Raw genomic sequence first — 72,089 nt, 5'->3', positions numbered from 1 at the left:
CATTCCATGTATCATTACTCAAGCCATATAACGTTGATTCCATCAACACGGGTCAACCCGCACCACCTCCTATTCTAGTTGACGACCAGGAAGAATTTGAGGTTCACTCTATTCTTGATTCCAGAGTACGTCGGGGTAAACTGGAATATCTTGTGAAATGGAAGGGTTATGGTCCCGAGGATAATTCTTGGCAACTTTTTTCGGATATTCATGCTCCCCGGTTGATTAGGAAATTTCATCTCAGGTATCCTTGGAAGCCTCATTTGGGATCCCCTGGGGTGATCCCTTGACGGGGGGGAAATGTGATATCCCTTTAAGGGCTATCCCCTCCCATCTCATGATCCTCCCTTTATTAGGCAAGTTCTATCAAACAGTCCTTGCCTGAAGATTGAAGTTAAACAAACACTACTTGTTGCTCATACTTTTTCCTTTCAGGTCAATTTTGTACTTTTGGCTTTACTTCTAATTTCCTGAAGTCTTGGATTATTTTCCTTTTGACACCTACCATCATCCGGATCAGATTCATACTCAGCCGGATCTACTTGCCTCCGCGTCCCGGAACTAAGCCGCACACACGCCACGCTGTTCCCTAAATAGCGGTCACATCTCATCTCTCCTCTCACAAACTGGTTACCGGTATCCTATGCTGCATTATTGCTCACTGCATTTACTTGAAATAAGACTGCCATATCTGTACTTGTATTCTATTCTGAATTGCCAATTGCCTAACCGGATCAGTCTGTGCATATTATTTAGAGGTTATTTTGGTTAACTCCGCTATAGTGGATTATCAGACTTGCCACTTAAAGCTTCTATCAAGTTAACTATTTCTGCCTTCCTGTGCAAGATTGTATGACTGATATTTGTACATATTTTAGTGTGATTGAGTGTGTGTGCGTGAAGATAGAAGGATACTACTTTAACTCAAGATTGGTATTAAGACTCATAACTGAGCGAATTCATTGCTTAACTTTTACAAGAGTTTCTAACTCCAACTTAAACAAGTCGTTTCACACCAGTTTAAGATTTCATATAAATGACTCACATTGTCTATTCAGGTAATTTTAAGTTGTAATTACTTGCTTAGCACAAAAAAGATCAACAAACCTTTATTTAAAAGGAAATAACTTTTGAATCTAAACTGAGACATAACAAAAGGCAGCAGGCGGGCAACCAGGCTCCTCCAATGCACAGTGGCGAGATTGGTCTCGTCACAGAGCTAACAGTAAATAATGGTTCTGATAAAGTGTACGTATGTTATAATTAAAGGCACGCATAACAAGTCATGTGATACAGATCGGCTGAGTCCCTTTGCTTAGGGTATTACATATGCACTGCTGATTCCCCACAATCATTTAGTACAGTTAGCTCTGTGTGTGTTACAGTTTTCCGAGAGCTTTACACTATAAGCTCAGGAGCAGACAATCTATTTATAAGTGGGACAAACCACAACCTTACAAATAGATTATAAACATTTTATGCTATCATTTATATAAAAGCACTTACACATAAGTAAACATAATATGTTTAAGTGTAAGTTAAATCTAATACTACAGTATTGGTATTGTACTTCCTACTAATCTCACTGTCAGACATTTTGTATTTGTCTTGTGCAAACTCAGCGGCGATTAGCTTTTCTAAAAGAGGACCCCATAACCAGCATTGTTGACAGGGTAAGAGGCCTCAAGCATCCAAACACCAGTCTCTCAAAGGCAATTAGTGGAGTGGTAAAAAAAACCATCTATAAAGGCTTGATATGAGATCCGGAGAAACAGTTACCCAACGTAAAGTAACACAGAGATCACTTGGGAAAAGGTATTCCCCGCCATAGCACATTTAAGTATGGAGCTACAGATAATTGAAGCTATACGCAACCTGTTCAATAAGCTTGACAACTATACATACATTCTTTCTCAAGAGCTAAAGTCTGCTTGTTCTCCAATTCAGTACATGCTGGATGAAAATACGATAACACGCAATGGCGACACTACTGGCCCTGAGGCTATAAATCCATCAAGTATTGTGTATTCTCCTACTGGTGATGATAGCACTAATGATTTAGATGAGGCGGGAGAACATCTAGATGGTCATCTACTTGCAGACTCTTGGCAGGTGGTGGTGATGCCATACCGGGAAAAAATACTAACCTAGCCTGATCTCTCCTATGTAAAAGAAATAATTTACCAGCCTACAGTTATGGGCATAATACCACTTCATAGCAGAATGGAAAGATCTCGACATCTCTCAGTGACGCTACCATGGTGGCCCCATGTTGTCCTCTGTGGCCTTAGAAGGGGTATTAGCTAAACTAGAGATGCCCTCTGTGTCTACAAGAGGTGATATTGTTGTGGCCTCCGAAACTTTCCTGAACTGGGAGTAAAATAGTTGCAGATCAATCAGTGCTTTTACTAACTATAACATATACAGCTTCCATCGAACTGAATATTACTGCTCTGCTCCATTCAGATACATTCATTCTTCCCCATATCACAGTGAATTACATAGCCTAGTCAGAGCAGGACGACTCCTTTATATACATCTTCATCATTATAGTTTATCAGTTTTGTGTTATAGGTTTTGCAGTTACATGTTCAATTGTTAAAACTTTAGCACAGTTTAAATTGTCAGCGCTTGCTGTTTTCTCTTGCTCCTTTGCTATACCTGTTAGTATATGTGTAGGTCAATGATATTTACGGATTATGACTGCATCTTTAGAACCTGATCACTTTTTTTTAAATATTTTTATTGAGGTTGTGCGAGAACAATGCAACTTAAATAAAACATCACATCAATAAAACAAATATAGATGGTACATTTCAATTTGACAACTTATATATATATATATATATATATATATATATATATATATATATATATATATATATATATAGAAAGATAAAGTTCTGAATATAAAAAATCTTATAGAAAGAACTGGAACCTCTTTTTCTTAATTAACAGTTTGAGTGATCATTTTTGGACCTATAAACTTAGAATGGTTTAGCAATTGATATGTTAAATGAAAGCAAAAGTGAGAATATGGATCTACTATGTAAATAATATGGTAAGATATATGAGTATAGGTAGGTTGCGGCATAGGCAAGAAAAGCCGGATAGTTAGCCCTCCTAAATTAGGAGGTTCATTATGGGGATGGGGGGGGGGAGATGGGAAGTTGAATACGATGGATAAGATATATAGCTGAGGAGGCTTTTAAAATGTAGAGTATCATAGGCAGATGAAGTAAAGCTCAAATAGAGGCTCATCAAACATTTTAGATAGATATCAAGGCTGATAAAATAGAGTCTGGCAGGAAAGTTCCAACAATACAGATGGTATATTATGCATTTTAGGTCAGTTATTCCCTTAGTAAACATTCAGGGTCTTTTAGGCTTAATTATTAGTATAAGAGTTGCTCAGGGAAGTATAATAACAAGATAAACATCAAATATCATTAGAAGGGTTATTATGAAGGGGGGGGAGAGGAGGGACTTTAAATATGATGAGTTAATTATAACAAGTGTGTCCCCTATATTGGCAGCTGTATAACCCACATTTACTATGAAAGCACTAGCTAAAAAGCTACTTTTCTATATATGCATTAGTCTTACTTCAGGCTCTGAAATGTAGATTAAGGCTTGTACCATGTCAGTGTGCAAAGGAAGAGAGTCTCGCTGCCCCGGCAGCCGGCAGTTTGGCTCCTATTTGTTAAAAGAAAAGTATTGGCAATTGCCTAGGTGTGTGCTAAAAGAATAAAATGCATAAGTATGGTTTTGTGGCAGGCTTTCAACAAAAATATATAAAAACACAAGAAACTTTTAAGATGTAGAGTAAATGGACCCTCTATGTTAGCTTCTTTAGAGCAGCCTCATTCATACCACCCCAAAGTGTCTATGGGACTAAACCAAAGAACAGTACTCAGTGTATTAGTAGGACTAATATCTAGAGGAACTTGTTTGCACACTAGTGTATATGAAATACGAGTGTATATAAAATGCTGGGCTAGCTGGTATATGACCCTGACATTGCCTCAAGGTTGTAACAATAGAGTGGAATTCTTAATACAATATACATACTAACAAATAAATATTATATAAGGTGGATATATAATGATACAACTGCGTTGCATACTAACTTAAAGGAACAGACTTCAACCCACTGTACGCCATATATAGGGCAGTGCTTCCAACCATAGGACTATTGCATAGGCATAGTGTAGGAGATAGGAAATATGTAAATTATCAACATCAGATAACCAGAGGCTCCTGATCAGCACAGAAAACAGAAAGGGTTTTTTTATCACTTAATTACATAGATGAACTAGCTTATACCCAAGGTTAACTTATGGGCACAGGAAACCTAAGTGTTAAACAAAAGGGCACCCACCCTAACTTAAAATTCTATAATAACAGCAATCTGCAAACATATAATTATGAAACTTAATTCTACAAACTGTAACTGTGGTAGGACCCTATAGATCAGTTAGCGTAGTAACAATCCCAATGTCTACCATGCTTATACTAATTCATAATAATGAATGTGCATTATCAGTCAGTCACGTTGGCTGTATTGTGAGAGTTGGCTGGTGTCAGCCTTATACAGTTTGGGACGCCATGAGAAATAAGCCTTTGTCAAGTTATACGGGATCCGTTTTGTGGGGGAATCTCTCTTAGCCATAATCTCCTCCTCTGCATCTCCAGACATAATGAACACAGTTTGCTGGATGCCATGACCATCTGCATACTCTGGTAGGTCTTTGGATTCCTTGTAAACATACCACTCATATAGCCGGTGTCGAGGTGTCAGCCGAGATGTTCCTATCAATTCCGTTAGCAGTGAGTCCATCTTTACCTCAGATCCTGTTTTTACTTTCAGTAAACGATCAGACACTTTGCACCATGTAGTGTAGTCAGGCCACACCCGAGCTTCTTGGACTACCTCTTGCTTTCTGTCCTGGAAGGCTATAATGCTCTGTGAGGGACCGGGATCAACAGCGGGGCTGCGGACATCTATGCTGAGCCAACCAGAGACTCTGTTACCTTGTGCCTGATGTAGCGGGCTGGATGCAGCACTCTCAAGCTCGGCAGATTCATTTTGTGAGACCATGTGTAGCGATACACTGCCACTAATAGACGCAAATGCTAGGGTTAACTCACGTTCTATCCTCTGAAAGTGGATACATAGTTAGTGCCATATGTCCTCTTCCCAATCCAAGGCCATATTCCTTAACCTCCACGAGGGAGAGAAAATGTCCGCTCTTAGGTAGTCAGATTGTTAGGCTACTCGGTATCCAACTGATTTCACCTCCACAGAGCCGTCATTCAATGTTTCAGGGGTTCTTGACCCTCTCTTAGCAGTTAAGAATATCTGTGAGATAAATTTGAAATGGGTTGTCGGTCAATTTGAATAAATATATAAACAATCTCAGCAAAGCTGAATCGAAGTGCGACCGATCAGGACCCAAGCTTGCTCCGCCCCCCGAACCTGATCACTTTTAACTCCTTATAACATTGTTTGCACATTGCATAAAGGGAAGCTCCCTTGAAGTGTTTCTCCTTTATATTTATGCCTTCTAGACTCAATCCTGCATAGAGGGTAAATAGTTAGCCTTATGTGAACATGCTTTTAGTAATCTAGATCATTTGTTAAGCTCTGTTATATTTTATATCTGTCTATATACAACATGGGTAATCTTAGTGTTTACTAAATATTTTAGTTCATGTTCACTCAGCATGAATGTTTTACAGCTAGAATACAGAGTAAGCAGTATGATATGGCTTACTTTTATAATAAATAAAAAGAGAGAAGCACTCAACCTGGGAATGAACAATAGCATAATAGCTTGTTCTATGGCTAGTTACCACTCAAGAAGCAGCCTCTTTTTGCTCAATATGTGCCTTTCACAGAGAAGAACTTTCCTGAAGCATATCAGTCTGATCACTGACAAGGCCCACAATAGTGCAAAATGTACGTCTGGGGTTTTGCTGTTTCTCTCGTTCAGAGAGGGATTGCCTGGTATTTCGGGGCTGGACTGTACTGTGAAGTCAGGATCAGACTGATATGCTTCAGGAAAGTTCTTCTCTGTGAAAGGCACATATTGAGCAAAAAGAGGCTGCTTCTAGGGTGGTAACTAGCCATAGAACAAGCTGTGACAGACCCTTCTGTCAGGACTGAAAGTGTTAACTTTATTTTCTAACCACAAGTGGCTGGCTCCAGCTACAATCTAATTAATGCTTAGCATTCTATTGTTTGATCACCTCCAGAGAGAAAGTGATAAGAAGAGTCAAGAGTGTCTTGTGGTTGAAGTGTTTAAGTAATATAATCCTATTGTATCATGTCAAGGGCGCTTCTCCCTTTTATCTAATGTACAACATTCTTTCAACCTCCATCTGAGGGGGGGTCAAAAACCTGTATAAATCTGTGTGCTGCCTTCAAATAAAGTTGTTATTCTGTTTTAAACCTGAAACTGGCTGGGTTGTGAATTGCTGATTGTCTATGCAGGACATTGTTCATCTGGGGTTAACCCTTGGTACACAGTTGGTACCGTAACATTGGTGGCAAGCGACGGAATGAACCTTATCGCCCAGAAGAGCAACTACACAAGCCAGTAACCTCAGCAAGAGGGGGATTACTACAATACTGACTAAGATGGAAGGAGTACCAGGGACAGAAGGAACCAATGGGCCCAGCATAGCAGACAGAACCCCCGCAGAAGCAAGCTTTGATCGGGCGGTTAAAATAAGACTGGCATATTATGGCCCCAACCCATCTGCAGAAATTATCGACCGGGTCATAGCAGCTGTGGAGGCCAACCTACTTCGCCAAAGCGGCGCTGCAGCAAACCCAGTGGAAAAGAGAAAAGTAAATTTTGCAGCTTTTCAAAACTTCCTGGAAACAGAAGGAGAGATTGATGGGTACCTTGCGGATTTTGAGAGGCAATGTGCACTACACAAGGTACCCGCAGAGGACTGGGTCATGATATTATCCGGAAAATTATCCGGCCGGGCCAGTGAGGCTTTTCGGGCCATTCCAGATGAGGAAGTCGGGGATTATAATACTGTAAAAGAGGCTCTGCTCTCCAGGTATGCGGTTACACCGGAGGCATACCGGAGGCGGTTCAGAGACACTGTTAAATTAGCTGGTGATTCCTACCTTGAGTGGGCATGTAAGGTGCACCGCACAGCAGCTCACTGGATAGCGGGGTGCCAAGCCGTATCTGGGGAAGAGGTGCTGCAGCTATTCCTGTTGGAACATTGCTTCGACAAGTTACCCGCAGGAGTTCGAGAGTGGGTTCGGGACCGTAAACCCTCCACCCTGCATGAAGCTGCTCGCCTGGCAGATGAGTATACGGATGCCCGCAAACTGGACACTGCTACCACTAAGCCCCCTGCTAGAGTGGAGTACAGACCCCCAGTCACCCCAGCAGCTGCTAGTTACCAACCCCCGGCGCACCGCTATACCACACGGCCTCTGGCCACGAACTACCCTCAGAGAGCCCGGTTCAATTCGCGGGGCTACTCACAATCGATTCGGTGCTTTGGATGTAAGCAACTAGGCCACAAAAGACCAGAGTGTCCCCTAAATGCAGCGAACCAAGCACAGTCCTGGAGAAGACCTGCCGGTGGAATCACATGTAACCCTCAGCCTGCGGCCCGCTACGTAGAGGCGCAAGAATGCTGGGGCATCCTACATGAGGCAGACCTTGTGCAAGCTGCCCACCGGAATAACCGGCAACTGGTTAAAGTGAATGGGAAGGAGGTCAGTGGTCTATGGGATACTGGTGCTACCATGACCTTGCTTCGAAAGAACTTGGTGTCTGAGAAACAGCACACAGGAGACACTGTGGCTGTGAGGGTAGCAGGGGGCACTGTGTTCCGCCTGCCTGTTGCCAGGGTGCATTTGGATTGGGGAGGGGGCGCTAGACCTGTGAATGTGGGGGTCATGAAGGATTTACCAGCTGATGTTCTCCTTGGAAATACCTTGGTCCCCCTTGTTTCTGCCTATGCTCCCATGGGTCCCGCTGATGTTAACCCTGTGACTACCCGTGCTCAGATCCGTGCAGCAGAGACTGACCCCCCTGCTGCTAAGCCCCAGGACGCTGAGCTCAGTAAATCTCTATCCGCTATTGATACGTGGAAGTCCCGTTACAATGCGCTGATGAAGGAGAAGAGTCACGTAGAGGATGAAATGGTCACGTTAAATAATCATGTAACAGTGCTAGCGGGAGAGAAGAGGAGTGCAGAGGAAAAAGCACGTTTAGAACAGGAATCTCTGCTAGACAAGCTGCACCGACAGACTGCAGAAAACACCAGCTTGAGAGTGGAACATGAAACATTAAGGACAAACTTAGTGACACTGGAGGAGAAGCTGACGCTGGCTCATAGGGAGGTGCAGCAACTCAAGGGCACCCTATGTCAGTATGAAGGGATTGTGGATACCTATAAAGAGCAGGTACAAAAACCACGTAAAGAAGCCGATGATATTTTGAAGGACTGTTTAGCCCTAGTCGGGGCACTGAAGAGGTTGAACCCTTATTTATACAGACAGGGATTCTCTCTCATAACGGGAATACAGATGGATTGTCCCAGCAAACTGACATGCCTACCACCTCCTAGTCCGGTCATCCCCAGGTTGACCCGCAAAAGGGTCAAGCCGGGTCTGCCGGAGTGTTCCACAAGGGGGGAGCTATGTGACAGACCCTTCTGTCAGGACTGAAAGTGTTAACTTTATTTTCTAACCACAAGTGGCTGGCTCCAGCTACAATCTAATTAATGCTTAGCATTCTATTGTTTGATCACCTCCAGAGAGAAAGTGATAAGAAGAGTCAAGAGTGTCTTGTGGTTGAAGTGTTTAAGTAATATAATCCTATTGTATCATGTCAAGGGCGCTTCTCCCTTTTATCTAATGTACAACATTCTTTCAACCCCCATCTGAGGGGGGGTCAAAAACCTGTATAAATCTGTGTGCTGCCTTCAAATAAAGTTGTTATTCTGTTTTAAACCTGAAACTGGCTGGGTTGTGAATTGCTGATTGTCTATGCAGGACATTGTTCATCTGGGGTTAACCCTTGGTACACAGTTGGTACCGTAACACAAGCTATTATGCTTTTGTTCATTCCCAGGTTGAGCACTTCTCTCTTTTTATTTATGCAAATTATGCTACTTGGGGAAGTCTCCCTAAGTGTGATGCGGGAATCCCGTTGCTCAGTGTGCCTAGAGGGATATGGCTGCATCTCACTGACGAGGCCCACAATAGGCCAAAACTGGGGTTTTGCCATTTCTCTCATTTAGAGAGGGATTGCCTGGTATTTCGGGGCTGGATTGCACTGTTATATTTAATAGAGAAAACGAGGTACAATATTCTGTTTTCCTTTGTATATGAAAAACATTGCTGTGTAACGTACATGGGTTCCAGTTTAGCTTAGTTTTCAGAATATTTTATTTCAATCATTTAAGACTATACATTTTTTATACCATATTTTTTTTGTTCCTGTTCATGTTTGCCATAACCTAAATACTGGTTATTTCATGTGCATCTCTGTCTGTGTAACTCATTGCTTCCTAAAGCACTTAGGCTCTAGTGATGTTTTGTTTTTAGAATATTTTGATTGAGCCACTCCAGATAGTGCATACTGAGGTATCATTGTTTCTACTTTATGTCTATCACATTCTGAACTTGGCAAACTCTGTATTGAACGTGGTTTACCCCATGTATATATGCAATGTCTGTCTGATTACCTCAATAAAAAACAGAATTTATGCTTACCTGATAAATTACTTTCTCCAACGGTGTGTCCGGTCCACGGCGTCATCCTTACTTGTGGGATATTCTCCTCCCCAACAGGAAATGGCAAAGAGCCCAGCAAAGCTGGTCACATGATCCCTCCTAGGCTCCGCCTTCCCCAGTCATTCGACCGACGTAAAGGAGGAATATGCATAGGAGAAATCATACGATACCGCGGTGACTGTAGTTAGAGAAAATAATTCATCAGACCTGATTAAAAAACCAGGGCGGGCCGTGGACCGGACACACCGTTGGAGAAAGTAATTTATCAGGTAAGCATAAATTCTGTTTTCTCCAACATAGGTGTGTCCGGTCCACGGCGTCATCCTTACTTGTGGGAACCAATACCAAAGCTTTAGGACACGGATGATGGGAGGGAGCAAATCAGGTCACCTAGATGGAAGGCACCACGGCTTGCAAAACCTTTCTCCCAAAAACAGCCTCCGAAGAAGCAAAAGTATCAAATTTGTAAAATTTGGTAAAAGTGTGCAGTGAAGACCAAGTCGCTGCCTTACATATCTGATCAACAGAAGCCTCGTTCTTGAAGGCCCATGTGGAAGCCACAGCCCTAGTGGAGTGAGCTGTGATTCTTTCAGGAGGCTGCCGTCCGGCAGTCTCATAAGCCAATCGGATGATGCTTTTAAGCCAAAAAGAGAGAGAGGTAGAAGTTGCTTTTTGACCTCTCCTTTTACCAGAATAAACAACAAACAAGGAAGATGTTTGTCTGAAATCCTTTGTAGCCTCTAAATAGAATTTTAGAGCACGAACTACATCCAAATTGTGCAACAAACGTTCCTTCTTTGAAACTGGATTCGGACACAAAGAAGGCACAACTATCTCCTGGTTAATATTTTTGTTAGAAACAACTTTCGGAAGAAAACCAGGTTTAGTACGCAAAACCACCTTATCTGCATGGAACACCAGATAAGGAGGAGAACACTGCAGAGCAGATAACTCTGAAACTCTTCTAGCAGAAGAAATTGCAACCAAAAACAAAACTTTCCAAGATAATAACTTAATATCTACGGAATGTAAGGGTTCAAACGGAACCCCTTGAAGAACTGAAAGAACTAAATTGAGACTCCAAGGAGGAGTCAAAGGTTTGTAAACAGGCTTGATTCTAACCAGAGCCTGAACAAAAGCTTGAACATCTGGCACAGCCGCCAGCTTTTTGTGAAGTAAAACAGATAAAGCAGAAATCTGTCCCTTCAAAGAACTTGCAGATAATCCTTTCTCCAAACCCTCTTGTAGAAAGGATAGAATCATAGGAATTTTTATCTTGTTCCATGGGAATCCTTTAGATTCGCACCAACAGATATATTTTTTCCATATTTTATGGTAAATTTTTCTAGTTACAGGCTTTCTAGCCTGAATAAGAGTATCAATGACAGAATCTGAGAACCCACGCTTTGATAAAATCAAGCGTTCAATCTCCAAGCAGTCAGTTGGAGTGAGGCCAGATTCGGATGTTCGAACGGACCTTGAACAAGAAGGTCCCGTCTCAAAGGTAGCTTCCATGGTGGAGCCGATGACATATTCACCAGGTCTGCATACCAAGTTCTGCGTGGCCACGCAGGAGCTATCAAGATCACCGAAGCCTCTCCTGATTGATCCTGGCTACCAGCCTGGGAATGAGAGGAAACGGTGGGAATACATAAGCTAGGTTGAAGGTCCAGGGCGCTACTAGTGCATCTACTAGAGTCGCCTTGGGATCCCTGGATCTGGACCCGTAGCAAGGAACCTTGAAGTTCTGACGAGACGCCATCAGATCCATGTCTGGAATGCCCCATAATTGAGTTATTTGGGCAAAGATTTCCGGATGGAGTTCCCACTCCCCCGGATGAAATGTCTGACGACTCAGAAAATCCGCTTCCCAATTTTCCACTCCTGGGATGTGGATTGCAGACAAGTGGCAGGAGTGAATCTCCGCCCATCGAATTACTTTGGTCACTTCTTCTATCGCCAGGGAACTCCTTGTTCCCCCCTGATGGTTGATATATGCAACAGTCGTCATGTTGTCTGATTGAAACCTTATGAATTTGGCCTTTGCTAGTTGAGGCCAAGCCTTGAGAGCATTAAATATCGCTCTCAGTTCCAGAATGTTTATCGGGAGAAGAGATTCTTCCCGAGACCATAGACCCTGAGCTTTCAGGGGTTCCCAGACCGCGCCCCAGCCCACCAGACTGGCGTCGGTCGTGACAATGACCTACTCTGGTCTGCGGAAGCTCATCCCTTGTGACAGGTTGTCCAGGGTCAGCCACCAACGGAGTGAATCCCTGGTCCTCTGATCTACTTGGATCGTCGGGGACAAGTCTGTATAATCCCCATTCCACTGTCTGAGCATGCACAGTTGTAATGGTCTTAGATGAATTCGCGCAAAAGGAACTATGTCCATTGCCGCAACCATCAAACCTATTACTTCCATGCACTGCGCTATGGAAGGAAGAAGAACAGAATGAAGTACTTGACAAGAACTTAGAAGTTTTGATTTTCTGGCCTCTGTCAGAAAAATCTTCATTTCTAAGGAGTCTATTATTGTTCCCAAGAAGGGAACTCTTGTTGACGGGAATAGGGAACTTTTTTCTACGTTCACTTTCCACCCGTGAGATCTGAGAAAGGCTAGGACAATGTCCGTATGAGCCTTTGCTTGTGGCAGAGACGACGCTTGAATCAGTATGTCATCCAAGTAAGGTACTACCGCAATGCCCCTTGGCCTTAGCACCGCTAGAAGGGACCCTAGTACCTTTGTGAAAATTCTTGGAGCAGTGGCTAATCCGAATGGAAGTGCCACAAACTGGTAATGCTTGTCCAGAAAGGCGAACCTTAGGAACCGATGATGTTCCTTGTGGATAGGAATATGTAGATACGCATCCTTTAAATCCACCGTGGTCATGAATTGACCTTCCTGGATGGTAGGAAGAATTGTCCGAATGGTTTCCATTTTGAACGATGGAACCCTGAGAAATTTGTTTAGGATCTTGAGATCCAAAATTGGCCTGAATGTTCCCTCTTTTTTGGGAACTATGAACAGATTGGAGTAAAACCCCATCCCTTGTTCTCTTAATGGAACAGGATGAATCACTCCCATTTTTAACAGGTCTTCTACACAATGTAAGAATGCCTGTCTTTTTATTTGGTCTGAAGACAATTGAGACCTGTGGAACCTTCCCCTTGGGGGTAGTTCCTTGAATTCCAGGAGATAACCTTGAGAAACTATTTCTAGCGCCCAAGGATCCTGAACATCTCTTGCCCAAGCCTGAGCGAAGAGAGAGAGTCTGCCCCCCACCAGATCCGGTCCCGGATCGGGGGCCAACATCTCATGCTGTCTTAGTAGCGGTAGCAGGCTTCTTGACCTGCTTACCTTTGTTCCAGCCTTGCATCGGTCTCCAGGCTGGCTTGGTTCGAGAAGAATTACCCTCTTGCTTAGAGGATGTAGAATTTGAGGCTGGTCCGTTTCTGCGAAAGGGACGAAAATTCGTTTTATTTTTAGCCTTAAAAGACCTATCCTGAGGAAGGGCGTGGCCCTTTCCCCCAGTGATGTCTGAAATAATCTCTTTCAAGTCAGGGCCAAACAGCGTTTTCCCCTTGAAAGGGATGTTAAGCAATTTGTTCTTGGAGGACACATCCGCTGACCAAGCGCGCCACAATAGCAAAACCTGAATTTTTCGCCGCTAATCTAGCTAATTGCAAAGTGGCGTCTAAGGTAAAAGAGTTAGCCAATTTAAGTGCTTGAACTCTGTCCATAACCTCCTCATAAGAAGATGCTTTATTGAGCGACTTTTCTAGTTCTTCGAACCAGAAACACGCTGCTGTAGTGACAGGAACAATGCATGAAATTGGTTGTAGAAGGTAACCTTGCTGAACAAACATCTTTTTAAGCAAACCCTCTAATTTTTTATCCATAGGATCTTTGAAAGCACAACTATCTTCTATAGGGATAGTGGTGCGTTTGTTTAGAGTAGAAACCGCCCCCTCGACCTTGGGGACTGTCTGCCATAAGTCCTTCCTGGGGTCGACCATAGGAAATAATTTCTTAAATATAGGGGGAGGGACAAAAGGTATGCCGGGCCTTTCCCATTCTTTATTTACAATGTCCGCCACCCGCTTGGGTATAGGAAAAGCTTTGGGGGGCACCGGGACCTCTAGGAACTTGTCCATATTACATAATTTCTCTGGAATGACCAAATTGTCACAATCATCCAGAGTAGATAACACCTCCTTAAGCAGAGCGCGGAGATGTTCCAATTTAAATTTGAATGTAATAACGTCAGGTTCAGCTTGTTGAGAAATTTTTCCTGAATCTGAAATTTCTCCCTCAGACAAAACCTCCCTGGCCCCTTCAGACTGGTGTAAGGGCATGTCAGAACCATTATCATCAGCGTCCTCATGCTCTTCAGTATCTAAAACAGAGCAGTCGCGCTTTCGCTGATAAGTGGGCATTTTGGCTAAAATGTTTTTAATAGAATTATCCATTACAGCCGTTAATTGTTGCATAGTAAGGAGGATTGGCGCACTAGATGAACTAGGGACCTCCTGAGTGGGCAAGACTGGTGTAGACATAGAAGGAGATGATGCAGTACCATGCTTACTCCCCTCACTTAAGGAATCATTTTGGGCAACATTATTATCAGTGGCATCATTGTCCCTACTTTGTTTGTCACATTCATCACATATATTTAAATGGAGAGGAACCTTGGCTTCCGAACATACAGAACATCGTCTATCTGATGGTTCAGACATGTTAATAGGCATAAACTTGATAACAAGCACAAAAAACGTTTTAAAATAAAACCGTTACTGTCACTTTAAATTTTAAACTGAACACACTTTATTACTGAATATGTGAAAAAGTATGAAGAAATTGTTCAAAATTCACCAAAATTTCACCACAGTGTCTTAAAGCCTTAAAAGTATTGCACACCAAATTTGAAAGCTTTAACTCTTAAAATAACGGAACCGGAGCCGTTTTTACATTTAACCCCTATACAGTCCCTGGTATCTGCTTTGCTGAGACCCAACCAAGCCCTGAGGGGAATACGATACCAAATGACGCCTTCAATAAGCTTTTTCAGTGGATCTGAGCTCCTCACACATGCATCTGCATGCCTTGCTTCTCAAAAACAACTGCGCACTAGTGGCGCGAAAATGAGGCTCTGCCTATGACTAGAAAAGTCCCCCAGTGAAAAAGGTGTCCAATACAGTGCCTGCCGTTTTTTTAACACAATTCCCAAGATTAAAATAACTCTTCAAAGTTATAAACCATTAAATATGTTTATAAAGTAATCGTTTTAGCCCAGAAAAATGTCTACCAGTCTTTAAAGCCCTTGTGAAGCCCTTTATTCTTATATTTAAAACTAAGAAAATGGCTTACCGGATCCCATAGGGAAAATGACAGCTTCCAGCATTACCAAGTCTTGTTAGAAATGTGTCATACCTCAAGCAGCAAAGTCTGCCCACTGTTTCCCCCAACTGAAGATACTTCATCTCAACAGTCCTGTGTGGAAACAGCCATCGATTTTAGTAACGGTTGCTAAAATCATCTTCCTCATACAAACAGAAATCTTCATCTCTTTTCTGTTTCAGAGTAAATAGTACATACCAGCACTATTTTAAAATAACAAACTCTTGATTGAAGAATAAAACTACATTTAAACACCAAAAAACTCTAAGCCATCTCCGTGGAGATGTTGCCTGTGCAACGGCAAAGAGAATGACTGGGGAAGGCGGAGCCTAGGAGGGATCATGTGACCAGCTTTGCTGGGCTCTTTGCCATTTCCTGTTGGGGAGGAGAATATCCCACAAGTAAGGATGACGCCGTGGACCGGACACACCTATGTTGGAGAAAATATCTTTAAAAAAAAAGTGTTGGCGTGCAGCTGCCGGAGGATACCTAAAATAACACAGTAAACTCGCCATGACCAGAAGTGACTAGTAGTAGCACAAGCGAGTGGGACGCTCTTTCTGTATACGGATCGATAATTTAACCCGAGGCAAAAGGGAAAGACACCCAGACATACCACAAGCAAGCGGATCACTTGCAGGGGTCGGAGAAACATTAAACAGCTTCAACATTATTAGACATTAAATAGTTAGTCAGTGACATTATTTATATGTGTTTATTGCATTATTAGTCACTGTACGCCTGTGACACACAGATAATATCCCGGCACACAGCTGATATAACAATACTATTAGACAATAAATAGTGAGTGAGTGAAGTTATTTCTATGTGTTTATTGCATTATTAGTCACTGTACGTCTGTGACACACAGATATTATCCCGGCACACAGCTGATATAACAATACTATTAGACATTAAATAGTGAGTCAGTGACATTATTTATATGTGTTTATTGCATTATTAGTCACTGTATACGTCTGTGACACAGATAATATCCCGGCACCCAGCTGATATAACAATACTATTAGACATTAAATAGTGAGTCAGTGAAGTTATTTCTATGTGTTTATTGCATTATTAGTCACTGTACGTTTGTGACACACAGATAATATCCCGTCACACAGCTGATATAACAATACTATTAGACATTAAATAGTGAGTCAGTGAAGTTATTTCTATGTGTTTATTGCATTATTAGTCACTGTACGTCTGTGACACACAGATAATATCCCGGCACACAGCTGATATAACAATACTATTAGACATTAAATAGTGAGTCAGTGATGTTATTTCTATGTGTTTATTGCATTATTAGTCACTGTACGTTTGTGACACACAGATAATATCCCGTCACACAGCTGATATAACAATACTATTAGACATTAAATAGTGAGTCAGTGAAGTTATTTCTATGTGTTTATTGCATTATTAGTCACAGTACGTCTGTGACACACAGATAATATCCCGGCACACAGCTGATATAACAATACTATTAGACAATGAAAGTATGCGGTAAAGTTGTTTTGCTAGGAATAATTAGTCAGTTTATATTACAGTCTCAAGGTGTTTACTGTCCCTTTAGTCAGATCTAGCTTTGTGCTATCTTGTTGTGAGTCCTTGTTTAATGAAGATAACATTGTGACACATCTATCAAGATATTGATTATCTAGAATACAATTTTTATTAATTATTTATGTTATTAATTAAAGAGATATAAAGGTGCAATAATGTTTAATATGTTAGTTCAGTTGATTATTGTACCACTGATTGTATATAACTATGTATTTAAAGGGACAGCCTACACCTTAGTCATCTTAAAGTCTTACCTTAGATTAAGCTGCTAATAGCCTCCTGCACCTTTTCTATATCATGCAGCATGAACAGTAAACAAAATTATTGTTTCTGGCCATTTTGAAATGGCTGCCAAGCTCAGCCCACTGATGACATCATGATCTGGGCTGCATATGGCATCCAATCACAAAAGGCTCACTAGTTGGATGCAACAGACTGTCATTGCTATTCAGCAGAGTGCCTAGATGCAGTCCAGATCATGATGTCATCAGGGGGCTGAGCTTGGCAGCCATTTCAAAGTGGCCAGAGACAATATTCATTTTAAAATAACTTTTTTTACTGCTCCTATTGCATTATATAGAAAAGGTGCAGGAGGCTATTTGCAGCTTAATCTAAGGTAAGACTTTAAGATGACTAAGGTGTATACTGTCCCTTTAACTCCTGTAAAGTCAGCTATAGAGCAGCAATTAACTACTGGGAGCCAGCTGAGCATATCTGGTGAGCCAATGATGAGACATGTGTGTAGCCACCAGACAGCTCTCAGTAGTACATAAGTTTGATAACAGAAGTGAAATTAAACGTATCATAAAATTACACATTCTATCTGAATCATGAAAGTGTAATTTCCTATCCCTTTGAATATGAGTTAAGTTACATAAAATGTCTGTGTATAAAGTCTTGCTGGTGATTAATAATCTGGGTTGGTGCAGGTCGGGGGTTAATTTGATATTGTTTTATGTACTGTTAAAGGGACAGAAAAGGCAAAATGAAACTTAAATGGATTGGATAGAACATGACATTTGAAACAACTTTCCAATTTACTTATATTATAATTTGTGCTTAGTTCTCTTAGTATCCTTTGTTAAAGAGTAATCCTAGGTGAACTCAGGAGCATGCACGTATCTTCAGAAAGCAGAGTTAGCATGAACATTTATAGCAATGTTATACATAGTTACAAACACTGCTGCACAGAGTGATAAATACATGTGCACACCCCTAAGCTCATATAATAACAGCCTCCTATGTTTACTCTTTAGCAAATGCTACCAAAAGAACAAAGCAAATTAGATAATAGAAGGGAATTGGAAAATTGCTGCGCTATCTGAATTATCAGCTTTCAGATTTCGCTTCAGTATTTGATGTTGTTTTCCTAATTATTCTGTGATATTGTGTTTTTAATTATACAAAAAACACAAAATACTGGTCTGGATTACAATCACTTTTTATTTGCATGAAAAAACATTGTATATCATTATATAGTAAAAAGCAGCATTACATGATATATGCACACAATGGTATAAATATACCTAACACTTGTGCTCTTGATACAAAAGGATTTATCAGACATATAATGTTCCCTTTATATATACAGTATGTGCTATTATCAGTTCTTGCGGCTTCTAACTAACATGAAAACATCTAACATAATATCAAGTTACAGAACATGACACACATATTACATACCCAGTATACATGTAGGTTATAGTAGCCATTTAAATTAAACTGATTATGATCACATGACACACATATTATATACCCAGTATACATGAAGGTTATAGTAGCCATTTAAATTAAACCGATTATGATCACATGACACACATATTACATACCCAGTATACATGTAGGTTATAGTAGCCATTTAAATTAAACTGATTATGATCACATGACACACATATTACATACCCAGTATACATGTAGGTTATAGTAGCCATTTAAATTAAACTGATTATGATCACGTATGTACCAGTTACTGATATTGTGTCTCATTAAATAAAATCAGTATTGTCACGGATACTGGGCTGCAGGGCTTGAACCCTTAACTCCCCCCACCTCGCCCCTGTTGTTTCTCAGTAGTTTTGGGCTCCTCAGAGCAACCACAATCTCTGGAAGCTTTTGGTTGCTTGTTTTGTGTTTTAAACTTGTCAAGAGAAGAGCTGGTGTATGACCAGGAAAACCCTCCTAGGCTGGCCGGGCTCCTGGAACTCCCAGTCGGCCACCTCAAAATGGACACCCTCCTAACCCCTCTCAGGCTGGCCGGTCTCCTGAAACTCCCGTCGGCCACAGAACTGCAGGACACCCACTAACTTTACCCCTGGTTGCTCCAGCAACCATGTGCCTCAGAGCTCCACTCTTTTGGGGATTGGTGGCCCATGGGGAGTTCAAGGGGTGGGGGAATTGCCGGAGGGGAGCTCCTTTGGGAACCGGGGGTTTTAGACACCCCTACTCCCATAAATTCAACGGGCTGGATCTCTGGTCCCCAGTAACGAATCATGCCACTTTGTGGATTGTGGCATCTGGGGACCGAGCACTTTTAAATGACACCCTGGAAGTGCCGCCGGTCCCCCGGAATCACCCCAAAACCGTCACCACTGGGTTCTGGGATTCTGTGGGACTATGGCTGCTTTGGAGGCGCCAGCCTGTCTGGAGGGGAGGGAATTGCGGGATTGTCCAGTGTATTATCAAGATGAGCTTTGTGTATAAAAGGAGTGTGTTTTCCAATAAAGTCTGTTCCTGTTTCACCTGAATGCTAGTATGTCTAGTTATTTGGGTGGGCTTCAGCTTAAATCACTTTCCTGGGCTACATAGCAGACTGTTCCAGGCAGGGGAAGGATCCGTTTTGTGGAGCTGCCCAGTCGGGGTGGCCAGGGTATCTGTCACATTGGTTGGCAGTGGTGGGATGCTTCCGTCTACCTGGAACGTCCAAACCACCAACAGAAGATCTTGCCGGATGGAGCAGTACCACAGGCTCCGGAAGGAAGAATTAAGAACTTTGCTGCAGGCTAGAGAGAAAGTCGCTGGCAACAAGACAAAGGCAGTGCTCCTAGCTGAACTGATGGAGGACGATCGGGCTAGCGAGCAGGCTGGTGGGTCAGACAGCGACCATAGCTGGGGATGGCCCAGTACAGCCTCCACTCAGGGGACTACAGGGTCCGACCTTGAGCGGCAGATACAGTGGCAACTGGCTCTCTATGGATTTAACCCCCCCGAGGAGATCATTACTCGGATAGTGACTGAAGCTACCAAGATACACATGTTGGAGCTTCAGAAGTCTAGGGGGGAGCGTCATGCTGGATCCCCTGGACCCCCCTTCCCGGCCCAAGCAACTACCTCACGGGGCTTTCGGAGCCTTCCAGGATGATGAGAGCAAGGATATTGACCGCTACCTACAGCTGTTCGAGACCCAGTGCCAGATGTATGGGGTCACCAATGCCGATAGGGTTACTATCCTAATTGGCAAACTGTCCAGTAGTGCCCTCGAGGCTTTCCACACTGTTCCCTCCAGAGATCAAGACAACTATGACCGGGTGAAGGAGTGCATCCTTACCCGGTATGGACTCACACCGGAGGCTCACCGGCTAAGATTCATGGGGCTACAAAGGGAAAAGGAACAGCCTTATACCGAGTTTGCCCACCGCTTAGCTCGGTCCTTGAACTCCTGGGTTACTGGGTGCCACATCACCACCCTAGACAAAGCTGTTCAACTCATCCTCCTGGAGCAGTTCTATAACCACACTCCACCGGAGATAAAGGACTGGGTAAAAGACAAGGGACCTAGAACAGCTGACCAAGCCACCGCCCTGGCCGATCAGTATGTGGATGTCCGACACCAGGTGGCCAAGGACCTCCAGCCAGCAACCCACTCCACTCCAGCCCCAGCTCGACCCCCAACAGCTTCTCGGCAGCACCAGACCCGGTCGCCCTCTGTCTACCCATCCGGAGGCAGCAATCCCCGGGGGTGTTATGGGTGTGGACACCCCCGGCCATATTGTACAGAACTGCACCACAAGACAAAGAAACCCCCCAGCCCATCCGCCAAGGAACCCCGCCTCAACTCAGTGGGGAACTCCTCAAGCCCGCACCTACCAGGCCGCTGCCCATTGTACCCATACAGCGAGCTCTGACTCTTATGCTAAGTGGCCAGAAGAAGAAGTGGGTGTCTTGCACCACGTCAATTCAGTGGACCAAGACAACCGCCAGCAACATCGGCAAGATGTATGGGTCAACGGGCAGGTGGCTCAAGGAATGAGGGATACTGGGGCCACCGTTTCTTTGATTCAGCCTCACTTCGTTCGCCTCTCTGGTCGCACTGGGTGGACCCTTGCTGTAGGGGTAGTGGGAGGTGCTGTTCTGAGGGTCCCTACAGCCTGGGTCCATTTGGACTGGAAAACTGACTCCCACAATGTAGAAGTAGGGTTTATGCAACATATCCCTGCTGAGGTCCTGCTGGGAAATGACCTCGGCCAACTTGTCACCACCTTTGTGGGGGATACCCCTCCGGACACCTGCCCAGTGACTACCCGCCAGCAGGCCAGATGCCAAGCCACCTCATCAACTCTGGAGCCCCAGGTAAGACCCACTGCCCCGACTCCTACCTTACCCCAACTGCCCATCCCTACTAACGCCGAACTTGCTGACACCACCTCTTGGGCAACTCCTTTCGACTTCGCCAAAGAGACCTTGAGTGACCCGACCCTGGCCCCTTACCGAGACCGAGTAGGTGCTGACGCCCCGGAACCCCAGAGACGAAGGGTTCCAGTGGGAGGGAGAGCTCCTGTACCGGATCTCCAAGAGTAGAAAAGGACCGGTGCCCAAATGCCAGCTGGTCGTACCGAAAAAGTTTCGGTACAACCTGCTGAAAATAGGGCATGACATTCCCTTAACCAGCCACTTAGGAAAGCAAAGGACGCACCACTGCTTGACTTAAACCTTCTTATGTCCAGGCATTACAGCCGATATTAAGGAATACTTTAAATCCTGTGAGGTTTGCCAGAAGGTAGGAAAGACGGGAGACCATATGAAAGCCCCCCTCCATCCTCTGCCAATTATTGATGAACCCTTTAGCCGAGTTGCAGTAGACATTGTGGGGCCATTAGCTTGGCCCAGCCCCTCAGGGAAGAAATACATCCTTACAGTAGTAGACTATGCAACCCGGTACCCAGAGGCAATCCCCTTGACCAATATCCAGGCGGAGACCATAGCAGATGCGATGCTCCGGATATTCACCAGGGTAGGCTTCCCTTGGGAAGTAGTTTCCGATCAGGGAACACAGTTCACTGGGGAAATCACTCAACAACTCTGGAAGTTGTGCGGGTTTAAATCCCTGCACAGCACCCCTTACCATCCCCAGACCAATGGGCTATGTGAGAGGTTTAATGGGACCCTAAAGCAACTGCTTTGGATGTTCTCGGCCACTCTCAAGGACTGGGAAAGATTCCTGCCGCACCTCCTCTATGCATATTGAGAGGTGCCTCAGGAATCCACAGGCTTTTCCCCTTTTGAGCTACTGTAGGGTCAAAAGGTTAGGGGCCCGCTAGATTTGGTACGAGCCCACTGGGAGGGAGCCACAGGAGGGTGAAGAGCACTCTGTCATGGGGTACGTACTCTAGCTCAGGGACCGGCTGCAGGACCTGGCTGCCCAGGTCCACGAGAACCTTCAAGCCTCTCAACACAAACAGAAGCGATGGTATGATCGCAATGTCGTACCCGAACCCTGATAGTGGGACAGAAGGTCCTTGCCCTGAAGTCTGTCAAAACAGACAAGCTACAGGCCTTTTGGCAAGGACCTTACCAGGTTGTGGAACAACTTAACAACACTACATACATGGTAGCGAACTGTTCAGATGAAAGGATCCGTCAGACCTTTCATGTGAACATGTTCAAGGCATACATAGAAAGACCCAGGGATGTGGCCGCTATCTGTGCGCCAGCAGTGGAGGACTCTTAAAGTCTTCCAATGCCGGAGCTTCCCGGACCTACCGACGCCCCCCAGGGGGTAGATGACATATCCCTAGACAACAGGTTAGAATCCGGACAGAAAAGGCAGGTCCGGCGACTTCTGGAACAGAGAAGGGACATGCTCTCTACTGTCCCTAGGTTTACCACCACAGCCATCCACCGGGTGGAGACCCCAGACCAGACTCCCCTGCTACAGGCTGGCTACAGGATCCCAGAGGCCATCAGGGAAAGTATGCACCGGGAGCTCCAGGGAATGTTGGACCTCGGTGTCATTGAACCGTCCAACAGTCCCTGGGCCTACCCGGTAGTGCTAGTGCCCAAAAAGGATGAAACTACCCAGTTCTGCATTGACTATCGTAGACTCAATGACAGAACCACCATTGACGCCTATCCCATGACCCGAGTAGATGACCTGTTAGATCGAATCGCCCGGGGCCACTTCCTGACCACCCTCAACCTATGCAAGGGTTATTGTCAAATCTCCCTCGACCCTGAATCCATCCCCAAGTCCGCCTTCATCACTCCTTTTGGCTTATACCAGTTAAAAGTGATGCCGTTTGGAATGAAGAACGCTCCAGCCACTTGCCAAAGAATGGTAGACTGCCTGTTGGCCTCCAGGACTGTGCCGGTGCATACCTGGATGACATCGCCATCTATAGCGAGACCTGGTAAGACCATCTGGTCCACCTAGGCATCATCTTAAGATCGTCTTCAAACTGCCGGCCTAACCTTGAAGCCAGGTAAGTGAAACATTGGGCGCTCAGAGGTTCAATACTTGGGCCACCAAGTCGGCTGCGATAAGCAGCGACCCGAAACGGCCAAGGCTGAGGCAGTGGCTAACTGGCCCACTCCCAGGACCAAAACCCAAGTCCTTGCCTTTCTGGGTACTGCAGGCTACTACCGGAGGTTTTTCCCCAATTACAGCACCCTCGACAAAACTGACTGACCTGACCCGTAAACGACTTCCCCGACAGGTCCTGTGGTCCTCCGAGTGTGAAAAATCCTTCCAGAGTCTTAAGTCTGCCTTAATCTCTGCTCCAGTACTGGCCGCTAAGCCAGCCAAATGCTTTTCTATCCACACAGATGCCTCTATGTTCAAGTTGGGGGCCATACTAAGCTAGGCGGACAAGGAAGGACAGGACCACCCCGTCGCCTACATCAGTCGAAAACTGCTACCCCGGAAAGTAGGCTACGCAGCGGTCGAGAAAGAGTGTCTGGCGCTGGTATGGGCTTTGATGAAGTTGCAGCCCTACCTATATGGAAGACCCTTCACTGTCCTCACTGACCATAATCCCCTTGTATGCCTCCACCGAGTTTCCGGGGACAACGGGAGACTGTTGAAGTGGAGCCTAGCCCAGCAGCCATTTAATTTTGACATTCCGTACCGACCGGGAAAGAGCAATGGGAATGCTGATGGACTTTCCCAGCGGACTGAAGTGGCATAAACTCCTCGGACATCCCCAGGCAGACCCGTGTGTGGATCAAGCCAGTTCTGCCGAACTGAAAGTGGGCAGTTGTCATGGATAATGGGCTGCAGGGGTTGAACAATTACCCCCCACCCCCCTACAACCTCATCCCTGTTGTTTCTCAGTGGTTTTGGGCTCCTCAGAGCAACCACAATCTCTGGAAGCTTTTGGTTGCTTGTTTTGTGTTCTAAATTTGTCAAGAGAAGAGCTGGTATATGACCAGGAAAACCCTCCTAGACTGGCTGGGCTCCTGGAACTCCCGGTCGGCCACAGAACAGCAGGACACCCACTAACTTTACACCTGGTCGCTCCAGCAACCATGTGCCTCAGATCTCTGCTCTTTTGGGGATTGGTGGCCCATGGGGAGGACAAAAGGTGGGGGTAATTGCTGGAGGGGAGCTCCTTTGGGAACTGGAGTTTTGGACACCCCTACCCCCATAACTTCAATGGGCTGTATCTCCAGTCCCCAGTAACAAATCACGCGGCTTTTGGACTGTGGCATCTGGGGACTAAAACCGTCACCACTGGGTCCTGGGATTCTGTGGGACTATGGCTGCTATGGAGGCTCCGGTCTGTCTGGAGGGGCGGGAATTGCGGGAAAATTGTGGGATTGTCCAGTGTATTATCAAGATGAGCTTTGTGTATAAAGGAGTGTGTGTTTTCCAATAAAGTCTGTTCCTGTTTCACCTGAATGCAAGTATGTCTAGTTATTTGGGGGGGCTCCAGCTAAAATCACTTTCCTGGGCTACATAGCAGCCTGTTCCAGGCAGAGGAAGGACCCATTTGGCAGAGCTGCCCAGTCGGGGTAGCCGGGGTATCCGTCACAAGAATCCCCTCAGTAATTCCTCTGGTAAATAAAATGTACAATGCTAAGCATCTATTGCTATAAGAAAAGGTTTATCCACATGATGTGTACATTAAATATATCTCCCAGATGTCAATCATTTGAGACTGATGTTCTTGTTTATATAATTTTATAACACTCTATTCATATAAAGACTCTTTATTCTGTAAATGTAATTATTTTCTCCCCTATGTAAAACAAAATGTACAACTCCTAACACTGGCATATTAATAAACAACACTGGGTGTGCTTTGGTGGTGAATGGTTCTGTAAACTGGTCAGTATGGGGACAGAGTTGTATATTCCTGTGTGGTGTTTGGATTCTATCCCATTGATATGAGAGAAACTGAGGTGCACATATATAGAGGAACAAAGAACAGCAGGAGAGCACTTCCAATCCGGGGCTTTTATAACTGGGATTTAGAAAGTATTATTTACAATAGGATCCATTTCGATGCTTCCATTTAGAGTTTGTCCTCTTTTGGATAACTATAAAAAGGTTTGTACACTGCGTTTATAACGTTTGTGTGTAAATATTTAGCGTAGTTTTGTAATACCTGATTTCAATAAAAACCTTTTTTCCACTTTCTAAACATGTGAAAGGTTTCTTCCCTTGTGAATCCTTTCATGATATTTCAGACTACTCTTTAGTGTAAAACTTTTTCCACACTCTGTACATATGAAAGGCTTTTCTCCTGTGTGAATCCTTTCATGATATTTCAGACTACTCAATTGTATAAAACTTATTCCACACTCTGTACACGTGAAAGGCTTTTCTCCTGTGTGAATCCTTTCATGCTGTTTCAGATTCCACTTTTCTGTAAAACTTTTTCCACAATCTGTACATGTGTAAGGCTTTTCTCCTGTGTGAATCCTTTCATGCTGTTTCAGATTACACTTTTCTGTAAAACTTTTTCCACACTCTGTACATGTGAAAGGCTTTTCTCCTGTGTGAATCCTTTCATGATATTTCAGACTACTCAATTGTATAAAACTTATTCCACACTCTGTACACGTGAAAGGCTTTTCTCCTGTGTGACTCCTTTCATGATATTTCAGACTACTCTTTAGTGTAAAACTTTTTCCACACTCTGTACATGTGAAAGGCTTTTCTCCTGTGTGAATCCTCTCATGCTGTTTCAGATTACACTTTTTTGTAAAACTTTTTCCACAATCTGTACATGTGTAAGGCTTTTCTCCTGTGTGAACCCTTTCATGCTGTTTCAGATTACACTTTTCTGTAAAACTTTTTCCACACTCTGTACATGCGATAGGCTCTTCTGTGTGAATCCTTTCATGATATTTCAGATGACTCTTTTGTATAAAACTTTTTCCACACTCTGTACATGTGAACGACTTTACCCCTGTGTGAGTCCTTTCATGATATTTCAGACCACTCATTTGTATAAAACTTTTCCCACACTCTGTACACGTGAATGGCTTTTCCCCTGTGTGAATCCTTTCATGAGTTTTCAGATTACTTATTTGTTTAAAACTTTTTCCACACTCTGTACATGTGAATGACTTTTCTCCTTTGTGACTACTTTCATGAGTTTTCAGATGTTCCATTTGTGTAAAACATTTGCCACACTCAGTACAAGTGTGTGGTTTCTCACCTGTGTAAATTTTGTAGTGTTCTAGTAGATGAGACTTCCATCTAAAGCTTTTCTCACATTCTGTAGATTTGAAAGGTTTCTCCTTTGTATGAATAATTTGGCTAGACTGTAGACTTTTCCCTTTTTTAATATGTTTTGAAAACTCAGTAAATGTGTGTGGTTTATCCTTAGGGATAATAATTTCACTAGATAAGGCATAAATGTTGTCCTCTTGTTTGATGACTAAATTACTCTCTGTACATAGTGATTGCTGCCCAGTTCCGGTCAATTCACCATCTTCTCTAAATATCTGCTGTGATATCCCCAATGTTTGTGAATAGTCATTGGTGTCTAAGACTGTAGTGATGGATAGATATGAATTATTGACGTGTTTGTCTACATGAAAATAAATGGAATAAAGAAAAATAAGAATGTTTATTCATTTATAATATAATACATCTAAATAAAAAAAGATTATGTTTTATACTAAAAAATGTCTTCAGTTTTCTATTTTTAAATGTATTTACCTGTAAATCACAAATTAAAAAATCATGACATAGAATGTAAACATTACTACATCATAGTAAACTAAATTACTGATGAAAACAAGTTATAGGGCCGCATTAAACAAGGTGCGTGTGGATAATGTTCTCTGCCAGGGAACAAGTACATCTGTATTCTGGGCAAGAGAGGTGGCATCCACCATCCTCATTTAACATTGCACAAGCAACTGCCCATACAGCCCTGCCCGGCTCATGTACAACCAGTTGGGTGAGAACATGATGACTTAATAATCACAGACTAATCATCAGTGTGAGATGTTTTGAGAGGGTAAGAATCAGTGACCTTGTGATCTTTAGCTTTCGGCTGTGATTGTTCTATTTATATAAACAGCCAAAAACTTCATTAGTTTAATAATACTCACTGTAAAATTAAGCACACAAATCAGTGGTGGTTCTGGGGTGGGGAACATTGGGGGAGTTGTGGGTGTTTCACACATGGTAACAAGGTAGGCATAAGTGTAGTTATGGGTGTTCCATGAGCAAGGTCAAGGAAGGGGAAGATGGAGCTGCAGGTGTTCTGAGTAATGAACCAGGTCAGGGGGTGAGGTTAGGCAGTTGTTGGACATGATCTGTCTAAAAGGACACAAGGGGAGTAGTATTTTTTTACCCTCCTCAGCCCAATGGAGGTTGCTCCTTCTTTATAACTGTCACTGACACAAATGTACTTAAAAGATGCAGATATAAATATAATAATTTGTTTAATGAGTGATCAATTCTAATTCCCCAGTAATTACAAAAATGGTAGTTAACTACCAAGGACGTACCCTGCATGTTGTTAGAGTTTTCAAGCGGTGGAAGCGATCCTGATCGCTTCCAGAAGCTTTCATGTTCTCACAGTGATGCCTCGATATTGAGGAATCCTGCAATAACTTTTTTAATAATAATAATTTTTTATCCATCCGATGCAGAGAGAGACACTCTGTGACCATCTCTGCGTCGGCCATCGATGGTCACAATCGTTGGTGGGTGGGAACAGTTGCAGGGAGGCGGGTGGGCAGCCATCAATAGTTGATGTGCATCAGAGGGGGCAGGATCATGTGCACAGGGGCGGGTGGGAATGCTACACTATGGTTCAATTTTTTTAAGAAAAAATGGGAGAAAGGAGGGGGGAATTTTTATCTAAGTGATCTGGGAGTGGCTGGGGGGTTGGTTATTGAGGGGGGGGCAGCTACACTACAGAAATATATATAAAAAAAAAAATAGCAAATGTTATAGCAAACTGGGTACTGGCAGCTGTATGGTGCACAATAATGTAAAGGGAGAGGGTTAAAGAGCTGTTTTGGGAGGGGGGATCCTACACAGCAGAATATGTTTTTTAAAAAATAAATAAAAGATAAACTTTTATTTTAGTACTGGCAGACTTTCTGCCAGTACTTAAGATGGCAGGGAAAATTGTGGGGTGGGGGAGAGGGAAGAAAGCGGTTTGGGAGGGATCAGGGGTTGGATGTGTCAGGTGGGAGGCTGATGTCTACACTAAAGCTAAAATTAACCCTGCAAGTTCCCTACTTAACGCCTTTACTGCTGGGCATAATATAAGTGTGGTGCGCAGCGGCATTTAGCGGCCTTCAAATTTCTAAAAAGCAAGGCCAAAGCCATATATATCTGCTATTTCTGAACAAAGGGGATCCCAGAGAAGCTTTTACAACCATTTGTGCTATAATTGCACCAGCTGTTTGCAAAAAAATGTAATGTTTTTTTTATTTGATCGCATTTGGCGGTGAAATGGTGGCCTATATCAATACTTTAGGTTGTCTACTACACTACACTAAAGCTAAAAACATAATTTATGTAAGAACTTACCTGATAAATTAAATTATTTCATATTGGCAAGAGTCCATGAGCTAGTGATGTATGGGATATACAATCCTACCAGGAGGGGCAAAGTTTCCCAAACCTCAAAATGCCTATAAATACACCCCTCACCACACCATCAATTCAGTTTAACGAATAGCTAAGTAGTGGGGTGATAAAGAAAAGAGTAAAAAGCATCAAAAAAAGGAGCTGGAAATATAATTGTGCTTTATACAAAAAAATCATAACCACCATACAAAGGGTGGGTCTCATGGACTCTTGCCAATATGAAAGACATTAATTTATCAGGTAAGTTCTTACATAAATTATAAATTATGTTTTCTTTCATGTAATTGGCAAGAGTCCAAGAGCTAGTGACATATGGGATAGTAATACCCAAGATGTGGAACTCCACAGAAGAGTCACTAGAGAGGGAGAGATAAAAATAATAGCCATTTTCCGCTGAAAAAATTAAATCCACACCTAAAAGAATATGTTTTTCTCATAAATGCAAATAAAAAACTTAAAATATAAGCAGAGGAATCAAACTGAAACAACTGCCTGAAGAACTTTTCTACCAAAAACTGCTTCCGAAGAAGCAAATACATGAAAACGGTAGAATTTAGTAAATGTATGCAAAGAAGACCAAGTTGCTGCTTTGCAAATCTGACCAACTGAAGCTTCATTCTTAAAAGCCCATGCAGTGGAGACTGATTTAGTAGAAGGAGCTGTAATTCTCTGAGGCAGGGCCTGACCCGACTCCAAATAAGCCTGATGAATCAAAAACTTTAAGCAAAATGACAAGGAGATGGCAGAAGCTTTCTGACCTTTCCTAGAACCAGAAAAGACAACAAATAGACTAGAAGTCTTCCTGAAATCTTTAGTAGATTCAACATAATATTTCAAAGCTCTTACAACATCCAGAGAATGTAAGGATCTCTCTAAAGAATTCTTAGGATTAGGACAAAAAGAGGGGACAACAATTTCCCTATTAATGTTGTTAGAATTCACAACCTTAGGTAGAAATGTAAATGAAGTCCGTAAAACAACCTTATCCTGATGAAAAATCAGAAATGGAGACTCACAAGAAAGAGCAGATAATTCAGAAATTCTCCTAGCAGAACTTCTAGCAGAAGAACCCCATTTTACAAGAAAGTAGTTTAATATCCAAGGAATGCATAGGCTCAAAAGGAGGAGCCTGTAAAGCCTTCAAAACCAAATTAAGACTCCAAGGAGGAGAAATTAATTAAATGACAGGCTTGATATGGACCAAAGCCTGTACAAAACAGTGAATATCAGGAAGCTTAGCAATCTTTCTTTGAAACAAAGCAGAAAGAGCAGAGATTTGTCCCTTCAAGGAACTTGCAGACAAACCTTTATCCAAACCATCCTGAAGAAACTGTAAAATTCTAGGAATTCTAAAAGAATGCCAAGAAAATATAAAAACACCATGAAATAGGTCTTCCAGACTCGATAATAAATCTTCCTAGAGACAGATTTACGAGCCTGTAACATAGTATCAATCACTGAGTCAGAGAAACCTCTATGACTAAGCACTAAGCGTTCAATTTCCATACCTTCAAATGTAATGATTTGAGATCCTGATGGAAAAATGGCCTTTGAGACAGAAGGTCTGGTCTTAAAGGAAGTGGCCAAGGTTGGCAACTGGAAATCCATACAAGATCTGCATACCAGAACCTGTGAGGCCATGCTGGTGCTACCAGAAACACAAAAGATCTAGAGGCCGAAGAACTAGAGGCCGAAAGATATAAGCAGTTTGGTAAAACCAAGGAAGTGATAACGCATCCACCGATTTCTGGAAGACCCCACATCTGAACAGTCTGAAAAAACACATCTGGATGGAGCGACCACTCCCCCGGATGTAAAGACTGATATCTGAGATAATCTGCTTCCCAATTGTCTACACCTGGGATATGAACCGCAGAAATTAGACAAGAGCTGGATTCCACCCAAGAAAGTATCCAAGATACTACTTTCATAGCTAGGGGACTGTGAGTCCCACCCTGATGATTGACATATGCCACAGTTGTGATAGTGTCTGTCTGAAAACAAATATACGGTTCTCTCTTCAACAGAGGCCAAACCTGAAGAGCCCTGAAAATAGCACGGAGTTCTAAAATATTGATTGGTAACCTCGCCTCTTGAGATTTCCAAATCCCTTGTGTTGTCAGAGATCCCCAGACTGCTCCCCAACCTGAAAAACTTGCATCTGTTGTGATTACAGTCCATGTTGGGGAAACAAAAGAAGCCCCTTGAACTATACGATGGTGATCTAACCACCAAGTCAGAGAGAGTCGAACATTGGGATTTAAGGATATTAATTGTGATATCTTTGTATAATTCCTGCACCATTGATTGAGCATACAAAGCTGGAGAGGTCTCATATGAAAACGAGCAAAGGAGATCGCGAACGATGCTGCAGTCATGAGACCTAAAACTTCCATGCCCATAGCTACTGAAGGGAATGATTGAGACTGAAAGAAATGATTGAGACTGAAGGTTCTGACAAGCTGAAACCAATTTTATTTGTCTCTTGTCTGTTAGAGAGAGTCATGGACACTGAATCTATCTGGAAACCTAAAAATGTGACCCTTGCCTGAGGAATCAATGAACTCTTTGGTAAATTGATCCTCCAACCATGTCTTTGAAGAAACAACACTAGTTGATTTGTGTGAGATTCGGCAGAATGTAAAGACTGAACTAGTACCAAGATATCGTCCAAATAAGGGAACACCACAATACCCTGTTTTCTTATTACAGAAAGTAGGGCACCAAGAAACTTTGTAAAACATCTTGGAGCTGTCTCTAGGCCAAATGGAAGAGCGACAAATTGGTAATGCTTGTCTAGAAAAGAGAATCTCAGAAACCGATAGTGGTATGGATGAATCAGAATATGAAGATATGCATCCTGTAAGTCTATCATGGACATATAATAACCTTGCTGAAAAAAAGGCAGAATAGTCCTTATAGTCACCATTTCAAAAGTTGCCACTCTTACAAAACTATTCAAAATTTTCATATCCAGAACGGGCCTAAATGATTTTTCTTTCTTTGGGACAATGAATAGATTTGAATAATACCCCAGACCCTTTTCCTGAAACAAAACTGGTATGATTACCCCTGAAAGCTCCAGATCTGAAACACACTTCAGAAAAGCCTGAGCCTTCACTGGATTTGCTGGGATGCGTGAGAGAAAAAAATCTTTTCACAGTAGATCTTACTCTGAATCCTAATTGATACCCTTGAGAGACAATACTCTGAATCCATTGATTTTAGACAGTATCTGCCCAAATGCTTTGGAAAAATCTTAATCTGCCACCCACCAGCTAAACTGGAATTGGGCACCGCACCTTCATGCAGACTTCTGGGCCGGTCTTTGCTTTCTTAAACGGCTTGGATTTATTCCAACTCGAAGAAGGTTTCCAATTGGAACCAGATTCTTTGGGGGGTGGAATGGGTTTCTGTTCCTTATTTTGTCGAAAGGAATGAAAATGGTTAGAAGCTTTAGATTTACCCTTAGGTCTTTTATCCTGAGGCAAAAAAATCCTTTCCCCCAGTGACAGTTGAAATAATCGAATCCAACTGAGAACCAAATAAATTAATACCTTGGAAAGAAAGAGATAGGAATCTAGACTTGCATACCATGTCAGCATTCCAATATTTGAGCCACAAAGCTCTTCTAGCTAAAATAGCTAAGGACATAGATCTAACATCAATGTTGATGATATCATAAATGGCTTCACAGATAAAATGATTAGCATGTTGAAGCAAGCTAACAATGCTAGACAAATCAGGCTCCAATTCCTGTTGCGCTAAACTTTCCAACCAAAAAGTTGATGCAGCTGCAACATCAGCCATAGAAATAGCAGGCCTGAGAAGATAGCCAGAATATAAATAAGTTTTCCTTAGATAAGATTCAAGTTTCGTATCTAAAGGGTCCTTAAAGGAAGTACTATCTTCCATAGGAATAGTAGTACGTTTAGCAAGAGTAGAAATAGCCCCATCACCTTTGGGGATCTTTTCCCAAAACTCCAATCTAACTGCTGGCAAAGGATACATTTTTTTTTTTTAAACCTTGAAGAAGGAAAAAAAGAAGTACCAGGCCTATTCCATTCATTTGAAATCATATCAGAAATAGCCTCAGGAACTGGAAAAACCTCAGAAGTAACCACATGAGGTTTATAAACAGAATTTAAATGTTTACTAGTTTTAGTATCAAGAGGACTAGTTTCCTCAATATCCAAAGTAATCAACACTTCTTTTAACAAGGAACAAATATACTCCATTTTAAATAGATAAGTATATTTGTCAGTGTCAATATCTATGGTAGGATCTTCTGAATCAGATAGATCCTCATCAGAGGATAATTAAGTATGTTGTCGGTCATTTGAAATTTCATCAACTTTATGAGAAGTTTTAAAAGACCTTTAATGTTTATTAGAAGGTGGAATAGCAGACAAAGCCTTCTGAATCACATCAGCAATAAAATATTTTATATTCACAGGGATATCATGTACATTAGATGTTGAAGGAACAACAGGCATAGTACTAGAACTGATGGATACATTCTCTGCATGTAAAAGCTTATGACAACTATTACATACCACAGCTGGAGATATAATCTCCACAAGTTTACAACAGATACACTTAGCTTTGGTAGAACTGTTTTCAGGCAGCAGGGTTCCAACAGTGGTTTCTGAGACAGGATCAGATTGAGACATCTTGGAAATGTAAGAGAAAAAAACAACAACAAATAAAGCAAAATGATCAATTTCCTTATATGGCAGATTCAGGGGAAAAATGCAAACAGCAAAGCCCTCTGAGCATAAAAAAGGGCAAGAGGCATATAGGAAGTGGGGTTTAAATAATTAAATTATTTGGCGCCAAGTATGACGCACAACGCAAAAGAACATTTTTTGGCGCCAACAACATCTAAAAATGACGCACTCGTGTCACTGAAGATGCAACCTAGTGAAAGGAAACTCGGCGTCAACTAAGACGCCAGAAATTACGAATTTGCGTCACCAGACTACCTTCACCACAAAAAAATTCTCGCGCCAAAAATTACGCACTAAACATCAGCATTTTGCAACCTTGCAAGCCTAATTTTGCCTATGAAATTTAATGAAAAAACAGTCAATTTGAAAAAAAGACTATACCCCAGGTAAGAGAAATATTTCCCTAAATATGTTTTTTCCCAATTTTGAAACTGATAGTCTGTGAAAGGAAATATACATAAACCTGACTCGTGGCAAATGTACAATGCATATAATTAGGACTTTAAATTAAAGCAAAACAGTTCCTGAAAAACAGAAAAACGAGAGGCGCTCTTGGTGTAGTATGTCCTATACAGACATCAAAAGATAAGACAGAGATGGAGATATACTTACAAACGACGTTGCACATGCAGTGCAATAACGGACAAGCCGAAGCTTCAGAGCCATTCGGCTGACTCGCTTAGGCAATGGACGCTTGAGGTCAGATCGAAGCTCCCCACAGTGAATGCTTCCGATGACACTCCTAATGCGGGATACCGAGCAGCTGGCCAGTGTAGATTAAACCCCAATAGAGAAGCTCCAACCAGGCGGATTTCAAAACAAAGGGGTATAAATAAAATACCAATATCCAGAGCAAGGATAAAACAGTAGATATTTTATTAATACAAATAAAATTGTTGCTTAGCAACGCGTTTCTTGGCTGAATGCCGTTTCATCAGGCTATATTGTTACACTGATTCCTTGCTCTGTTTAAACCCCCCTTAACCAATCAAATTATGTAAAATTGCACACACCCTCGATCATGACGTATACATAAATTCGAATCCTGTCTGGAAATAACCTATCACAGATTAACTTCGGGACATAAAGTGCCAAACCATAGCTGAGAGTGTCTTAAAGGGACAGTCTAGGCCAAAATAAACTTTAATAATTCAGATAGAGCATGTAATTTTAAACAATTTTCCAATTTACTTTTATCACCAATTTTGCTTTGTTCTCTTGGTATTCTTAGTTGAAAGCTTAACCTAGGAGGTTCATATGCTAATTTCTTAGACCTTGAAGCCCAGCTCTTTCAGATTGCATTTTAACAGCTTTTCACCACTAGAGGGTGTTAGTTCACATATTTCATATAGATAACACTGTGCTCGTGCACGAGAAGTTATCTGGGAGCAGGCACTGATTGGCTAGACTGCAAGTCTGTCAAAAGAACTGAAAAAAGGGGCAGTTTGCAGAGGCTTAGATACAAGATAATCACAGAGGTTAAAAGTATATTATTATAACTGTGTTAGTTATGCAAAACTGGGAAATGGGTAATAAAGGGATTATCTATCTTTTAAAACAATAAAAATTCTGGTGTAGACTGTCCCTTTAAGTAATGAAAACATACTTACCGAAAGACACCCAATCCACATATAGCAGATAGCCAAACCAGTACTGAAACAGTAACAGTAGAGGTAATGGAATAGGAGAGTATATCATCACTCTGAAAAGGGAGGTAGGAGATGAATATCTACGACCAATATCAGAGAACCTTTGAAAAGATTTCCCTTGAGGAAAACCATAAAATCAATAGGTGATACTCTCTTCACATCCCTCTGACATTCACTGTACTCTGAGAGGAAACGGGCTTCAAAATGCTGAGAAGCGCATATCACAGAAGAAAATCAAGCACAAACTTACTTCACCACCTCCATAGGGAGGCAAAGTTTGTAAAACTGAATTGTGGGTGTGTTGAGGGGTGTATTTATAGGCATTTTGTGGTTTGGGAAACTTTGCCCCTCCTGGTAGGATTGTATATCCCATACGTCACTAGCTCATGGACCATAGCCAATTACATAAAAGACATTAACCCTACAAGCTCCCTAATTTACCTCTTCAATGCTGGACATAATACACGTGTGTTGCTCAGTTGCATTTTGCGGCCTTTTAATTACCAAAAAACAACGCCAAAGCCATATGTCTGCTATTTCTGAACAAAGGAGATAATTCGTGAAATAATTGAAGAAGCTGTTTGTAAATAATTTCAGTGAGAAACCTAAAATTGTGAAAAATTTTACTTTTTTTTTATTTGATCGCATTTGGCGGTGAAATGGTGTCCTAGATCAATACTTTGGGTTGTCTACTACACTATAGCTGTTTGTAAATAATTTCAGTGAGAAACCTAAAGTTTGTGAAAAAGTGAACTATTTTTTTTATTTGATCGCATTTGGTGGTGAAATGGTGGCATGAAATATACCAAAATGGGCCTAGATCAATACTTTGGGTTGTCTTCTAAAAAATATATATACAGATGGCCCTCGGTTTACGTCGGTTCAATCTGCACCGTTTCAGAATAACAACCTTTTTTTTCCCAGTCATGTGACTTCTATTGAAAAGCTTTGGAAAGCAATGCACTAATTAAAATAGCCAGTAGGTGGAGCTGTCCGCTTGTTTTGCAGCAAAGTTATGTAAGTTTAACAGCCAGAAATTGATCTGTGTATACAGATCAGACCAGACTTATCGAGCAAAAAGTTCTAGCAGGCACTTCCCTATTATCTTCCTGTCCAGCAGCTTCAGGTGAGGGTGCCTAACTGCTTATTAATCACTGCAGATTGAAATGCATAGAATAGGTGCAGACCCAATATTATCTAACATGCTAACAATTCAGAGAACTGTTTGCAGAAAATGCAAGTAAAAAAACATTTTTTTTAATAAACTTAGTTTGATGATGATGCAGTTTGTTGTGTGATTATTTAATTAGGTGCTGTAAACAAATGCTTTTGTTCATTAAACTTAGTTTGATGATGATACAATCTATATTATTAGAGTTATAATGCAGTTTAGCATTTAAAGTCTTCATTTCAAAGCTTTAAAAAAATAATGTATTAGTTGTTACTATTGCAATTTTGTGAGGGGCCTGGAACGCAACTCCCTTACTTCCCATTGACTTACATTATAAACTGGGTTTCAATTTACAATGGTTTCGATTTGCAACCATTCCTCCTGGAACTTAACCCCGGGCGTAAACTACCTGTATGTATGTATATATATATATATATATATATATATATATATATATATATATATATATATACACACACACACACACATGACAAGGGATATCCAAGGATTCCTGACCGAAATCAGTGTTCCAATGCAACTATCAATAATTTTACAAAAAAATTATTTGGAAATAGCAAAGTGCTACTTGTACTTATTGCCCTATAACTTGCAAAAAAAAAGGAAATTTATGCTTACCTGATAAATTGATTTATTCTACGATACAAGTCCACGGATTCATCCTTACTTGTGGGATATTATCCTCCTGCTAACAGGAAGTGGCAAAGAGCACCACAGCAGAGCTGTCTATATAGCTCCTCCCTTGACTCCACCCCCCAGTCATTCGACCGAAGGTATAGGAAGAGAAAGGAAAAGCTAAAAGGTGCAGAGGTGACTGAAGTTTAAAAAAAATAAAAATCAATTTATCAGGTAAGCATAAATTTCCTTTTCTTCTACAAGATACGACAAGTCCACGGATTCATCCTTACTTGTGGGATACAATACCAAAGCAACAGGACACGGATGAACGGGAGGGACAAGACAGATACCTAAACGGAAGGCCCCACTGCTTGAAGAACCTTTCTCCCAAAAATAGCCTCAGAAGAAGTAAAAGTATCAAATTTGTAAAATTTGGAAAAAGTATGAAGGGAGGACCAAGTCGCAGCCTTACAAATCTGTTCAACAGAAGCATAATTTTTTTAAAAGCCCATGTGAAAGCCACAGCTCTAGTGGAATGAGCCGTAATTTTTTCAGGAGGCTGCTGTCCAGTAGTCTCGTATGCCAGGCGGATGATGCTTTTCAGCCAAAAAGAGAGAAAGGTAGTCGTAGCTTTTTGACCCCTACGTTTTCCAGAATAAACAATGAATAAAGAAGATGTTTGATGGAAATCCTTGGTAGCTTGCAAGTAAAACTTCAAGGCACGAACCACGTCCAAGTTATTTAACAGACGTTCCCTCTTAGAAGAAGGATTAGGACACAAGGAAGGAACAACAATTTCCTGATTAAGATTCTTATTTGAAACAACCTTAGGAAGGAATCCAGGTTTAGTACGCAAAACCACCTTATCAGAATGGAATATAAGATAAGGTGAATCACATTGTAACGCAGAAAACTCAGAAACTCTTCAAGTAGAAGAGATAGCAACTAAAAACAAAACTTTCCAAGTTAACAGCTTAATATCTATGGAATGAAAAGAGGAAAAAGAATGCAGAGTCTTCAAGGTAGATGAAATAGAGTGTTTATTAGGAGCAGGCTTATCGTCAGACACAGGTAAGCTCCTATCTTACGCGTTTCGCGCATGGGCACATCTCTATGGAATGCATGGGTTCAAACGGAACCCCTTGAAGAACATTAAGAACTAAATTCAAACTCCATGGCGGAGCAATAGGTTTAAACACAGGCTTGATTCTGATTAAAGCCTGACAAAAAGACTGAACATCTGGGACATCCGCCAGACGCTTATGTAGTAAAATTGACAAAGCAGAAATTTGTCCCTTTAAGGAACTAGCTGATAATCCCTTCTCCAATCCTTCTTGGAGAAATGACAAAATCGTAGGAATCCTAACCCTACTCCATGAGTAGCCCTTGGATTCGCACCAATAAAGATATTTACGCCATATCTTATGGTAAATTTTTCTTGTGACCGACTCAGAGAATCCCCGCTTAGATAAAATCAAGCGTTCAATCTCCAGGCAGTCAGCTGCAGAGAATTTAGATTTGGATGTTGGAACGGACCTTGAATGAGAAGGTCCTGCCTCAATGGTAGTTTCCACGGAGGTAGAGATGACATGTCCACTAGACCCGCATACCAAGTCCTGCGTGGCCATGCAGGCGCTATTAGAATTACTGAAGCTCTCTCCTGTTTGATTCTTGCAATCACATGAGGCAGGAGAGGAAATGGTGGAAACACATAAGCCAGGTTGAACATCCAAGGTACTGCAAGAGCATCTATCAGTACAGCCAGGGGATCCCTTGACCTGGACCCATAACGTGGAAGCTTGGCATTCTGTCGAGATTCCATTAGATCCAATTCCGGTATGCCCCATTGTTGAATCAATGATGCAAACACCTCCGGATGGAGTTCCCACTCCCCCGGATGAAAAGTCTGACGACTTAGAAAATCCGCTTCCCAGTTCTCTACTCCTGGGATAAAGATTGCTTATAGATGGCAAGAGTGAGTCTCCACCCATCGCATTATCCTTGATACCTCTATCATCGCTAGAGAACTCCTTGTTACCCCCCTGATGATTGATATATGCTACAGTCGTGATATTGTCCGACTGGAATCTTATGAATTTAGCCAGAGCCAACTGAGGCCACGCCTGAAGCGCATTGAATATTGCGCTCAGTTCCAGAATATTGATTGGTAATTGAGACTCCATCGGAGTCCAAGTACCCTGAGCCTTCAGGGAATTCCAGACTGCACCCCAGTCCAAGAAGCTGGCATCCATTGTCACTATAACCCATGATGGCCTGCGGAAGCACATTCCCTGGGACAGATGATCCTGTGATAACCACCAAAGAAGAAAGTCTCTGGTCTCTTGATCCAGATTTATCTGAGGAGATAAATTTGCATAATCCCCATTCCACTGCCTGAGCATGCACAGCTGCAGTGGCCTGAGATGAAAGCGAGCAAACGGGACGATGTCCATTGCTGCTACCATTAATCTAATGACCTCCATAAAGTGAGCCACTGATGGCCGAGGAATGGAAGTATTTAGAATCTTTGATTTTCTGACCTCCGTCAGAAATATTTTCATGTCTACCGAGTCTATCAGAGTTCCCAAGAATGGAACTCTTGTTTGTGGAACAAGTGAACTCTTTCTACATTCACTTTCCAACCGTGAGTTCTTAGGAAAGACAAAACAATGTCCGTGTGAGATTTGGTCAGATGATAAGTTGACGCCTGAATCAAGATATCGTCCAGATAGGGTGCCACTGCTATGCCCCGTGGCCTGAGAACCGCTAGAAGGGACCCTAGCACCTTTGTGAAGATTCTGGGAGCTGTGGCCAACCCGAAGGGAAGGGCCATGAACTGATAATGCTTGTCCAAAAAGGCAAACCTCAGAAACTGATGATGATCCTTGTGGATAGGAATGTGAAGATACGCATCCTTTAGGTCCACGGTGGTCATGTATTGACCTTCCTGGATCATTGGTAAGATTGTTCGTATAGTCTCCATCTTTAACGATGGAATTCTGAGAAATTTGTTTAGACATTTTAGATCTAAAATGGGTATGAAAGTTCCCTCTTTTTTGGGAACCACGAAAAGGTTTGAGTAAAACCCCTGTCCCTGTTCCAGCTTTGGAACTGGACAAATTACTCCCATGGTATAGAGGTCTTTTACACAGTGTAAGAACGCCTCTCTTTTTGTCTGGTCTACAGATAAAAGTGAAATATGAAATCTCCCCCTTGGGAGAAATTCCTTGAATTCCAACTGATACCCCTGGGTCACAATTTCCAATGCCCAGGGATCCTGAACATCCCTTGCCCAAGCCTGAGCAAAGAGAGAAAGTCTGCCCCCTACTAGATCCGGTCCCGGATCGGGGGCTGCCCATCCATGCTGTCTTGGTAGCAGCAGCGGGCTTCTTGGCTTGTTTACCCTTATTCCAGGCCTGGTTAGGTCTCCAGACAGACTTGGATTGAGCAAAATTATTTTGTTTACCCTTCATCTTAAGAGGTTTGTCTTGAGGTAGGGCGTGACCTTTACCTCCAGTAATGTCGGAAATGATTTCCTTCAATTCAGGGCCGAATAGGGTCTTACCCTTCAACGGAATAGCTAAAAGCTTAGATTTTGAGGATACATCAGCAGACCACGATTTTAACCATAGCGCTCTGCGCGCCAAAATGGCAAAGCCTGAATTTTTTTGCCGCTAATTTAGCAATCTGAAAAGCAGCATCTGTGATAAAGGAATTAGCTAGCTTGAGAGCTCTAATTCTGTCCAAAATGTCCTCTAAGGGCGTCTCTACCTTCAGAGACTCCTCAAGGGCGTCAAACCAGAAAGCCACTGCCTTAGTTACTGGAACAATGCAGGCAATAGGCTGTAACAAGAAACCCTGGTGAATAAATAACTTCTTTAGAAAATCCTCTAACTTTTTATTCATAGGGTCTTTGAAAGCACAACTGTCCTCAATAGGCATAGTTGTACGCTTAGCTAGAGTAGATATTGCTCCCTCCACCTTAGGGACCGTTTGCCAAGAATCCCTGATGGTGTCTGATATAGGAAACATTTTCTTAAAATTAGGAGGGGGAGAGAACGGTATACCTGGTCTATCCCATTCCTTTTTAACAATTTCCGAAATTCTTTTGGGAACCGGAAAAACATCAGTGTAAGTAGGTACTTCTAGATATTTATCCATCTTACACAATTTTTCTGGAGGAATTGTAATAGGTTCAATATTATCCAGAGTCGCTAGGACCTCCCTGAGCAACAGGCAAAGGTGTTCAAGTTTAAATTTAGTTGAAATAATTTTTATTAATTAACTCCACATCATTTCCACCTTTCTTAGAACATACATGTACATTTCACCATTGAAATACATCAGGTAACATAACATGACATTTACTTAACAAAAGCATCCCCGACTCTAGGGTATTCTCCTTATTTAGAGTTTGTGTATTGCACTCTTTATTTACTCTCATAAAGAGTTTGGCAGATGTACGTATTTTTCTTCTTTTCTCTGAGGTGAGAGTCTTGAACTAGAGGTCATCATGCTGAAGTGTGGAGATATTTTCAGTAGTAAGTCCTCCCCCCTTTATTTCTCCTTTGCAATCTTATTCAGACTAGCATTCTTAGTGAGGGATCGGGTAATTTTTGGGGGTCTTTTCCTTTACATTTTCAACATAAACTATCAACAACTTTTAATGCAAACATATTAAACTAACAAATCAACAATATATGTGTTTTTTTCATAGAGTCATGTTCAGGCACTACATATTTTATCTTTACAGCATCTAAAGATTATTAGCTCATCAGGGGGAGCCTCCGTCCGAGTCCCCTTCATCATCCATCCTCCACCCATTCCCTATATTTGTTGCCTCTATATAGGATATACCTTCTCATCTCCTTCTTATCTGAGCCTCCTCTCCCTATTATAAAGTGTCATTCTTTATTATTTTCCATTATCCAGTAGAGCCAGACTTTTTGAAACCAAGGCTCTATATCTAACTCTCTTGCTGCTGATTCGTACAATGAGAATGTCATCTGGATTCTGGATAGGACCTCCGTCCATGACGGTATTTCCGTCTTCCAGTATTTAGCAATGGTTATTCTCGTTGTGGTACAGAGAATCCTAATAAACACGTTTATGTGTGTATTGTATCTAGCTATGTTTTCGTGTAGTAGTGCTTGGGCTGGGGTGAGAGTTATCTGTTCATTTAACACCTTACTCAATAGGTTGGACAGTCTCTGCCATATATCGCTTACCTTAGTGCATTCCCACCACATGTGGATATAGGAACCCACCACTTGACATCCTCTATAGCAATGATTACCGCTCCCCTTAATCATATGAGCGGTTTTCATTGGCGTCAAATACCATCTGAAGGATGTCTTCAGAATATTCTCTCTAAGATCTGCGCTAATAAGTCCCTTACTAGCCTGAGAAAACATTTCAACCCAGTCGTCTATCTCAACCTCTTTGCCTAGATCTCTTTCCCATTGTATCATTACTGAGGATTTAGCCTGGCTCTTGGTCTGTTGTATAGAAATGTATAATTTAGAGATTGCTTTTTTGGGTCTGTTAGGAGAAGTACATAGCCATTCCAAGGTGGACTGTTGTCTTTGCGTCATGGCTGTCTCTAAGTAGTTCCGTATGGCTGACATCGTCTGGAGATACAGAAACCACTGCAAATGAGTGGGTTTTATTTTTTCTTGAAGTTGGGTATAAGTCAGTACTTTGCCTTGGGACTGCAGGTCTGCCACCCTGTATAACCCTTTGTTTTCCCATTTCCTAATTCTATATTTGGAGTCTTCATTCACTATATATTTCAGTGGCATTGCTTGTGTGTGTGTAGGAACTATCCCTCCCTCCCGGTTAGCAGCTATCCACTGTTTTCTAGTGAGCATCGTGATTTTATTTTGGTAGAGGGCGTCTGAGTCTTTCAGATTCTTATTCCAGAGAATACCATCCGGTGTCTCTTGCCTCAGCATTTCTGCTTCCAAAGCAGGCCAGAGGATATCAGTCTGTCGTCTCCCCAGTATCGCAGTCTGAGCCAACCGGGCTGCTGTATAATAGTCGTGTAAGTTAGGGACGCCTATTCCTCCCAATTGTCTATGTCTTTGTAAGATATGTCGGGATATCCTCGATTTCTTATTATCTCTCAAAAACCTACATATATCCTTCTGAAGATCGTCTAAGTCTGAAATATTGATTTTAATAGGGAGTACACGGAATAAATATAGAATTCTGGGCAAGATTGTCATCTTCACCGCAGACATTCTACCATACCAGGAAAAGCCCATCTTTCTCCAGTTCCCTAACTCGGATCGGATTGCCTTAAACAAGGGAGTGTAGTTTGCCATATATAACTTTGAGGAGTGTGTAGTTAGCTTAATCCCCAGATACTTCAACCCTTCTGGTGCCCATTGAAAATCAAAATTGGCTTCGATCAATTTAATCGTATGTTTTGGGATAGCTAAAGGCAATGCTTCGCATTTATCAGCATTGATTTTATAGCCCGATATTTGCGAAAACAGATCTAAAGCTTGGTAGAGGAAGAGTAGGGATACTAACGGGTTTGTAACCGTAAGCAGAACGTCGTCCGCAAACAGAGCTATTTTATGATTTATCTTCCCTATCTCCACTCCTGATATATCCGGACAGTTCCGAATATATGCTGCCAACGGTTCAATGCATAGTGCAAAGATTAAAGGTGAGAGCGGGCATCCCTGTCTCGTACCATTAAGTATACATATTTCTTGAGACTGGTGTCCTATTGCCCTGACTTGTGCTGTAGGTGTTGAATATAATCCCTTAATAGCCTGCAAAAATCCCCCATTAAATCCCATTTCTGTAAGAATCGCTAACATATATTTCCAATCCACCCTATTGAATGCCTTCTCCGCGTCCAGTGAGAGGACCAGAGAAGGCACTCCTTTGTCTCGTAGATAATCTATTACCGAGACCATCTTGCGAATATTGTCTGGAGCTTCCCTATCTTTAATGAACCCGACCTGATCTGCATGTATAATAGAGGGTAAGATATGTTTTAATCTATTGGCCATAATTTTCGTTATAATTTTGAGGTCCTGGTTGATAAGAGAGATCGGCCTATAGCTAGTACATTTTGTGGGATCTTTCCCCTGTTTTGGTATGACCACTATTCTAGCCCTCAGTAGATCCTTAGGTATCGTCCCACCCTCCATAATATGGTTTGCCAACACTACCAAATGGGGCACTAATAGTTCTTTGAATGCTTTATAGTATTCTCCTGGAAACCCATCGGGTCCTGGAGCTTTACCTGGCTTAAGTTCTTTGATAGCCGTCAACACCTCCATATGTGTTATTTTGGTATTTAGGGCCTCCCTATCTTCCTCAGTTATCTGTGGCAAATTCGCTTTTGCCAAGAAGGAATCAAATATCTTTTGTGTTGAGGGGCTGTGCTGTGTCTTTGTACCGTCATACAGTTCACTATAAAACTGAGCAAATATATCAACAATCTCCTGAGGGTGGGAGGTCATCTGTCCATTGGACCTTTGTATCTGTGCTATGGCAAGGGCTTGATAGTTGTCCCTAATTTTCTTTGCTAGGTATCTATCTGGTTTGTTAGAAAAAATAAAGTAGTTTGTTTTTAACTTGTGTGCCGCTCTTAAGGATTGTTCATTTATTAACGAGAGTAGACCCTGCCTTTTGTTGGTGAGCAGCTTCAAAGTAGTTTTTGATTGATTCTGTCTGTGTAGTGTTTCTAACGATTTAATTTCTGTCTCGATCTGTTTTATATCGGAGTCCCTTTGTTTTTTATATTGAGTTTTTTCCTTAATAAGGATCCCTCTCAATACTGTCTTATGTGCTGCCCATGGCATGATTGGATTTGTTGTGGAGTCTATATTAAGTTGCCAGTACTCTTTTAAGTGTCTAAGTATATTATTCTTCACTAAGGGGTTTTTCGTACAGTTGGGGTCATATGTCCAAGTCTTTATTCTCTTGGGGTCTGAGAGGTTACCCAGGCTCATTTGTGTGATAGAATGGTCGGACCACACGCACGGATGTATAGCTATTGATTGAATTGCTGGCTGCAGGATCTGGCTAGTGAACATATAGTCTATTTTACTATAACTATCATGGGCCGACGAATAATAGGTCGAATCCCCTGACCCCCCATTTAGTACCCTCCAGGTGTCATGTAAAGAGTGTTGGTCTAGGAGGCCCAGGATATTCTTAGCAATTGTTTTTTGGCGTTGCTTTTTCTTTGATGACAGGGTAAGATTCTGTTTTGTTAATGCTTGAAGATCAATATTAAAATCGCCTGCCAACAATATTCGCACTCTGGACCAGCTAGTCAGTAAATGTGAGATATTTTCAAAGAATTTGTCTTGTTGCTCATTTGGTGCGTATACATTACACAAAAGCACATCTGTGTCCCCTATCTTCCCTGACACTAATAAATATCTACCCTCCCTATCCGAAATGGTCTCACTATGTGTGAATGATATGGATGAATGTATCAAAATAGAAACACCTCTTTTTTTGGAGTCTAAAGTGGAGTGAAATTGTTGTGGATAGTCTTTTGCCCAGTATTTTGGGATAGTGTTTTTGAGAAAGTGGGTCTCCTGAAGATAAATAACAGTGGCCTTTAGTCGTCTGTAAGTGGTCATAGCTGTCCTCCTTTTAATATCTGTGTTGAGACCTCTCGCGTTATGCGAGAGTAACACAATTCTAGGCAATGTCATTATCCCTGATGTGCGTGTATGTTAATCTCTTTCCCCTTATAGTCTGTCTCAATAAACAGTGTGTCAGTCGATCGTCTTTTGGGTTTGTATGATATCTTATCCAATGTCTTAAGGGTCCTGGGATCCCTTCCTGTCTCCTATTTGTCGTTACGTCAGCTTCCCCCAGTGAGCAACATTTTAATACACAATGCCCTACAACTCCATATAACATAAACAAAAACAAACATAAAATCAACATTAACCAGTATTGATATATCCTGAGGATAAACATGTGTCAAAACTAATATAAACAATAGCAAACAGATAGTCTTACCAGAGTTCACAACAGATTATCTTTTTTTTAGTAAGAGTTTTATTCATACCAAATTTTCTGGAGCGCGTCCATATAGCTACTCTTTACAGGTAACTAAAGATCATCTAATACGGGTAAGCTCCAAGTGTGTCTTACCATAGTCCAGGTATTACACTTTACCTTCCATATCTCTTTTTGGATAGGTTCAGCCTTTTGTCTTCTTCTTAGTAACTGTCTTCCACTTTGATCTTTGAGGCTTCGGACGAGTTTGGGATAGATTTGGCGGGGGCACTGATGTTTCCCCCATTGAGATGTCCGGAGCTTCTAGGCCGAGGACTTTACAGATATCTGGGATTTCTTCCCTTGTCTTGATGGATGTAGTTCTCCCATTCCGTGTTACATGTAGTGCAAAGGGGAAGCCCCATCGATATGGGATCTGATTTTTCCTCAGTAGTAGAGTAAGAGGGCGTAGTGCATATCGCCTTTGTAAAGTTTTAACGCAGAGGTCTTGGAAAAATTGAATAATGTTTCCTTGAAATTTAAACATGGGATTTTGTCTGGCTGCTAGGAGTATCTTCTCCCTATCCGGGAATCTCAGCAATTTAATAATCACATCTCTTGGTGGTTGATCTGGCTTAGGCTTGGGTTTAAGGGCTCTATGGGCTCTTTCTATGGGGTAATCAGAGTCAGCAGGTGTTCCCAGGATTGCGTGAAATAGCTGTTGGAGATATGTATGAAGCTCTTCAGCCGTTACGGCCTCTGGTATTCCTTTGAGTCTAAGATTGGATCTTCTGCTCTGATTTTCCATATCCTCAATTTTCTCTTCTAATTCCGTTATAGCTTGTTGTTGTGTGGCTAGAGTTTCCGAGGCTGCAACCACGTCCTCTCCCATCTCATCTGCAGCTGTTTCTAAAGAGTCAACTCTGCTTCCCAGTTCTGAGATCTCATTTTTGATTGCAGTAAGGCTGCTGGTTATTGTCGCCTGAAAACTGTCCATTTTCTCCCATAGTTTCTCAAAATTAGTTGTAATGTCCTGTTTAGAGACTAGGGACTGAAGATCTGCTCTGGTTACTGGTGTCATACCATTAGATTCCTCCTCAGTCTCAGACTCCATGTCTTCCTCTATTTCATCTGCCACTGGATCCTGAGACTTAGTTAGTTTAGATGCCTTAAAGAATGTATCAACTGAGACGGGTTTTGCCCCTTTGTCACTTTTGGGGCCTTTTCTGGTAGACATGGTAGGTGTCAATGGTGCACAAAGGTACACTGTGGTATATACAGATATTGCAAGTAGCCAAAGATATATATATAAGTCAGTTTTTTCTCCCCCCTACTCGCCTTGAGTGTTGGCAGTAGTAAATTATTTTTGCTAGTACGAGATGTTGAGAGTATGCAGCCTTCTCCTTTATAATATGTATATAGTTTCCCTCACTTTCCTTGCTAAGGGTAAAAGGCTAGCTGTATTCCAGACCTCTGCCAGTTAATTTTGTTTATGCACAGACATAAAGATTTTCTCAGCAGCTATCCGTCATCTATTCAAGCCTCTTATTTACTTTTTCTGTAGCACCCTCATCTTTTATTTATATGTATATTTGTGGGGCTTAGTGGCCGTTTATTGAGGGTGAAAATTTTGCTGTGGTATATGGAGAGTCTTCAACTCTTTTATGTCTTCAGTTCTCTGTCAGACCATCCAGTCCAATCATCTCACACGGCCATAATTTATATTATCAGTCATTATGATAGCCCAATATAACTAAAGCGGACAGCATCCCTCCTTATCATATGTGCCAAAGCATCCACACCGTCCCCTACCCCCAGGGCAAATGTCCACACTAGACGAAGTCGGTGAGGGAGACTGGGATATGACCCGCTGGCCCGGGCCAGCGGGAAATGGAGGGGGCAGGGAACAGTCTAGGGAACAAGACAGCTACCCACACTTTTGCAGCTCAGTGCTTTAAGATGCGCCAACAGTTGTTAAGTTTTTTAGTGAGTAGTTTCATATATGGTAATGCTTCACCTCTCTGCCTTTATATTTACTGCAGTTCTTATTGCTGGCAGCAGTTCTGTATAATTATGTCTTTTTACTTCAGATCCGCCTCATGAAGCTCTGCTAATAGCCTTGTTATGATTGATGTTTGTGTTCCCCTAAGGGAGTTCTGTTTTAGTTAATTATAACAGTTTGCCCAGATTTTATTTGTATTTAATAGAGCCTGATGTCACTACAAAAGATTATGTGCACAAAGGTATTCACACTCTTTCCACTGCTTGTATGATGCGGTGCGATGTTCTCTGGCAATCATCCAAACATAAACAAGCAGGGTTTAATATGGGAGTTCAGAGGGGTGAAGGAACATCTAAGGCGTTTATAAGCTGTTATAGTGAAGGAGCTGTGTATGGTATCAAGTGTTGATTTGTCTCTCCTTTTTTTATTTAAGTAGTAGGTTAGAGTGCTTAGTGGTACTGTAGGGGTTACTCAAGAAAGAATTGTTCACACACTTTCCCCTATTATTGTTTAATGTAGCTGGTGCAGTATCCTTGGCTCTCAGCCACGCTGTGGATTAGCTGAACTGCTTGAGTGCCGCTGTGTGAGCCTCCAGCCCAGACAGCGCCGCACTCCCAGTATATCAGAAGCTCCTAATCCCTTGTTCCTCCAAGTTGCCCAGAGACCTGCTGCAGCGTGTAAGCACCGGAGTTCCGCTGCTCTCTAATTACGCACCCAGGTTACTGTCTCTTGTGCAGCTCCCTACTCTGGATCTCGCCCCCACCGTCTCTTCCGGTGTCTAGCTGTGACGTCGCGGGGCAATGGCGCTTTCTCGCGCCTTTTTATCCCCTGTACTTCTAGCGTGTGCATCCACTATCGGGTGAGCCCCGCAGTGTACCTCCAACTCACCAGCTCTTTTCTGGGCAGCCACTTCTTCTGCTGGTATCGAGGGCAGCAAAACAGTGCAGATTTCCGTTCCGGTATATGGGTATCTATAGGGACAGCTTAGAGGTTTCCTTCAGGAGGCTGAATAGCCTTTAGATCTCTTATCTCTCCGCTGCTACAGTTCTCCCACTGCTTCAATATGCAACGATCTGTCCAAAATTTATGTTTTAACTCACTTTTAACAAGTAAAAATAATAAAGTTATGCAGGAGCTCAAACATACTACGTCTGCTTCCTCTCTTAGGCTAGCTCCGCCCCGTTCAAGTTTAAATTTAAAGGACGCTAAGTCCGAATCTGTCTGAGGTAACACATTCCCTGAATCTGAAAGTTCTCCCTCAGACAATAATTCCCTGACCCCCAATTCAGAGCACTGTGAGGGTACATCAGAAATGGCTAAGAAAGCATCAGAGGGTTCAGTATTTACATTAATACCTGGCCTACTGTGTTTACCTTGCAAAACTGGCAGGTTAGATAATACCTCAGTGAGGGTAGTTGACATAACTGCAGCCATATCTTGCAGAGTAAAAGAATTAGACGCACTAGAGGTACTAGGTGTCGCGTGTGTGGGTGTTAAAGGTTGTGACACTTGGGGAGAATTGGATGGCATATCCTGATTCTCTTCAGACTGAGAATCATCCTTAGACACACTTTCATTTCCTAAAATATGTTCTTTACAGTGTAAGGCTCTGTCAGTACAAGAGGTACATAATGTAAGTGGGGGTTCCACAATGGCTTCTAAACACAGAGAGCAATGAGTTTCCTCAATGTCAGACATGTTAAACAAAGTAGTAATAACCACAACAGTTGGTAAACACTTTATTTATTGAAAAAAACAATTTTGCAAAAAACGAGTACTGTGCCTTTAAGAGATAAAAGCGCACAATTTTTCCAAACACACTTAATAACGTCTATTTTAAATGTTCAAAAACTAGGTATGGATATACAGAGATGCCAAAAATTATTGCATCCCACATGCAAGAGCAGAAATTTACCCTCTACAGGAACATAAAGCAAAACAAAACTCAATTTGCTAAATAACGACCCCTGCACCTCGCCACAGCTCTGCTGTGGCACCTACCTGCCCTCAGATAACTGCCAAACAACTCGACACCAATCCGGATAGTATAACACACAGATAGGGCCCAACCGGAGCTAATGTCTGCTGTCTCCTTCAGAGTAAACTGCGCATCTGAGGCGCGAAAATAGGCCCCACCCATAATGGACGTCGCACTATTTGATTAATCTACCGCCTGGGAAGCGGTTACAAACAGCCATGTGGTCCCCAAACATATAAGCACAACATAAAGTCCTCTTTATCAATAAACTTATTTTATGCCATCATTTTGTAAAATACCCCAGTGTCAATATTATATGCTGCGTATCTTATTGCTGCAATAATGTCAGTAAAACACCCAGTAGGACAGTAACACCCTTTTCATTTACAGGACTACTGCTTACCCTGTTCCCACTATAAGGAACGAAATCAGCCAATTCTGATATACTAAGTTTCCTCAGAAGAAAAGGGCTGAAACATACCTCAAATGCTGCTTGCTGCATGAGACCGTCCCCCACACTGAAGAGTTTTCTCATATTACCTTCAGATCTGTGGGAACCATAATTGATCTTAGTAACTGCTGCTAAGATGATCAATTTCAGGGGGAAATCTTCTTCCATATCCTCCCTGAGAAAAATAGTACTCACCGATACCATTTAAAATAAAAAAAACTTCTTGATTGAAGAAATTAAAACTATCATTTTATCACCACTATCCCTTTACCCTTCCTATTACTAGCATAGGCAAAGAGAATGACTGGGGGGTGGAGTCAAGGGAGGAGCTATATAGACAGCTCTGCTGTGGTGCTCTTTGCCACTTCCTGTTAGCAGGAGGATAATATCCCACAAGTAAGGATAAATCCGTGGACTCGTCGTATCTTGTAGAAGAAAGCAAAAAAAACATGTAAACATTGGGTATTTATAAACTCAGAACAAAATTTAGAAACTATTTAGTATGGTTGTTTTTTGATGGTTGTAGATGTGTAAATTATGTGATATGATGAAAATAATAGTATCTTTCGAAAGTCCATTTAATGGTGAGAAAAATGGTATATAATATGTGTGGGTAGTGGGTACAGTAAATGAGTAAGAGGAAAATTACACAAACACTGCAGAAATGTAAAAATAGCCCTGGTCCAAAATGGTCAGAAAATGGAAAGTGGTCCTTAAGGGGTTAAAGTCAGCATAATATCTATTTTACTCACCTAACACATATGAGTTCATGCTGATAACAGGGTTCAATGTCTGTGCTCATTAAGAAGGTTCCCTTTTTCACTCCAGTTACATCAATACCTGATATCTCTCTGTGCTCTGGCCGTGTCTGTAAAAAGTATATTAAATGGTTTAAAGAGATAATAATAAATAAAGGTTCTGATTAACTGTACGAATGGTATAATTAAAGGGACAATCAAGTCAAAAAAAAGTTTCATGATACAAATAGGGCATGTCATTTTAAACAACTTTCCAATTTACTTTTATCGCCAATTTTGCTTTGTTCTCTTGCTATTCTTAGTTGAAAGCTAAACCTAGGAGGTTTATATGCTAATTTCTTAGACCTTGAAGGCCGCCTCTAATCTGAAAGCATGTTGACAGTTTTTCACCACTAGAGGGCATTAGTTCATGTGTTTCGCATAGATAACATTAAGCTCACGCACATGAATTTACAGAGGAGTGAGCACTGATTGGCTAAAATGCAAGTCTGTCAAATGAACTGAAAGAAGGGGACAGTCTGCAGAGGCTTAGATAAAAGGTAATAACAGAGGTAAAACGTATTATTATAACTGTGTTGGTTGTGCTAAACTGGGGAATGGGTAATAAAGGGATTATCTATCTTTTTAAACAACAACAAATTCTGGTGTTTACTGTTCCTTTAAAGGCACAAATAACAGTTCATGTGATACAGATCAGCTGATTAGGTTATTACATATGTGCTATTGATTTAGCACACACATTTAGTACAGTTAGCTATTTGGGTGTTATAATTGCCTTTAAATATGAATCTTCCCAGATCTATACAACATAATGGTAGAAAATCTATTTAAGTGGGGACCTATCACAACTTTACAAATATATTATAATCTTTGTTTTTATCATTTATATGAAACAATATTTTCTACTGAAAAAAATGTTAAATATCAGTTGTTTAAATAGAAGTTAAATTGGATACTGCAGTATTGGTATTGTACTTCCTACTAATTCTCCCTGTCAGACATTTTGTCATGTGCTCCACCCCCAGTCTTTTAACTTCTCTTGGTCAATACTGAGTTGTCTTAAATCGCATTGCAAGGGGGTGTGGGAGAGATAGGCACTAAAATGTTCAAATCAATTGTTATCTTGGCTAGAGTTAAGAAAATAAAGAATTTGTGTTTACATAGAGTGATAATAAAATGAGATGTTCTTTTGGCAAATTCAGTCCATTTAAAAGGATCATAAAATATAGAATTATAAAACCACCGATGCATAATAAAAATACAATGCAATAAAACTTACTATGAATTTAAAAGAGCAATAGATTGTTTTCTGATAAATGTAGTTCTGCACCTGTACCATGTGACAGCTATCAGCCAATAACAGACTCCTGTACCATGTGACAGCTATCAGCCAATAACAGATTCATATTTTTATATAATGTGATCGCCTGCATTTGCTAAGTAGGAGCCGGAGCCTCAGGTCATTTAAAAGGCTGTGTACAATTTAATAATGAAAATAAATTACAAACAGCAAACAGTTATTTTACATAAAAACTAAAGCTAAAGGTGAAATTTCCCATACACTTTATACTATTTTATACACCGGTAAAACAAGTCATTAGAAACACATTAAAGGGACAGCAAAGTCACAATTACACTTTTATTATTCAAATATAAACATCTTTCTAATTTCCTTCTATTATCAAATCTGCTTTATTCCCTTGGGGACCTTTGTGACAAAGCTTATAATGCACTATGGTGCGCTAGCTGCTGATTAGTGGCACATACAAGCCTCTTGTCGTTGGCTCACCTTATGTGCTCAGCTAGCTCCCAGTAGTGCATTGCAGTTGCTTCAGTAAAGGATACCTAGAGAATAAAGAAAATATCATAATAGAAGTCAGTTGGAAAGTTGTTTAAAATTATATGTTCTGGGGGCGGAGCCGGATCTTGAGCTGAGCAGACGCAGGTACATGGAGCTCCTGCTCAAATAACTCAACAAAAGCTGTTTTATCCTATTAAAATAATATTCCTGATGATAAAAAAAACATAATTTATGTAAGAACTTACCTGATAAATTCATTTCTTTCATATTAGCAAGAGTCCATGAGCTAGTGACGTATGGGATATACATTCCTACCAGGAGGGGCAAAGTTTCCCAAACCTCAAAATGCCTATAAATACACCCCTCACCACACCCACAATTCAGTTTAACGAATAGCCAAGAAGTGGGGTGATAAAAAAGTGCGAAAGCATATAAAATAAGGAATTGGAATAATTGTGCTTTATACAAAATCATAACCACCACAAAAAAAGGGCGGGCCTCATGGACTCTTGCTAATATGAAAGAAATGAATTTATCAGGTAAGTTCTTACATAAATTATGTTTTCTTTCATGTAATTAGCAAGAGTCCATGAGCTAGTGACGTATGGGATAATGATTACCCAAGATGTGGATCTTTCCACACAAGAGTCACTAGAGAGGGAGGGATAAAATAAAGACAGCCAATTCCTGCTGAAAATAATCCACACCCAAAATAAAGTTTAATGAAAAACATAAGCAGAAGATTCAAACTGAAACCGCTGCCTGAAGTACTTTTCTACCAAAAACTGCTTCAGAAGAAGAAAATACATCAAAATGGTAGAATTTAGTAAAAGTATGCAAAGAGGACCAAGTTGCTGCTTTGCAAATCTGATCAACCGAAGCTTCATTCCTAAACGCCCAGGAAGTAGAAACTGACCTAGTAGAATGAGCTGTAATCCTCTGAGGCGGAGTTTTACCCGACTCAACATAGGCAAGATGAATTAAAGATTTCAACCAAGATGCCAAAGAAATGGCAGAAGCTTTCTGGCCTTTTCTAGAACCGGAAAAGATAACAAATAGACTAGAAGTCTTTCGGAAAGATTTAGTAGCTTCAACATAATATTTCAAAGCTCTAACAACATCCAAAGAATGCAACGATTTCTCCTTAGAATTCTTAGGATTAGGACATAATGAAGGAACCACAATTTCTCTACTAATGTTGTTGGAATTCACAACTTTAGGTAAAAATTCAAAAGAAGTTCGCAACACCGCCTTATCCTGATGAAAAATCAGAAAAGGAGACTCACAAGAAAGAGCAGATAATTCAGAAACTCTTCTGGCAGAAGAGATGGCCAAAAGGAACAAAACTTTCCAAGAAAGTAATTTAATGTCCAATGAATGCATAGGTTCAAATGGAGGAGCTTGAAGAGCCCCCAGAACCAAATTCAAACTCCAAGGAGGAGAAATTGACTTAATGACAGGCTTTATACGAACCAAAGCTTGTACAAAACAATGAATATCAGGAAGAATAGCAATCTTTCTGTGAAAAAGAACAGAAAGAGCAGAGATTTGTCCTTTCAAGGAACTTGCGGACAAACCCTTATCTAAACCATCCTGAAGAAACTGTAATATTCTCGGTATTCTAAAAGAATGCCAAGAAAAATGATGAGAAAGACACCAAGAAATATAAGTCTTCCAGACTCTATAATATATCTCTCTAGAAACAGATTTACGAGCCTGTAACATAGTATTAATCACAGAGTCAGAGAAACCTATTTGACCAAGAATCAAGCGTTCAATCTCCATACCTTTAAATTTAAGGATTTCAGATCCTGATGGAAAAAAGGACCTTGAGACAGAAGGTCTGGTCTTAATGGAAGAGTCCACGGTTGGCAAGAGGCCATCCGGACAAGATCCGCATACCAAAACCTGTGAGGCCATGCCGGAGCTACCAGCAGAACAAACGAGCATTCCTTCAGAATCTTGGAGATTACTCTTGGAAGAAGAACTAGAGGCGGAAAGATATAGGCAGGATGATACTTCCAAGGAAGTGATAATGCATCCACTGCCTCCGCCTGAGGATCCCGGGATCTGGACAGATACCTGGGAGGTTTCTTGTTTAGATGAGACGCCATCAAATCTATTTCTGGAAGTTCCCACATTTGAACAATCTGAAGAAATACCTCTGGGTGAAGAGACCATTCGCCCGGATGCAACGTTTGGCGACTGAGATAATCCGCTTCCCAATTGTCTATACCTGGGATATGAACCGCAGAGATTAGACAGGAGCTGGATTCCGCCCAAACCAAAATTCGAGATACTTCTTTCATAGCCAGAGGACTGTGAGTCCCTCCTTGATGATTGATGTATGCCACAGTTGTGACATTGTCTGTCTGAAAACAAATGAACGATTCTCTCTTCAGAAGAGGCCAAAACTGAAGAGCTCTGAAAATTGCACGGAGTTCCAAAATATTGATCGGTAATCTCACCTCCTGAGATTCCCAAACTCCTTGTGCCGTCAGAGATCCCCACACAGCTCCCCAACCTGTGAGACTTGCATCTGTTGAAATTACAGTCCAGGTCGGAAGCACAAAAGAAGCCCCCTGAATTAAACGATGGTGATCTGTCCACCACGTTAGAGAGTGTCGTACAATCGGTTTTAAAGATATTAATTGAGATATCTTTGTGTAATCCTTGCACCATTGATTCAGCATACAGAGCTGAAGAGGTCGCATGTGAAAACGAGCAAAGGGGATCGCGTCCGATGCAGCAGTCATAAGACCTAGAATTTCCATGCATAAGGCTACTGAAGGGAATGATTGTGACTGAAGGTTTCGACAAGCTGCAATCAATTTTAGACGTCTCTTGTCTGTTAAAGACAGAGTCATGGACACTGAATCTATCTGGAAACCCAGAAAGGTTACCCTTGTCTGAGGAATCAAAGAACTTTTTGGTAAATTGATCCTCCAACCATGATCTTGAAGAAACAACACAAGTCGATTCGTATGAGATTCTGCTAAATGTAAAGACTGAGCAAGTACCAAGATATCGTCCAAATAAGGAAATACCACAATACCCTGTTCTCTGATTACAGACAGAAGGGCACAGAGAACTTTTGAAAAAATTCTTGGAGCTGTAGCTAGGCCAAACGGTAGAGCCACAAACTGGTAATGCTTGTCCAGAAAAGAGAATCTCAGGAACTGATAATGATCTGGATGAATCGGAATATGCAGATATGCATCCTGTAAATCTATTGTGGACATATAATTCCCTTGCTGAACAAAAGGCAAGATAGTCCTTACAGTTACCATCTTGAACGTTGGTATCCTTACATAACGATTCAATATTTTTAGATCCAGAACTGGTCTGAAGGAATTCTCCTTCTTTGGTACAATGAAGAGATTTGAATAAAACCCCATCCCCTGTTCCGGAACTGGAACTGGCATAATTACTCCAGCCAACTCTAGATCTGAAACACAATTCAGAAATGCTTGAGCTTTCACTGGATTTACTGGGACACGGGAAAGAAAAAATCTCTTTGCAGGAGGTCTCATCTTGAAACCAATTCTGTACCCGCTTAGATAAAATCAAGCGTTCAATCTCCAGGCAGTCAGCTGCAGAGAATTTAGATTTGGATGTTGGAACGGACCTTGAATGAGAAGGTCCTGCCTCAATGGTAGTTTCCACGGAGGTAGAGATGACATGTCCACTAGATCCGCATACCAAGTCCTGCGTGGCCACGCAGGCGCTATTAGAATTACTGAAGCTCTCTCCTGTTTGATTCTTGCAATCACATGAGGCAGGAGAGGAAATGGTGGAAACACATAAGCCAGGTTGAACATCCAAGGTACTGCAAGAGCATCTATCAGTACAGCCAGGGGATCCCTTGACCTGGACCCATAACGTGGAAGCTTGGCATTCTGTCAAGATTCAATTAGATCCAATTCCGGTATGCCCCATTGTTGAATCAATGATGCAAACACCTCCGGATGGAGTTCCCACTCCCCCGGATGAAAAGTCTGACGACTTAGAAAATCCGCTTCCCAGTTCTCTACTCCTGGGATAAAGATTGCTTATAGATGGCAAGAGTGAGTCTCCACCCATCGCATTATCCTTGATACCTCTATCATCGCTAGAGAACTCCTTGTTACCCCTCTGATGATTGATATATGCTACAGTCGTGATATTGTCCGACTGGAATCTTATGAATTTAGCCAGAGCCAACTGAGGCCACGCCTGAAGCGCATTGAATATTGCGCTCAGTTCCAGAATATTGATTGGTAATTGAGACTCCATCGGAGTCCAAGTACCCTGAGCCTTCAGGGAATTCCAGACTGCACCCCAGTCCAAGAAGCTGGCATCCATTGTCACTATAACCCATGATGGCCTGCGGAAGCACATTCCCTGGGACAGATGATCCTGTGATAACCACCAAAGAAGAAAGTCTCTGGTCTCTTGATCCAGATTTATCTGAGGAGATAAATTTGCATAATCCCCATTCCACTGCCTGAGCATGCACAGCTGCAGTGGCCTGAGATGAAAGCGAGCAAACGGGACGATGTCCATTGCTGCTACCATTAATCTAATGACCTCCATAAAGTGAGCCACTGATGGCCGAGGAATGGAAGTATTTAGAATCTTTGATTTTCTGACCTCCGTCAGAAATATTTTCATGTCTACCGAGTCTATCAGAGTTCCCAAGAATGGAACTCTTGTTTGTGGAACAAGTGAACTCTTTCTACATTCACTTTCCAACCGTGAGTTCTTAGGAAAGACAACACAATGTCCGTGTGAGATTTGGTCAGATGATAAGTTGACGCCTGAATCAAGATATCGTCCAGATAGGGTGCCACTGCTATGCCCCGTGGCCTGAGAACCGCTAGAAGGGACCCTAGCACCTTTGTGAAGATTCTGGGAGCTGTGGCCAACCTGAAGGGAAGGGCCATGAACTGATAATGCTTGTCCAAAAAGGCAAACCTCAGAAACTGATGATGATCCTTGTGGATAGGAATGTGAAGATACGCATCCTTTAGGTCCACGGTGGTCATGTATTGACCTTCCTGGATCATTGGTAAGATTGTTCGTATAGTCTCCATCTTTAACGATGGAATTCTGAGAAATTTGTTTAGACATTTTAGATCTAAAATGGGTATGAAAGTTCCCTCTTTTTTGGGAACCACGAAAAGGTTTGAGTAAAACCCCTGTCCCTGTTCCAGCTTTGGAACTGGACAAATTACTCCCATGGTATAGAGGTCTTTTACACAGTGTAAGAACGCCTCTCTTTTTGTCTGGTCTACAGATAAAAGTGAAATATGAAATCTCCCCCTTGGGAGAAATTCCTTGAATTCCAACTGATACCCCTGGGTCACAATTTCCAATGCCCAGGGATCCTGAACATCCCTTGCCCAAGCCTGAGCAAAGAGAGAAAGTCTGCCCCCTACTAGATCCGGTCCCGGATCGGGGGCTGCCCATCCATGCTGTCTTGGTAGCAGCAGCGGGCTTCTTGGCTTGTTTACCCTTATTCCAGGCCTGGTTAGGTCTCCAGACAGACTTGGATTGAGCAAAATTATTTTGTTTACCCTTCATCTTAAGAGGTTTGTCTTGAGGTAGGGCGTGACCTTTACCTCCAGTAATGTCGGAAATGATTTCCTTCAATTCAGGGCCGAATAGGGTCTTACCCTTCAACGGAATAGCTAAAAGCTTAGATTTTGAGGATACATCAGCAGACCACGATTTTAACCATAGCGCTCTGCGCGCCAAAATGGCAAAGCCTGAATTTTTTTGCCGCTAATTTAGCAATCTGAAAAGCAGCATCTGTGATAAAGGAATTAGCTAGCTTGAGAGCTCTAATTCTGTCCAAAATGTCCTCTAAGGGCGTCTCTACCTTCAGAGACTCCTCAAGGGCGTCAAACCAGAAAGCCACCGCCTTAGTTACTGGAACAATGCAGGCAATAGGCTGTAACAAGAAACCCTGGTGAATAAATAACTTCTTTAGAAAATCCTCTAACTTTTTATTCATAGGGTCTTTGAAAGCACAACTGTCCTCAATAGGCATAGTTGTACGCTTAGCTAGAGTAGATATTGCTCCCTCCACCTTAGGGACCGTTTGCCAAGAATCCCTGATGGTGTCTGATATAGGAAACATTTTCTTAAAATTAGGAGGGGGAGAGAACGGTATACCTGGTCTATCCCATTCCTTTTTAACAATTTCCGAAATTCTTTTGGGAACCGGAAAAACATCAGTGTAAGTAGGTACTTCTAGATATTTATCCATCTTACACAATTTTTCTGGAGGAATTGTAATAGGTTCAATATTATCCAGAGTCGCTAGGACCTCCCTGAGCAACAGGCGAAGGTGTTCAAGTTTAAATTTAAAGGACGCTAAGTCCGAATCTGTCTGAGGTAACACATTCCCTGAATCTGAAAGTTCTCCCTCAGACAATAATTCCCTGACCCCCAATTCAGAGCACTGTGAGGGTACATCAGAAATGGCTAAGAAAGCATCAGAGGGTTCAGTATTTACATTAATACCTGGCCTACTGTGTTTACCTTGCAAAACTGGCAGGTTAGATAATACCTCAGTGAGGGTAGTTGACATAACTGCAGCCATATCTTGCAGAGTAAAAGAATTAGACGCACTAGAGGTACTAGGTGTCGCGTGTGTGGGTGTTAAAGGTTGTGACACTTGGGGAGAATTGGATGGCATATCCTGATTCTCTTCAGACTGAGAATCATCCTTAGACACACTTTCATTTCCTAAAATATGTTCTTTACAGTGTAAGGCTCTGTCAGTACAAGAGGTACATAATGTAAGTGGGGGTTCCACAATGGCTTCTAAACACATAGAGCAATGAGTTTCCTCAATGTCAGACATGTTAAACAAAGTAGTAATAACCACAACAGTTGGTAAACACTTTATTTATTGAAAAAAACAATTTTGCAAAAAACGAGTACTGTGCCTTTAAGAGATAAAAGCGCACAATTTTTCCAAACACACTTAATAACGTCTATTTTAAATGTTCAAAAACTAAGTATGGATATACAGAGATGCCAAAAATTATTGCATCCCACATGCAAGAGCAGAAATTTACCCTCTACAGGAACATAAAGCAAAACAAAACTCAATTTGCTAAATAACGACCCCTGCACCTCGCCACAGCTCTGCTGTGGCACCTACCTGCCCTCAGATAACTGCCAAACGACTCGACACCAATCCGGATAGTATAACACACAGATAGGGCCCAACCGGAGCTAATGTCTGCTGTCTCCTTCAGAGTAAACTGCGCATCTGAGGCGCGAAAATAGGCCCCACCCATAATGGACGTCGCACTATTTGATTAATCTACCGCCTGGGAAGCGGTTACAAACAGCCATGTGGTCCCCAAACATATAAGCACAACATAAAGTCCTCTTTATCAATAAACTTATTTTATGCCATCATTTTGTAAAATACCCCAGTGTCAATATTATATGCTGCGTATCTTATTGCTGCAATAATGTCAGTAAAACACCCAGTAGGACAGTAACACCCTTTTCATTTACAGGACTACTGCTTACCCTGTTCCCACTATAAGGAACGAAATCAGCCAATTCTGATATACTAAGTTTCCTCAGAAGAAAAGGGCTGAAACATACCTCAAATGCTGCTTGCTGCATGAGACCGTCCCCCACACTGAAGAGTTTTCTCATATTACCTTCAGATCTGTGGGAACCATAATTGATCTTAGTAACTGCTGCTAAGATGATCAATTTCAGGGGGAAATCTTCTTCCATATCCTCCCTGAGAAAAATAGTACTCACGATACCATTTAAAATAAAAAAAACTTCTTGATTGAAGAAATTAAAACTATCATTTTATCACCACTATCCCTTTACCCTTCCTATTACTAGCATAGGCAAAGAGAATGACTGGGGGGTGGAGTCAAGGGAGGAGCTATATAGACAGCTCTGCTGTGGTGCTCTTTGCCACTTCCTGTTAGCAGGAGGATAATATCCTACAAGTAAGGATAAATCTGTGGACTCGTCGTATCTTGTAGAAGAAAGCAAAAAAAACATGTAAACATTGGGTATTTATAAACTCAGAACAAAATTTAGAAACTATTTAGTATGGTTGTTTTTTGATGGTTGTAGATGTGTAAATTATGTGATATGATGAAAATAATAGTATCTTTCGAAAGTCCATTTAATGGTGAGAAAAATGGTATATAATATGTGTGGGTAGTGGGTACAGTAAATGAGTAAGAGGAAAATTACACAAACACTGCAGAAATGTAAAAATAGCCCTGGTCCAAAATGGTCAGAAAATGGAAAGTGGTCCTTAAGGGGTTAAAGTCAGCATAATATCTATTTTACTCACCTAACACATATGAGTTCATGCTGATAACAGGGTTCAATGTCTGTGCTCATTAAGAAGGTTCCCTTTTTCACTCCAGTTACATCAATACCTGATATCTCTCTGTGCTCTGGCCGTGTCTGTAAAAAGTATATTAAATGGTTTAAAGAGATAATAATAAATAAAGGTTCTGATTAACTGTACGAATGGTATAATTAAAGGGACAATCAAGTCAAAAAAAAGTTTCATGATACAAATAGGGCATGTCATTTTAAACAACTTTCCAATTTACTTTTATCGCCAATTTTGCTTTGTTCTCTTGCTATTCTTAGTTGAAAGCTAAACCTAGGAGGTTCATATGCTAATTTCTTAGACCTTGAAGGCCGCCTCTAATCTGAAAGCATGTTGACAGTTTTTCACCACTAGAGGGCATTAGTTCATGTGTTTCGCATAGATAACATTAAGCTCACGCACATGAATTTACAGAGGAGTGAGCACTGATTGGCTAAAATGCAAGTCTGTCAAATGAACTGAAAGAAGGGGACAGTCTGCAGAGGCTTAGATAAAAGGTAATAACAGAGGTAAAACGTATTATTATAACTGTGTTGGTTGTGCTAAACTGGGGAATGGGTAATAAAGGGATTATCTATCTTTTTAAACAACAACAAATTCTGGTGTTTACTGTTCCTTTAAAGGCACAAATAACAGTTCATGTGATACAGATCAGCTGATTAGGTTATTACATATGTGCTATTGATTTAGCACACACATTTAGTACAGTTAGCTATTTGGGTGTTATAATTGCCTTTAAATATGAATCTTCCCAGATCTATACAACATAATGGTAGAAAATCTATTTAAGTGGGGACCTATCACAACTTTACAAATATATTATAATCTTTGTTTTTATCATTTATATGAAACAATATTTTCTACTGAAAAAAATGTTAAATATCAGTTGTTTAAATAGAAGTTAAATTGGATACTGCAGTATTGGTATTGTACTTCCTACTAATTCTCCCTGTCAGACATTTTGTCATGTGCTCCACCCCCAGTCTTTTAACTTCTCTTGGTCAATACTGAGTTGTCTTAAATCGCATTGCAAGGGGGTGTGGGAGAGATAGGCATTAAAATGTTCATATCAATTGTTATCTTGGCTAGAGTTAAGAAAATAAAGAATTTGTGTTTACATAGAGTGATAATAAAATGAGATGTTCTTTTGGCAAATTCAGTCCATTTAAAAGGATCATAAAATATAGAATTATAAAACCACTGATGCATAATAAAAATACAATGCAATAAAACTTACTATGAATTTAAAAGAGCAATAGATTGTTTTCTGATAAATGTAGTTCTGCACCTGTACCATGTGACAGCTATCAGCCAATAACAGACTCCTGTACCATGTGACAGCTATCAGCCAATAACAGATTCATATTTTTATATAATGTGATCGCCTGCATTTGCTAAGTAGGAGCCGGAGCCTCAGGTCATTTAAAAGGCTGTGTACAATTTAATAATGAAAATAAATTACAGACAGCAAACAGTTATTTTACATAAAAACTAAAGCTAAAGGTGAAATTTCCCATACACTTTATACTATTTTATACACCGGTAAAACAAGTCATTAGAAACACATTAAAGGGACAGCAAAGTCACAATTACACTTTTATTATTCAAATATAAACATCTTTCTAATTTCCTTCTATTATCAAATCTGCTTTATTCCCTTGGGGACCTTTGTGACAAAGCTTATAATGCACTATGGTGCGCTAGCTGCTGATTAGTGGCACATACAAGCCTCTTGTCGTTGGCTCACCTTATGTGCTCAGCTAGCTCCCAGTAGTGCATTGCAGTTGCTTCAGTAAAGGATACCTAGAGAATAAAGAAAATAACATAATAGAAGTCAGTTGGAAAGTTGTTTAAAATTATATGTTCTGGGGGCGGAGCCGGATCTTGAGCTGAGCAGACGCAGGTACATGGAGCTCCTGCTCAAATAACTCAACAAAAGCTGTTTTATCCTATTAAAATAATATTCCTGATGATAAAAAAACATAATTTATGTAAGAACTTACCTGATAAATTCATTTCTTTCATATTAGCAAGAGTCCATGAGCTAGTGACGTATGGGATATACATTCCTACCAGGAGGGGCAAAGTTTCCCAAACCTCAAAATGCCTATAAATACACCCCTCACCACACCCACAATTCAGTTTAACGAATAGCCAAGAAGTGGGGTGATAAAAAAGTGCGAAAGCATATAAAATAAGGAATTGGAATAATTGTGCTTTATACAAAATCAGAAAAGGAGACTCACAAGAAAGAGCAGATAATTCAGAAACTCTTCTGGCTGAAGAGATGGCCAAAAGGAACAAAACTTTCCAAGAAAGTAATTTAATGTCCAATGAATGCATAGGTTCAAATGGAGGAGCTTGAAGAGCCCCCAGAACCAAATTCAAACTCCAAGGAGGAGAAATTGACTTAATGACAGGCTTTATACGAACCAAAGCTTGTACAAAACAATGAATATCAGGAAGAATAGCAATCTTTCTGTGAAAAAGAACAGAAAGAGCAGAGATTTGTCCTTTCAAGGAACTTGCGGACAAACCCTTATCTAAACCATCCTGAAGAAACTGTAATATTCTCGGTATTCTAAAAGAATGCCAAGAAAAATGATGAGAAAGACACCAAGAAATATAAGTCTTCCAGACTCTATAATATATCTCTCTAGAAACAGATTTACGAGCCTGTAACATAGTATTAATCACAGAGTCAGAGAAACCTCTTTGACCAAGAATCAAGCGTTCAATCTCCATACCTTTAAATTTAAGGATTTCAGATCCTGATGGAAAAAAGGACCTTGAGACAGAAGGTCTGGTCTTAATGGAAGAGTCCACGGTTGGCAAGAGGCCATCCGGACAAGATCCGCATACCAAAACCTGTGAGGCCATGCCGGAGCTACCAGCAGAACAAACGAGCATTCCTTCAGAATCTTGGAGATTACTCTTGGAAGAAGAACTAGAGGCGGAAAGATATAGGCAGGATGATACTTCCAAGGAAGTGATAATGCATCCACTGCCTCCGCCTGAGGATCCCGGGATCTGGACAGATACCTGGGAGGTTTCTTGTTTAGATGAGATGCCATCAAATCTATTTCTGGAAGTTCCCACATTTGAACAATCTGAAGAAATACCTCTGGGTGAAGAGACCATTCGCCCGGATGCAACGTTTGGCGACTGAGATAATCCGCTTCCCAATTGTCTATACCTGGGATATGAACCGCAGAGATTAGACAGGAGCTGGATTCCGCCCAAACCAAAATTCGAGATACTTCTTTCATAGCCAGAGGACTGTGAGTCCCTCCTTGATGATTGATGTATGCCACAGTTGTGACATTGTCTGTCTGAAAACAAATGAACGATTCTCTCTTCAGAAGAGGCCAAAACTGAAGAGCTCTGAAAATTGCACGGAGTTCCAAAATATTGATCGGTAATCTCATCTCCTGAGATTCCCAAACTCCTTGTGCCGTCAGAGATCCCCACACAGCTCCCCAACCTGTGAGACTTGCATCTGTTGAAATTACAGTCCAGGTCGGAAGCACAAAAGAAGCCCCCTGAATTAAACGATGGTGATCTGTCCACCACGTTAGAGAGTGTCGTACAATCGGTTTTAAAGATATTAATTGAGATATCTTTGTGTAATCCTTGCACCATTGATTCAGCATACAGAGCTGAAGAGGTCGCATGTGAAAACGAGCAAAGGGGATCGCGTCCGATGCAGCAGTCATAAGACCTAGAATTTCCATGCATAAGGCTACCGAAGGGAATGATTGTGACTGAAGGTTTCGACAAGCTGCAATCAATTTTAGACGTCTCTTGTCTGTTAAAGACAGAGTCATGGACACTGAATCTATCTGGAAACCCAGAAAGGTTACCCTTGTCTGAGGAATCAAAGAACTTTTTGGTAAATTGATCCTCCAACCATGATCTTGAAGAAACAACACAAGTCGATTCGTATGAGATTCTGCTAAATGTAAAGACTGAGCAAGTACCAAGATATCGTCCAAATAAGGAAATACCACAATACCCTGTTCTCTGATTACAGACAGAAGGGCACCGAGAACTTTTGAAAAAATTCTTGGAGCTGTAGCTAGGCCAAACGGTAGAGCCACAAACTGGTAATGCTTGTCCAGAAAAGAGAATCTCAGGAACTGATAATGATCTGGATGAATCGGAATATGCAGATATGCATCCTGTAAATCTATTGTGGACATATAATTCCCTTGCTGAACAAAAGGCAAGATAGTCCTTACAGTTACCATCTTGAACGTTGGTATCCTTACATAACGATTCAATATTTTTAGATCCAGAACTGGTCTGAAGGAATTCTCCTTCTTTGGTACAATGAAGAGATTTGAATAAAACCCCATCCCCTGTTCCGGAACTGGAACTGGCATAATTACTCCAGCCAACTCTAGATCTGAAACACAATTCAGAAATGCTTGAGCTTTCACTGGATTTACTGGGACACGGGAAAGAAAAAATCTCTTTGCAGGAGGTCTCATCTTGAAACCAATTCTGTACCCTTCTGAAACAATGTTCTGAATCCAAAGATTGTGAACAGAATTGATCCAAATTTCTTTGAAAAAACGTAACCTGCCCCCTACCAGCTGAGCTGGAATGAGGGCCGCACCTTCATGTGGACTTAGAAGCAGGCTTTGCCTTTCTAGCAGGCTTGGATTTATTCCAGACTGGAGATGGTTTCCAAACTGAAACTGCTCCTGAGGATGAAGGATCAGGCTTTTGTTCTTTGTTGAAACGAAAGGAACGAAAACGATTATTAGCCCTGTTTTTACCTTTAGATTTTTTATCCTGTGGTAAAAAAGTTCCTTTCCCACCAGTAACAGTTGAAATAATAGAATCCAACTGAGGACCAAATAATTTGTTACCCTGGAAAGAAATGGAAAGTAGAGTTGATTTAGAAGCCATATCAGCATTCCAAGTCTTAAGCCATAAAGCTCTTCTAGCTAAAATAGCTAGAGACATAAACCTAACATCAACTCTGATAATATAAAAAATGGCATCACAGATAAAATTATTAGCATGCTGAAGAAGAAGAATAATATCATGAGAATCATGATTTGTTACTTGTTGCGCTAAAGTTTCCAACCAAAAACTTGAAGTTGCAGCAACATCAGCCAATGATATAGCAGGTCTAAGAAGATTACCTGAACACAGATAAGCTTTTCTTAGAAAGGATTCAATTTTCCTATCTAAAGGATCTTTAAACGAAGTACCATCTGACGTAGGAATGGTAGTACGTTTAGCAAGTGTAGAAATAGCCCCATCAACTTTAGGGATTTTGTCCCAAAATTCTAACCTGTCAGACGGTACAGGATATAATTGCTTAAAACGTTTAGAAGGAGTAAATGAATTACCCAATTTATCCCATTCTTTGGAAATTACTGCAGAAATAGCATTAGGAACAGGAAAAACTTCTGGAATAACCACAGGAGATTTAAACACCTTATCTAAACGTTTCGAATTAGTATCAAGAGGACCAGAATCCTCTATTTCTAAAGCAATTAATACTTCTTTAAGTAAATAAACGAATAAATTCCATTTTAAATAAATATGAAGATTTATCAGCATCAATCTCTGAAACAGAATCCTCTGAACCAGAAGAGTCATCAGAATCAGAATGATGATGTTCATTTAAAAATTCATCTGTAGGGAGAGAAGTTTTAAAAGATTTTTTACGTTTACTAGAAGGAGAAATAACAGACATAGCCTTCTTGATGGATTCAGAAACAAAATCTCTTATGTTATCAGGAACATTCTGCACCTTAGATGTTGAAGGAACTGCAACCGACAATGGTACTTTACTAAAGGAAATATTATCTGCATTAACAAGTTTGTCATGACAATTAATACAAACAACAGCCGGAGGAATAGCTACCAAAAGTTTACAGCAGATACACTTAGCTTTGGTAGATCCAGCACTAGACAGCGATTTTCCTGTAGTATCTTCTGACTCAGATGCAACGTGAGACATCTTGCAATATGTAAGAGAAAAAACAACATATAAAGCAAAATTGATCAAATTCCTTAAATGACAGTTTCAGGAATGGGAAAAAATGCCAAAGAACAAGCTTCTAGCAACCAGAAGCAATAAAAAATGAGACTTAAATAATGTGGAGACAAAAGCGACGCCCATATTTTTTAGCGCCAAATAAGACGCCCACATTATTTGGCGCCTAAATGCTTTTGGCGCCAAAAATGACGCCACATCCGGACGCCGACATTTTTGGAGCAAAATAACGTCAAAAAATGACGCAACTTCCGGCGACACGTATGACGCCGGAAACGGAAAAGAATTTTTGCGCCAAAAAAGTCCGCGCCAAGAATGACGCAATAAAATGAAGCATTTTCAGCCCCCGCGAGCCTAACAGCCCACAGGGAAAAAAAGAGTCAAATTTTTGAAGGTAAGAAAAAATGAATAATTTAAATGCATAATCCCAAATATGAAACTGACTGTCTGAAAAATAAGGAAAGTTGAACATTCTGAGTCAAGGCAAATAAATGTTTGAATACATATATTTAGAACTTTATAAACAAAGTGCCCAACCATAGCTTAGAGTGTCACAGAAAATAAGATTTACTTACCCCAGGACACTCATCTACATGTTTGTAGAAAGCCAAACCAGTACTGAAACGAGAATCAGCAGAGGTAATGGTATATATAAGAGTATATCGTCGATCTGAAAAGGGAGGTAAGAGATGAATCTCTACGACCGATAACAGAGAACCTATGAAATAGACCCCGTAGAAGGAGATCACTGCATTCAAATAGGCAATACTCTCCTCACATCCCTCTGACATTCACTGCACGCTGAGAGGAAAACCGGGCTCCAACTTGCTGCGGAGCGCATATCAACGTAGAATCTAGCACAAACTTACTTCACCACCTCCATCGGAGGCAAAGTTTGTAAAACTGAATTGTGGGTGTGGTGAGGGGTGTATTTATAGGCATTTTGAGGTTTGGGAAACTTTGCCCCTCCTGCTAGGAATGTATATCCCATACGTCACTAGCTCATGGACTCATGCTAATTACATGAAAGAAAGAACCAAGACACATCTGGGGACTTGATGGACTTTACTTGGAAGTAACTCGTGGAAAAACAGGACAATATTCATAGAGCTAATGGAGGCGAAGATATAACACTTGCCCCAAACAAGAAAAAGCAGCCTTCTTTGCACCGGAGCTCTCAATCCTGACTCTTTAAATTTCCTTGCTCCTGAACTTTCCACTACAGCTTCTCTATCATAGTTGGACCTGACCCTGTACGTTTCCTATGAGAATGGATTCTCTAATTCTACAGACCTTAGTGAAGCTGAGGCGCCGCATGGATATACAGTTTAATATCCTCTCCCAAGAACTGTCTATGATCCGGGAGGATTCCTTTGAATCAGAGAAGAATCTTAATACTACACCCCCCCCCCCCCCCGGTTACCTGCCCACTCCAAAGTGACAAGATGGCAGACGAGAACAATCGGGACCTCTCCCCACTAACGCAACAACACCACGTCAATCCCAATCCCACTATCACTAACTCGGCCTCTGTCCTGAAGCGGCCGATCAGGGCGGGAGCCGAAATTGACATGACTCTGCTCCACTTGCCTAAGGTTAACCCACCGGACTTACCGCCGTCAGCAGCCACGCAGCCTTCCCCTCTGATGTGGAGGTCTCATGAGAATTGGCGGGTTTGTCTGGATAGCGAAGGGAGACCTTATCTCTGGCCCGCGATACAGTTCAGTTGCCTACGGGATGAGCTTCAGATAGAGCAGCTATCAGGCTCCACGCAAACACCATGTCATGGCAGGTCAACTCTGAAAAGCGGTATCGGCTAAACAATACATTCTCACGGGAGAGCCGAGTCTGCCAAGTGCGAGGTCTATCCTTGCCTGGACTTGCTAATTCCCTTCATAAGTATAAGTATTGATATTCCCTTTATTTTGATTGTGTTGACTCGGTTCTGTTATAAACAAATGCTATATCTGGATCCAGCAGAAGCGGATGCTTTACTTTCTATGACTTTATAGCATACTGCTGTTTAACCCACAATATCATTTCAGGCTGTTTGACTTAAGACCCCTGTCAGGAATAATATGTTGGGTTTTTTTTCCTGTCAATAGATTCAAATGTTAAACAGTTATGTAATTTTTGCTATAACACTTTTGTATACTTTATTGTTTATTTACTGAGACACTCTAGAAGATTATAAATTGTGACAGAAGAGACTTATAGTATAAAATATACCCTTTGTTCATTGGGAGCGGATTATGTTTACACCCATGGGGTCACACTACCTAGTTACTTCTAGAATAGGATAAAAAATACTGTCGAGGCCCCTAGCTACGTCATGAAGGTTATTTATGTAAATGGCAGGCAGGACCGTATACACCGCACATAGCTATCTACATAACACAAATAAATGGCGGACTCTTTAATTATGATAGCCCCCCTTTCTAGATGTCCTTTTCCCAACTCATATTGACAGGGACAAACTTTACTATTCCCTAACTTAACAGGAATTTATTGAGAGCCTTTAGATCTCCACATCCCAGCGACCTGCCCCCTTCAGGACAAAGCTCCTGAGGACAAGTAAAATATTAAGGAGTGCATTTTGCACTGCGCCAATTGTGATAATCTATCATGACTTGTCTCTCTCGCTGTTCACACAAACCTCAGTCAAGCCAGGGTAGATAATCCCCCTCCTTTAATTACTCCTACCTATATAAGATATTACTATGTGCATCATTTGGTGTTATATATGCAGCGGAACAAGCAAAATATATCTATGGGGAAAGCCCTCTATAAAGTGCATAGTTTGTGTTCATGACTACCGGGCCCGCCTACCAAATCAGCGATTATGACTTAGTTATCATCCACTTTTAAGTCCCCCAGGGGGTATGAAATCACAGTAGAGCGATTTACTTCTAGACTGGTAAATTAGTTACGGCGCCCATATCTCAATATTCCTGTTCTATGTCATTTGCTATGTCATTTGCTTGTCCCCCACTACATAACACTTTCTCCAACATAGGTGTGTCCGGTCCACGGCGTCATCCTTACTTGTGGGATATTCTCTTCCCCAACAGGAAATGGCAAAGAGCCCAGCAAAGCTGGTCACATGATCCCTCCTAGGCTCCGCCTACCCCAGTCATTCTCTTTGCCGTTGTACAGGCAACATCTCCACGGAGATGGCTTAGAGTTTTTTAGTGTTTAACTGTAGTTTTTATTATTCAATCAAGAGTTTGTTATTTTAAAATAGTGCTGGTATGTACTATTTACTCAGAAACAGAAAAGAGATGAAGATTTCTGTTTGTATGAGGAAAATGATTTTAGCACCGTAACTAAAATCCATGGCTGTTCCACACAGGACTGTTGAGAGCAATTAACTTCAGTTGGGGGAACAGTGTGCAGTCTCTTGCTGCTTGAGGTATGACACATTCTAACAAGACGATGTAATGCTGGAAGCTGTCATTTTTCCCTATGGGATCCGGTAAGCCATGTTTATTACGATGGTAAATAAGGGCTTCACAAGGGCTTATTAAGATTGTAGACTTTTCTGGGCTAAATCGATTCAGTTTTAAAACATATTTAGCTTTGAGGAATCATTTTATCTGGGTTTTATTGATATTATAATATCGGCAGGCACTGTATTAGACACCTTATTTCTCTGGGGCTTTCCCAAAGCATAAGCAGAGCCTCATTTTCGCGCCGGTGTGGCGCACTTGTTTTTGAGAGGCATGGCATGCAGTCGCATGTGAGAGGAGCTCTGATACTTAGAAAAGACTTCTGAAGGCGTCATTTGGTATCGTATTCCCCTTTGGGCTTGGTTGGGTCTCAGCAAAGCAGATACCAGGGACTGTAAAGGGGTTAAAGTGTTAAAACGGCTCCGGTTCCGTTATTTTAAGGGTTAAAGCTTCCAAATTTGGTGTGCAATACTTTTAAGGCTTTAAGACACTGTGGTGAAAATTTGGTGAATTTTGTACAATTCCTTCATGTTTTTTCGCAATTGCAGTAATAAAGTGTGTTCAGTTTAAAATTTAAAGTGACAGTAACGGTTTTATTTTAAAACGTTTTTTGTACTTTATTATCAAGTTTATGCCTGTTTAACATGTCTGAACTACCAGATAGACTGTGTTCTGAATGTGGGGAAGCCAGAATTCCTGTTCATTTAAATAAATGTGATTTATGTGATAATGACAATGATGCCCAAGATGATTCCTCAAGTGAGGGGAGTAAGCATGGTACTGCATCATTCCCTCCTTCGTCTACACGAGTCTTGCCCACTCAGGAGGCACCTAGTACATCTAGCGCGCCAATACTGCTTACTATGCAACAATTAACGGCTGTAATGGATAATTCTGTCAAAAACATTTTAGCCAAAATGAACCCTTGTCAGCGTAAGCGTGGCTGCTCTGTTTTAGTTACTGAAGAGCATGACGACGCTGATATTAATATCTCTGAAGGGCCCCTAACCCAATCTGAGGGGGCCAGGGAGGTTTTGTCTGAG

General features: G+C 41.3%; 1 protein-coding gene across 1 annotated transcript; it reads right to left on the bottom strand.

Moving 5' to 3' along the window:
• Positions 1 to 18,176: 18,176 nt before the first annotated feature.
• LOC128659901 (gastrula zinc finger protein XlCGF26.1-like) lies at positions 18,177 to 51,503 on the bottom strand. Its single transcript, XM_053713489.1, has 2 exons — positions 51,389 to 51,503; positions 18,177 to 27,007 (listed from the first exon to the last, which is right to left on the bottom strand). The coding sequence occupies exons 1-2, from the start codon at positions 51,405 to 51,407 to the stop codon at positions 25,605 to 25,607; spliced, it is 1,422 nt and encodes a 473-aa protein (XP_053569464.1). The 5' UTR covers positions 51,408 to 51,503; the 3' UTR covers positions 18,177 to 25,604.
• Between the last annotated feature and the right edge of the window lie 20,586 nt (positions 51,504 to 72,089).

Source organism: Bombina bombina, chromosome 5 (genome assembly GCF_027579735.1).
Source record: "Bombina bombina isolate aBomBom1 chromosome 5, aBomBom1.pri, whole genome shotgun sequence".
Lineage (NCBI taxonomy): Eukaryota > Metazoa > Chordata > Amphibia > Anura > Bombinatoridae > Bombina > Bombina bombina.
Note: the sequence above shows the minus strand (reverse complement) of the source record. Positions and strands in the feature narration are given on the sequence as shown.